Here is a 72,089-nt window from a genome sequence, read left to right as displayed (position 1 = left end):
GAAGAGTTTAGGACCCAAGCTTACGAGAATGCTCTTTCGTGCAAGAATAATACAAAACTATGGCATGATAAACATCTTCTGCCACAACATTTTTCAGAAGGCCAACAAGTCTTCCTTTAAAACTCTAAGCTCAAGTTGTTCCCTGAGAAACTAAAACCAAGATGGTTAGCTCATTCCAAGTGCACAAAGTTTATCCTCATGGAGTTATAGATATAAAAAATCTAGACAATGGGAATGATTTTAAAGTTAATGACCAAAGGCTCAAGATGTACAACAATGCTCCAATCCTCCAAGACAAATCAACTTGGACACTCCATGATGCTTTAGTGTTTTCACTTCTTTACCTTTATCAATTTCTTTTATAGCATTTTCTTTGTTCCACTGCATTTGTAAATAAATAATTTTTTCTTACATGTTAGTTAATATCATAGTATTTAATTTTAACTTTATCACTTTATTATTTCTTGTCAAATTTTAATAGTTTTTTTAGTTTACATGTGGGAAATATTATAATGGAAAAGATATCTTTTTGTTTTAGGGTTTCTAATATGAAAATTCACTAGGGAATAAGAAGAGGCACACCAAAATTCTACCACCTTGGGTGCAAAGAAAATGAAAAAGTGGGGGTATTTTTATTTTCAAACCTGCCATTCCATAATTACCATACAAAAGCTCTCTCCACCTTTTAAATTTTCATTAATTACCCGCCCCCACTAACCAATACCACAAAAGAGACAAAAGCCATCCATTGATTCCTAAAAAATAGTCCACCTTTCTTTATCCCTAAACATGTTCTTCCCCCACTCGTCTTCTTTATCATTTTCCTTCTTTCTCTTTCTTCTTCCCCACCAAACAAGAACAGACCTTAAACACACAAATATTTGTTTTCTCCCTTTGAATCATGCATCGATGCAAGAATGTGTAACACCCTATACTCGACCACGTAGGATGACTTAGATATTCTAATTGCACATTAGATTCCAAAGTGAAATAGAAAAACAAACCCTAATCATGCGCACTAAGCAAAAATAGTTACGAGCAAACATTCCACATGCAATGTATCACAACATAATTCTATAACATCAGCTTTCAACAAACATGTGATTATAAATTACGAAGAAAACGAAATCATACAACATAGGGATAATTTATTCATTTTACATACCATCATTAATTCAACAAAAAAAATTGAAATTAAGTTCACCATTAGTCATTATTAATAGCTAATTAAATACATGTAAATTTTCAGATCATTTGGACATCATACAGGGACCTAATTAGACATGCAATTCTAAATACCAAAACATAAATAATGCAAAAGTTATATACAAAAGGAAAGCATGCAATTTAAATTCCCATTATGTAATTAAGTAAATTTAAGAGTGACAAATCAAATCTCATCAATTTGATATTTAAAATGAAGTATCAATCAATATTTCAATTCTGGACTATTTTAAACTCATATATAATCATCCTATGATCATATTAAGACTTGGTAACACTTAGAACCTTTAATGAACCAAATTTTACAATTTTTATTGAGCAAACAGTGAAGGGGTCGATCTTTTGTAAAACAATAGGTTTTGGATCGATCCTTTAGGTAAGGGATCGGTCCTTTTTGAGAAGGGATCAATCCTTTCAGTCAAGGGATCGATATTTTTCTGAAAAATGTAAAAAATTCATTTAAACATGCAAGAACAAGCCAACAAACTTCCATGCAATCGATTCTATAACCTATGAACATGCTTCAAATCATCTGAACCACTTTGAACAAGTCATATTAAAAATGTAGCATACTTCACAACATCATTTAACATGACATTACAATGATTTAGCATCAATAGTTACATATTGCATATAAAGTGAACTTTTACGTAAGTCACCTGGTCATTTTATGCATTTTAAGTCATTTCATGCAACCTATGGGCCTAACACATTACATACACATATTGACACTTGTCTAAATACACAAAAAAAATCCAAGGAATATAGCAACAATTGAGGATACAAGCAACATAGCTTTGAGAAAATATCCAATATCTCAATATTCAATCTACCCTAAACTAGAATCCCACATTGCCTTGAATTAAAAAATAAGTCCACAATTGATTTAGTAAAAACTGAGTCTTGTTTGATCACAACCGAATGCTAACTTCTTCCTCCCGAACAGAAATCAATCCTTTGAAAAATTTTAACAACGAGTGTATGATATTAACGCCCAGTGAATGACAAAACATTCCAAAGTGATGCATGTATCAAGGCTAAAGGAACACTCCTAAATGTCATGCAACCATAGTTGTTTTTACCTCAATGATCATACCAGCATGTCATGACTTGATGTACATATAATACGCTTCTAATGCACACAAATATCAGATTACATCGTGCATTATATTATCATACATATCATTGCAATCATACACACACAATCACCATTACCTTTCTGTTGGTTTCCACACACAATTATTTTATTTTATAAATCATTGGCCCTTGTTCAAAATAAAACTTACTCATTAGATAAACAGACTCCATACATCTATCTTTATTTGTGGACTCACCTAGGTCCAAAACCACTGTTTCAAAGTAAAGTTAAACCCACCAACCTTACCACAAAATTCTTCTCAGAGCTAAGCTTAACACACCAACCTTACCATGAATATTCCCTATTAAACACTTATTCAAAACATAGTGTACTCTTTCCTATGCATGCCTTTCATATCCAAAGGTCCTATTCAGAACAATTATCAAATAATACATGTTTACCAAGAGAAGTGGACACAAGATACATATTTTTACAGAACCGTTTTCGGTTTAGAATTTTAAACACAAATCATATTCGTTGTCATGATCAACCCATATTGGATAGAGATGTTACTCAACTCATCTCTTTGGACAGTGATGTTGCTCTACTTATCTCTTTAGACATCGATGTTGCTTGACTCATCTATAACTAAACTAAGTATTCAGATTTTATATAAAATAGCTATGCATCAAACGTAACATACTAACCATAGGTATTAATCTAAGGAAATACCCTAAACTAATCCCTCATTTAACATTGTTGACAGTAATCATCCAAGAATGAAAAGTCACTTACCTCTATGACGATTCAAGCACAATATCAATTCCAAACTATATCTACTTGCTTCCAATAGTTGATGCATCAATTCTACTTGATCAAAGACTTAATGAACAGCTTAAATAACATATTATCATGTAAGAAAAGCTTCCAAAATAGAACAAAAAAAATTTCTTTCAAAACAGAGCGAAAACAGGTAAAATAATCGAAATTCTTACCACACAAGTGATCTAAAACATCTAGCACTTTGGAACTTGTTTCCTCACTCTAGATTTGATCAAGAATGATCCTAATAAACATCTAAACACATTTAAAACACCCAAGAACAGCAGTAATTAGATTAATTCTCGGAATTCCGAAAAATGGAAAAATCAAGCTTGTAACCAAGAAAATGATATCCAAATCAATCCCAATTAAAATTATATTTAAGTATGATAATAATAACTTCTAAAACATAATATTCAACTTAAGAAAACCTTTCAAAAAAATAGGAACAATAATTAATTCTGAATATATTCATATTTGAGAAAAACTCACAATTGAAAACCATGATCAATCAAGATCATCTTATTATGGATATTTAATCATTGAAGCAATAAAAAGAACCAATATTAAGTAATTACCTTAATGGAAATTGAACGAATGAATGAAAGATAGAATGATGAAGAATCAACACCACCAATGGTAACAAAAAAAGTGGTGGCAAAGAATGATGTTGAAGGAATGAAGAATGAGATGAAGAATTAAGGGAGAATGATATCAAAAATCAGAAAAGGAATGATGGAAATGGCGAGGAAAAGAAATCGGCCATGGAGGTTAAACAAAGAAAATGTTGGCAAGGCTTTTAATGTTTTTATGAATAGAACAAAGGATGAATCAAGGATTTAGGAAGTGAATTTAAGAAAAGAAATTTATGAATGAATAAAGGTAGTTATCTAGGAAAGAAAAGGAAAAGTCACGGTTAGGAATGGTGGGAAATATATTAGTTATTCTAACTTGGTAAAATAGCTTCATAGATTTTGATATTTTGATCTTTTACAATTTAGTTAAAAAAAAGTATACGTTTCAACTCGTTCAATTTAGTCACTTTATAAAAATCATTTATAAAATTCCAAAATGAAATTAAAAACCATTTAAATAATTTTAGAAAATATTTATCACCAAAAGTTCCAAAATTAATATTTTATCAGAATCTGAAAAATCAACTCGATTACCAACTCGAACTACTAACCCGGATTTTGGGACGTTACAGAATGTCCTCCCAGCTCATCTAAGGGACCACAACCCATCAAGATAATCAAGTTTAAAGATGAGGCGGCCAAGCAAAAGTTTCAAAGCATGAAGGAAATAAAATTTTATTTTGAGTAAGGTTTAGTTTTTTCCCCATATGTTGAAGAAGGTTTTGATGTTGAGATTATGAGGGTTATAAACAAACAAAAATGGAGGAAATTCTCTACACATCTAGGACCTATGGTAGTGACCCTAATCCGAGAATTTTACGCCTATTTCACCAGCTCCTCCTAGTTGAGAGTCTTCGTTAGGGGTGAGAAGATAAAGCTCTCCACTGCAATAATTAATAGGTTCTTTAACTTGGAAGATTCCATTGATCAGCATACTCCACTTATGGCTATGTTTGATGAAGAAACCCATCAAAAAAATATTGCAAGACCTATGCTTTGAAGGAACCACTAGGAAGAAGTCAGCCAACGACAAGTTGACGAACGAAAGGCAGCGTCCAACTCCTAATACAATTCTCTGGAACCATTTACTAAAAACTCGCATTATGCCTATATCCAACCACATCACCGTTTCACTCTCAAGGATGATGCTATTGAATTCAATTGTTGTGAGAAGGCCTATTGATGTGGGAAAAATCATTTTTGATGTAATCTTTTCTTGCATAAAGAGGAAGATGAGTTCTCTCTTATTTCTCAATTTGATTATTACCTTCTATCGAGAAAAGCAAGTCTATAAGGATTCCTTTCATGAAATTGAATAGGAAAGAAAATAATCACAATTGAGAAACTTCCAAGTTGAGAGGTTTTAATAAAGACGATTCAGCAAAAGAAACTGAGATGATGGATAGTCAGGTACTGTTACTGCAGCAAGACTAGCATATACAGCTATTACCACTAAAAGCATGCAAGATCAGTTGTGCTTCATGGAGAGAAAGCAAAAAAAAATGGTTACATAATGAGAGAGATCAAGTATTGTTATCCTTTTTCTGATAAATTCTACCCCACATACCCATTGAGTTTCCACATTTCCCCGATACACTGTTTGATGCCCCAAAAGCAATAATTACACAAGAAGATGAGCCACCAATTGAAACTGCTCAGGAAGAACTGCCACTTGATGCTATAGAAGAACAACATCATTAAAAAGATGAGGAGGAAATGACACAAGTGGATTCTTCTCCCATTCAAGCCCTAGAAGAGGAATCTTGTTAGGTTGGTAGCAATGATAATCTTGATGATGATGACCCTCGACCACCAGCACCACCAATTGCAACACCAACGAAGAAATGTTAGCTTAAGAGCACGACCAGTCGAGTCTGGAACCTGTCCACCTATGTTTCTGCTGATGATACTAGTACCTCTGATGATGAAGATAGGATACCACTTGCAGCATTCAAAATGAAGAAATGTGGTACCTAAGCAAACCTCAACACCACCACAGTAGGACACAGCCTATGTATCGGGCATTGTATTGCATTTTTAGCTTAGTTTCCATGCATTGAGAAAAATTCTTCCTTCAAATTTGAGGGAGGTAGTGTTCATAGTTAATCATTTGCATTGGAGTAGTTAGCAGAATTTCACTATGACATTTGTTTGCTTTGAAGACAGTTTATGAATAAATTGATGGTTTGATGGTGATATGGCTATGAATTGAATGTACATGACTGTTGAGATTGGTAGAATTGAACCTAGGACTTGATTCTTTGCTATTGAACTTATACACGATTGCATGTTCTTTATGCTTAAGAGCATTAGAAATTTTTTTATAAAATAAATCTTGTATTCCTTAGTATGAAATAAAACTGACGATTGTGAATGATAAATGAAAGCAAGAAAGGCTTAAACTAAATTCCCTTGTGCTTATTGAATATTTTAAATTATGAATAAATGATACGACATAAACTATAGAATGACACTTCTCTTTGCATTGCATTACCTGGAAACCCCTTTAATAAATGGTAGCAATAGCATGTGAGTGAATGAAAATAGTCATGGGATGACTTTACTCAATAGGCTAGGGAATAGTGTGTTTCCTCCACTTCATTTTCAAGTCTAGGAAAGTGGGTGTGATAGGTTGACTCCCCTCGTAGCAGTGAAAACAAAAGAAAAAATATTAAGGTAATGGGAGTAATTGTGTTCATAAATGATGAAAAAATACTAAGGTAGACTAGAGAACTTACTAAGAATTGTTTTAACTCTTTTAAGCATAGATTGGATGCAATTACACACACATATGCAAATAACCTACTTCTAGGGAAAATTCTTAAAATCTGAATTTTTCTAGCATGTTGAAGCCCATATTTCGGAGGGCATAAATGTTTCCATGCAATGTCATGGATTAAACTATGCCATAACATTTTTTATTTTGATTATCAATCATTGCTTGAGGATAAGCAATAGCCTAAGTTTGGGGGTGTGATAACCCTATAAAAAGCTATGCTTCATACTTCGTAAAAAGATTATATTCCATACCTTTTTACTTAGGTTATTGTTCGTTTTCAAGGCTCATACAGTCACATTTAGTCTCATTTATTTTTTTTAATCATACTTGTGGTGTGGTTTACATGTTGGACTTTAATTATCCGTTAAATGATGCTATGATAGAAGAAAGTTAGTGTTTTGGTGGTGTTTTATACATGTTAAGGAAAGTTGTTAGGGGAATTTCTGTAGCATTTTAGATGGCATTTCTGGGAGAAGATGAGGGGAAAAGATATTTTATTATCTAAAATAACCCAACTATAGCCCATAATCCAGATCCATACCCAACCCAGGATCCGACCCGAGCCCAACTTGATAACCCTAAACCCTTTAGGGTTTTTTCTCTTCAGCTCCAGCCGCCGCCGACCCAGGACAAATGTTGGACCATCTAATCTCGCGCGTGTGATGCACGCGTTGGCTCTGGACTTCCCTCACCGCGTGAGCCACCGACGATGATTCCCGAAGTTACTGTGTCAACAAGCTTGCCAAACAGTGACCACATCGATCACCATCAGTCAGAAAACCCCATGAAAAATAAAAACAAATCCAAAGAAAATCTTACCTTGTCAATAAATGGAAATAGGATAATAATATCCTATCTCCTAGGCAACATAGATCAACCAACGCATGTAACATAAAAAAACCAGGGGTGAAAGAGAAAGGGGACAGATCGGGGTCTCGAAGAAAAAAGAGAAAAAATAGAGAAACAACCCAAATAAAAAAAAGAAAGAAAGAAAAGAAAAAACTGAAACTTACCTTAGGTGTTGTCATCGTGGCCTCACTGGAACTAGAAAAACCCAAAACCTTCCCTTTTTTTAGATCTAGGGTTTTTGCGTGTGGGTCTCGGGTTTTTTTGGGTATTGGGAAGGATGGGTCTTTTTCAAAGAATAAAATAGAGGAAACCAAGTGAAACATAGCCATATTCGAGTCAAAAAAATTAAAAATACGAAAGAGAATGAGAGTAACGTACCTCAGTTCAAGACCGGAACTCTAAGAAGTCGTCGAATCTCTAAGTTTTTGAAAGATAAAACTTAGATCCATGGGTTTAGAGGGAGTTTTAGGTTAATAGGGTTTGGTTTAGGGTTAGGGGAGACAAGAGGGACATTTATGGGCTCTTTTGCTTCCTCCGGCCACCGTGAGCGCCGTCGTGAGTGTCGTCGATGGAAGGTGGCTCCCTCTTCCCCGACGAATGGGAGTTTAGAGAGTTTTGAGAAGCTCTCTCTTTTCTTTTCTGGAGCTAAGGACAAAATGAGGTAGATGAGAGGCTTTTTCAAGTGTTGGGGTAGATAGCCATTTAGGTCCCCTCTTTTTTGTAATCTTGTGATTCGCCATTAAATGAAAGTATCATATTACGTTTCAGGCATTTCTTTTTCAGTATTTACTTTTAAGTCACCATATTGTATATCATGCTATGTTTGTCTATTTTTTGAATTTTTTCCTAAGATTTATGGATCTTTTATTTTGGTCACTGATTTGGTATGAATGTTTTAGGTTTAATTATCATTTACTCCTTCATGTTTCTGGTGTATTTTATTTCAGTCCTTAATATTATTTATGGGTTATTTTCATTTACAGTACTTGTATTGTTTAATATTTTTGATCTTAGCTCTGGTTTGTTTGTATTTGTTGTTCATCCTCTCAAATTTCTATTAGTGCTATTTTGGTCCCTTAAAAATCATCAATGTAATTATTTATGTTATTTGTGTTTAGAGTTGTATTTTTTATTTTATTTTGTTCTAGTCTTTCATGTATATGTATATTTTGTATATTACAACTCTCTGTATTATTTTAGATAGACATAATTAGTTTTATGTGTTGTAAATATTTTATTTTTATAGATTTCAAATTGTATTTGTTTTCATCGTTTTTCTTTATCTATCAATTTTATGTGAATATTTTCAATAACCTTTATTTGTAGAATGAGCGAGGAAAGCATCACTTGATCGAAGTGATGTGATCCGATATTAACGAAATGGGAACTTGAAATAAATCAATTTTATTTTGCTAATTAATTTATTTTTATTTTAAGTTGAACAATGCAATGCATGTTTCTAAAAAGCAATTTATTTTATTTTGCAAAATGTCGATATGCAATTTATATTCCATTTTCTTTTTTATATATTCGAAGATAGAATATTATTTTATAAATGAGAAATAGTCGAGATAGCTTTCCAAATGGAGGATTGCAAATTTCAAGATTTCTTATCGAGTTAAAGGATTTTCTTTAAATAATTAATTCGAAGTAAATTAATTAAACTTTAATAAATTGGTCATATATTAACTTTATGTTCGATCTATGATTTCCACCTTTACGACAACGTGCAACCAATTTAAGTACTAATTTTGGGCGTTGTGGGGGTGTTAATCCTTCCCCGCACGTAATCGACTTCTGGACCCGTTAAATTGAATTTTTTGTAAGCGTAGACCAATTTGTGTCTTAAAAAATGATTTTTCCTTGAAATTGTTTTAAAAGACGTTTTTAGGTATTCGACTTACCTAACCCAAAGGTCGATGGTGACTCTCATCCAAATTAATTCAAAATCGTCAATTTTTCAAATCAAAGTCATAATTGTTTTTTTTAAACTTAATTGTTTTGTTTTTTTTAAATGGTTATTACTTATATCATATTACTATTTGTTATTGTAATACGACTACATATTACTTCTTTCTAGATAAATAAAGTGATATTATGTTTGAAGAATTCTACTTGTGAAGATTATCGGATGGATGCGTAGATAGTGCTTAGAAGCCTATCATGCACTTCATATGATGTTATGTGCTTGATTTATGTGTTAGCATGGTTTATGGTTATTTTTATCCCCTTAGAGACCACATCAAATTTTATAGTTCAATCCTCATTTTTTTCTCTTTTAAATTGATATTGTTCACTAATCTCAAATTTATAATTCTTCAAAGGTTTTCGTGTTCACTATCATATTATTTGTCAAGAATCATATTTTTATCTTTAATTTATGACTATATAAATATTTTATTAGACATTAAATTTTACCTCGAATATCACGTATTTAGTTTTAAAAGAGACCATTGGTTTTAAAATTTATAATATCCTAAATTTGACCATAACGGATAGGCCAAATTTAGGTTATCACAATTATATTAATAAAATATTAGTTAACACTTATGTGGTGCCTTAAAAGTTAATAAAACACCGCTTTACCATATAATAATTGAGAAAATGGGAAAGTAGTCAAAACAATTTAATATTTAAATTAAAAGGGATAAATTACACGAGTGGTCTCTTATGTTTTCAGTTCGTTTAATTGCAGTCACCGGATTAAAAAAGTTTAATTCTAATTCTTTACACTATTTGGTTAGTTCAATTTAGATCTCACAACTGTTAACTCTCGTTAAGTCAGTAACGTAAGTCTGGCTGGGCAAGTTCAAAAAAGAGTTTGAAACAGGTTCAAAGATCTGTCGAAAGCGAGATAAATAGTAAAACCAACCACGAGGTTCATTACCTTGGCTACCTATATTAAGTTCACGAATGGATGATTAGTACTTTGCAGCCCAAAAGGACACGAGCAAGCAAAGAGTTTGAGATGGATGATTGCCGATCAAATCAAAGAAACCCGGATCTACAGCCTTCTCCCATTGAACAAGTACAATCACCTACAGAAAAACACAAGAGTAAACCTGAAAAGGAGTATTCCAAAGACTAACAAGTAGATATTGAAAGAGAGAAATGTAAACATCACAAAACAAATGGGTATATAATTCTTTCATAAATACTTGAAAATAAATAAGAGAGAAATAACAAATCTGACAATCCTGAAGAGGTTGAAAGCATGCTATGACTCTTAACTACAATGGTGGCATTCCCTGTAATATCATTTTCATACTTCAATGCCCGGAATCTTGTATGGCTAGCTACTTGCCACACCATAACGTAACCCTTCGATGTGCTACCAAAAAAGAGGGTCTTCCGGATACGAAAACGTACTTAAAACCCCAAGATTCGTGTTCTAGATCAATAAAACTGAGTAAAGTTTGAGTATTGTTTGACTCTACCCAAAAACTATAAATTGAGTTCGACTAGATTCGAAAACTCACGAGCTTAAAATTATCAAGTTCACTCTAACTTGAAATTAAAAAAAAATCAAATCTTAACCCGACTTGAAAACTCACAAGATTAAAACTTTCAAGTCGAGCTTGAAATCAAAAATTAAACTTCGACTCGAACTCAAAAAACTTGAACTCAAAACTTTTTCAAACTTGGCACATATCATAACGTCCCGAAAAATCAAGAAATTAATTTTAGGAGGTTTGTTTCGACTAAAATTGGGTTTTTAAAATAAAAATGTGGTTTGAGAGATTCACTATCAATCTTTGTTTGGGGTGTGATTAGATCACCCAAAAATGTTTTCATTTTAATAAAATTTAATTTTAAAATTTTGGTATGCTTTCCAGAAAAAAATGAGTTTGAGAGTCGATTACGTATGAGGAAAGATTATCACCCCACAACGTCCGAAAATCAGTACCTAGCCGGTTAATTGTTGTCTTTGCAATGGAAATTATGAATTTAAATTTGAATTTAATTAATGATCTCTTTTTAGTTAAATAAACACAATGACATTTAATCTATAAAGATTTAAGAGAGAAGGTTAACGATTTGTGTATTTAACTGGAGAAAGTTAACCACCTAATATAAAGTAGAAGATCTTCTCTTTCATTTCCGACCAAAAGCTATGGATCATTAATTTTCTTCTCAAAAATCTCAAAATTAAGCCATCGACATTTCAACGTTTCGAACTAAAGAGAATCACCGCTTAATATAACGTAGAATGGCAATTTCCCGTATTTAGAAAGAAACTAGAAATATCGTAATCATTATATTTATTCATCTAAAGTCATACAACAAACAAAGTTTTTGTTAATGGAAATTAACGTTCCTTTAAGATAGGTGAGGGATGTTCGGATATTTATAAATATTGGAACCAAACCTCCGAATAGGTTCGAGAGGCCTATTTTCTATAAGTCTAAATATGTGAATATTTCCTTTTCTACCCTCCCGATTAATTTTAAAAGTTGTCATTTTATTTATTTTACTAGAGGGTACTTGTTCACTTTAAACTATCGAATCGAACTACCCAGGTGAATTAGGATAACTCATCTCGGTAATTTAAATTAAATGTGTATTGTCTTTTAATTTATTATGTAAAATGTGAAGTGAAGTGATGTGAATGAGGACATCATGCTTAAAAATAAAATTAAGCATGCTTGTTAATCAATGTCACCAAACAAACTAGTAAATTAATTAGGAGTGTCAATTAATTATGCTTATAAAAAAATAAGAAAATCATACAATTAAACAAATACATCCTAAATTAAGCATTCAAATTAATTAATTATTGAACATGATTAATAAAATAAATAAATAAAATAAGCACAATGTAGACATTAATTTTTTCATCTTTTTATTAATATTATATTATTATTATTATTATTTATTAAATAAATATTACAAATAAACAAACAAGCCCATTTTACAAATCCCGGAGCCCAGTTCTAGCCTAACAGGAAACCCTAAACCCAATTAGGGTTTGTATCATTTCTAACCCTATTTCCAGTCTCCGCCTTGGACCAAGGATGAAGCTTCCAGCCTCCTCTTCACTGTCGCCGCCTCTGACGCCAGGTGTTCTAACCGGTCACTGCCGATATTCTAGCCGCCCCACGTCTACACCAGTGCCACGATGACGCCTCCGACGAAGCCTCTAGAAGCACCACGATGCCCCCACATTGAAGCCCTATGGTGACTCACCGAAAAGGCCACTCTTGGGACCAGACCGAAGGGAGCTCCGACGAGGCCTATAAATGGCCACCATTCCTTGCAAAATAAAAAAAAAACAAGGCAAGACAGAGAGGAAGAGCAACCAACAGCCATGGAGAACACATCAACCAATAACAGAGACAAACAGAAGAGGAAGAGACCAGCAACAAACAAAACTCACAGCAGAAAAATAAACCAAAAGAAGAGAAGCACTTACCGATGAAGGAACAAGACCATCAGAGCCTCTACACGCTTTCAAAACATTCGAAAACCCTATGGTATAATTCTAGATCAATGAAAATCTAGGGTTTTTTTAGAGGAAACGGAGGTCGGAATCAGCTTTACGACCATCGGATCTACGATTTGAGTAATTTGGGAAATTTCGGCCACCATCGACGGTGGCCGGCGGCGGCAATCACCACCGGAGCACGGTGGTCAGCGGCTGCCGAAATTCCCTCCAGCAATATGACTTTAGAGAGAGGGCAAAGGTTTCTTTCATATCTCTCACTTAGAGAGAGAATGAAAAAAAGAAAATGAATAAAATGACCCAAGGGGTCGGTTTAAAAAGTTTAAATACCCTCACCAAAACGACGTAGTTTTGGTGAGGGGTCTGGGTATAATTTCGCGCATGGTGAAATCATGTTCTTAGTGCTCTGAATTTGTAATATGTACGATTTAGTCACTCCAAGAAATTTATAATCACTTAAATTCGGTCTCTTAATTTTATTTCCTTTATAATTTAATCCCTACTACATTTAATATTTTAGGGTAAATATCATAATTAACCCTTATAATTTTAATATTTTTTATTTTAGTCTAGTATTATTATTATGGTTAAATTACACTATTAATTATTAGATTTCATAATATTTCAAATTTGGACCTTTAACTTCGAGATTTTATATTTTAATCATAGATATGTTAATTACTTTCATTTTTGACAATGAATTTTATAAATTTTACATTTAAATCCCTAATAGTTTGATAATTTTTATTTAATATATTTTTCCTTTTAATTTTATAATTTTAATTTCTTTTATTTTGATCATTATTTATTTGCAATATTATTTCATTATTATTTTTGATATATTTAAATTATTACTTTCATTATTATTTTTTTATTATTTTCATCTTAGTCATATATATATATATATATATATATATATATATATATATATATATATATATATTTGTTTAAATAATAATATTTATTTATTTATATTAAGAAATGACATTCTTAATATAATTAGATGTCCTATTCTAGTATTTTAAATAAATAAATATTATAAAAATTAAATATATTTTATTTTTATTTTATTTAAATTATTTTTTAGAAAAAATTATCAAATTTTCAATATTTATTTATTTTTTAATATTAAGAAAGGGCGATCTTAAAATAACTAGGAGTCCTATTCTGATATTTTAAAAAATAAATAAATATCCTGCTTATAAATGTATATATATTTACTTAGTTTTTATTATTTTTTAGGAAAATTATTATATTCTTATTAATATTTATTTATTTATTAATATTAAAGAAAATACAGTCTTAAAGCAACTAGATGTCATTTTCTTATATTTTTAAATAAATAAATATCCTATTTACAAAACCCTAAATATATATATATATATATATAATATTTTTTCCTTCAAAATATCAGATTAAATTTGAAATAACACGATTGTAAATTAAATTCATATTCGAATTCTTAAATTCTATTATTAGAGACAATTTATAATCGACATGGACTAATTTTGGGCGTTGTGAGGGGTGTTAATCCTTCCCCAAACGTAACCGACCACGAATCCCTTTTTATTATTAAAAAGAACAAATTTTTGGTTAAACGCAGACCAGTTTATCTTTTAACTGATGTTTTCTTAAAAACTCTTTTAAAAGATGATTTTTAGGTATTCGACCTACCTAACCCCAAAAGGTCGATGGCGACTCCCAAAACATTTTTAAAAAAATCAAAATCATTTATTTATTCACATTATTTTTCCCGCCAAGTAAAATTTTGTGCCCGGACAAAAACCAGTTACGACAGCTTGGCGACTCCGCTGGGGACCCTGGTCAAACCTAAATCGATTATATATTGTCTCTATCGTTAGAAATTAAGAATTCAATTTTATTTAATTTATGATTTTTTTTATTTCTTTCAATTTTTCCTTGTATATTAATATTTATATTTAATTGCTTTTTAAATATTAATTTTTGTGTGAAAATTTCTCCTCACACACAACACTTGCATTGCATAAACATAAGCTTTATAATCAAGCTTGTCCCTTTTAAGTGGGAGTGAAAGCAAGGTCTTCGTGAGAATTTATTCTTCGTGTCAGACCTAGCAAGTAGTTTTCGGGGTTCATATGCTCTATATCTTCGTGAAAATTTATTCTCCGTGTCAGGCATAGGGAAATGTGTCCCCTCGAATTGAAATCAATTCGCTTCAGTCTGCAATGAACCAGGATGAAGGTTTTGGCAGCCCAAAGGGGCACCAACAAGGACAATTCGAGTACCTTTACTCTTAGAACTGAAACCCTGCATATAATAAACCCTAGAAATTCTCCTAATCTAAGATAATGATGAAACCCTGTCTGTAGGTGAACACAAAGGAGAAATAAGCTCTAGCTTTTAATTTATTTTATTTATTTCTTTTTCCTAAATAAATGCATGCGAACTAGAAATCATGCAGTTAGGTTAATTTTTCCAAACAATGCATGAAACTAGAAAGCATGAGGTTAGGATATATTATATACCATGATAGATAGAATCTTTTCTTTCCATTAGTTGGTACTAACCAATTTATTTTTTCTTTCTCATTTTTTATACATTTTGTTTTGCTCTAACTTGTTTATATTGATTTCTTTTGTTTGCATTGCATGATCATGGCATAACCAAAAGGTGTTGATTTGAAAGACTGTTCATCAAATTGGAAAGTTTTCTTAAATGGACAAAAAGTTTTATGATCAAGCAAATGATGATGCAGCCAAGGAATGGTATCCTGCGGGAACTACGAAGATAGAGGAGAGCTATACACCCAAAGATCGTATGCCCATTGAAGAGCAAAACGAGATACGAGAAATAAGAGAGCAGATGTCCAAGAAGATTGTTAGAATATCTGTTTTGGCTAAAGAAAAAGAGATTTCTGCACAAAAAGAGAGAGAGTTCAATGAATATAATCATGCAATCTCATATATGCAAGGGACTTCTGATCCTAAACGATTTGAGAAATTACAGACAATCATCATTCGTATTCACAAACTGTCTGGAGATACCAAAGAAATGGTGACAACTGTAAAAGCTCCCAGAGATGAGAAGAAATCATGTAATCTGAAATCGTCGAAGTTTAGTCTGCTCTCGAAGTCTAAAACTCAGGTTTAATCCCAGACAAAAGGTGGTTCTTATTTTGATGTTATCCCTATATCAAATAAAGAGTTATATGAGAAGCTACTTGAAGCACAATTTGCATTCTTATTTTTGCATTTATCCATTTTCGCTTTTACATTACATTTTTATTTATTTAAGTATTGTTATATACATTAATTATAAAAACATGTAAATAATTCATGAAAGGTTTCTGTAACAGTAAAACCGAGATCATTCATTCATATTTTTGTATCATCATCATGTAAAGAATGGAGCAATCTTATGAAAAACTACAAGATCAGTGGCTAGAAAAATTGACACGGATACCTCAGGATACAAGGAAAGAAGCATCACAAGATGGATCAAATCAATTTATTCAGATGATGGCATCTGATAAAGAAGAGATAACTGCTAAAGAGAAACAATGCTATCAGATTGATGAGTCGAGAATGATAACATACCCTGGGGCATCCCACTCGAACCCAAAGAATACCCTCTATAATTATTCACAATATGAGGAGAGATTCAAGAGGGCGGATGAAGCAATAAGAAATGTGAAAGGTGTTAATACTTCCCACAAAGAACTTGAAGCAAGAGAGCTCATCTTGGTTCCAGATTTGGTTATTCCCCATGAATTCAAAATGCCTGATTTTGAGAAATATGATGGCACCACTTGTCCCCTAACCCATTTGAGAATGTTTTGCAGAAAAAATGGTATAATCATTATAGCCTCGTTGGCCCAGTAGTAGTATGGTATAATCATTTGAATCAAGAATAGATCAAGAGATGGGTTGATTTAGCTGATGCATTTTTGGGACAATATCGATATGTTAAAGGCTTAGCTCCAACACATATGAATCTTCAAGGAGTAAAGATGAAAATAATGAAGGGTTTAAGGAGTATGCCTTAAGATGGAGAGGAGTATCAGCAGAAGTTCAACCTTCCATGTTAGAACAAGAGATATCACATATGTTTCGTGATTCCCTTCCCGCTCATTTCTTTGAGTTAATGTTGGTAAATCCGACAAAGGAGTTCGAGAATCTTATGACAAATGGAGAATTAATTGAAAATATAATCAGCAAAAGAAACATTGAAGTCACATCCAGAAACCCGAAGGATCAGAAAGTGAAAGCTGATGTTATGAAGGAATGTCGCATCCAGAGTCCTCGCAACTGCAAAAGAAAAAGAGCAAGTCGTTATTTGGATTGACCAAAGAAAGTCACACGATCAAGAAATACTTTGGAGGTGTTCCAAACTTCTATTTCATACTTGTACCCTCATTTGATTAAAGGTCAATATATCACACCAAGACCAATGAAAATGCCACCAAACCCTTCAGTTAATAGTTATGATCAAGATAGCATTTGTGATTTCCACTTGGGAGTATTTGGGCATTCCACGGGCAATTGTAGGCTATTGTTAAAAGAAATAGAAATGCTTGTTGACAAAGGAGTCTTGACACAAGAAATGATCAAAAAGATGGGGTAAATAAGGATGAAAAACCTGGACCAGTTACACACCCAACATTCGAGGAATGATAGAGCAAGACTAAATAAACAAGTGGAAGTTGTTATCTACCACCGTAGTATCTTTCTACTTTCAGCATCTTGTTTGAACATGTTTTTGTTCATTTTTTTGTCTTGTTGTGATAAATAAATTTTTGCTGCTTTTATGGTTATGAGCAAGGAATTAAATTTTGATCCTGAAATTTTTGAATATCAAGTAGATTAAATATTATTTTTCAAGAATTATAGATCTTTGGCAAGTGGTACAATTATACCTTCCATATCCCATCCAATGCCAATTAATTAACCCTTACTAAAACCAAATCCTGACCATACATTTATCTGAGACTCTGAAGTAATGTCTCTACCTATTTTTGAGACACCAAATCCAGATGTTTACCTTCTTGGATAGAGTTGATTGGTTTATAACATTCCACCATATACACGACTTCAAAAGTCATACATTTGTCCTTCCAAATACAAAACCATCATAAACCAAAAGACATCAAAAGAACCAAACTTTCAAATTATCCGTGAATCTTCCTGCAAGAAGAGACGTGATGAGGCATCATGGACCAACTTATCGAAGATAATTTTGAGTGATTGGGGCATACTCAAAGAAGAAAGAAAAATGGATTGATTTAGATAAATATATCATGCATTAATTACATTGTTTTCATGTAAATAAAAATTAATCTTGAATATTCATCCCCCTGGGGATACCTCTTTTTACAAAGGCTTCTGTGTATGAGATGACGAACGACATTGTTTCATTTATCTTTTAAAAAATAAATATATCCCTTATCGTCCCCTTTTGAGCCTATAATATTTTTCTTCTGATTCAACCTTAACCAATGATCATTCTCCACATTGGGGGGTAAGAAAAAGGATATCTGATCACAAGAATAAAGATTGTCAATTACGAAGGCAAGTCTTCATAAAATGAAGAGAGTTTTGAACTACAAGGTAGGTCAAATACAAAGTGCTTAAAGATCAATCCATTCAAGAATAATGAAAGAATTTTTGAAATGCAAGAGGAAAATGAGGTGCTCAAAGAAATTGAAGTCCTATACTCATTCAAAAAAAAGATGAAAAAAAAGAAAAAAAGAAAAGAAACAAAAATTGAATCAAGATGGGTGACTCATTGAGCCTCAAGTTATAAAGTTGATCAAGCGCAATTAGTTCAAAGATTCATATTCAACAAGAAGCGCAAGAAATGCTAGAGATGAATGAATCTTATGGAAAAATCCCCAGCAAAGCAGATCCAAGTTAAGCAAAGCAAGATTGAAGGTATCAGAATGAATTGATCCTTGGTTCAATTACCCTTAAACACTTGTTTGGGCCTTTTTATCCATTTCTTCCATAACCAAGAGCCCTGACCTATGTTACATACCTGAAAAGTCCATTCTAATCATACATGGATTTCTATGTGAAAGAGACTATCTTCATATTTCATTCCGCTTCTCAAGATTGATTTTTATTTGCAAAAATTGGTTTTTAAAAATCTTTAATGCATGGTATGAAAAATGATAAAAGGTGGTTTAAGACGTAAAATTTCTAAATAACATCTTGAAACCAAAGGAGGATTCGAGTTGAAAACCTGAAAAGGCGGCTCGAATATTGAAGGGTGCAACAAAGAGATGAGAGACGATCTTAAGCTCTTCATGAAGCACTGCACATCCCAAAGACGTTCCTGAGATTCTGGAACCAAGAAGTATCTCTATGAGATTAGCATAAAAACCATTCGTTCAAGATAGTGGAAGCTCAAAGAGACATATATGTTGGACTAACATGATATACCTTACTTTACAAGAATCAACCTAAGCCTTAAATTAATCAATAATTTTGACACTTTCTAAAGGACTATGATTTTTTTATTTAAAAGTGTAGTTGATTCTTTTTGATATTCATTAAATTCATGGTTATGATTTGATTCTATTGTGAACCTGTTAGGGGCAATATTTTACAAAATTCTTTCATTCTTTAATATAGAAAGGAGGAAAAACATTTTCAAACAGGACAATCTCAAATGAGAAAGATTCTTAAAGCAAGTTGATTGTCTATTCTACCTCTATTAGAGAAAAAAAATAAGTGATACCAGAATGATGAAGCCTTTCACATTCTTGAAAGCAAGTGGTCCAAGAAGCTAGAAAGTCTGGAGAATTGAACTTGTAACGCTCTCTTGTGACATTATTAGCAACTCCTCAAGAAAGATTATCCTATTTAAAAGGGACACTTATCTCATACTGATGGCGGAAAAGTGGGATATGGCAGTGTGTATCTTGAAGCAGCAGAAGAGGTAGTCACTGTAGTAGTCATTGCAAGAAAATACACCAACAAAAATCCTTGAGTCCATACTGATGATGTTTATTTCTTCCAGTAAGGTTGTTACACTGGATGACACTGACAATAAGGTTGAATCCGCTAAATCTACTCATCAATTGCTCCAACCGATTACCATTCAGTTCTTGTACATCTACTTTAAAAGATATGCCGAACCGGTAAAGGACAACCTCTGCACCACCGATCCCAGAGAAAAGAGACAGGACATTGATATACATGGGGAACATGTCTCTTAAGACCGAAAGATGATAAGCCATTGTGTCGGCCTGGAATGGATTACCAAGCGATTTATACCACTCTGTCCAACTAGACCCCTCCATATCCAGAAGATGATCACCTCATTCAGAAGATGCACATATTTTAGATGTTTCCGTCAGAATGATTGAGTACTTCTTAAGTTTATGACAACATGAACAGAATTCCTCAAATTACTTTACAACACTGCTGTTTAGTGACACTAGAATGAGAGTATTTAAGATAAACATATTTGGGGTACGAATAAAGCCACAAGTACCCATAACAGTGCATTGTCAAAATTGGACCTCGTGGTGATCATGATATTCAAGTCAAACAGACGTTGAGAGTAAGCCTTACAATTTAGAATGTTGGGCATTTTGAAGGCCCAATTCAGACAGATCCATGTGGGACATCTTGAAGGCCCATTTTAAACAAAAATAGAATGTTAGGGCATCTTAAATGCCTAATTCAAACAGAAATGATCTATGTGGGGTATTTTGAAGGTTCACAACAATATGAATATTTGGGCATTCTTGGAGGCTCATTTTAGCAAGAACAAAATGTTGGGACATATCGAAAGCCCATTTCAGACAGAAATGATTCATGTGAAGCATTTTGAAAGTTTATTTTGAAGGTTCACATCATCAAAGAACAATTTTGACGCATTTTGAAAATTTGTATCAGCAAATGTTGGGGCAAGCTGAAAAGCCATTTTAATCAGAAATTGGAATATTGACGCATTTTAAACGTTTGTATCAGCAAATGTTGGGGCATGCTGAAAGCCCCTTTCAATCAGAATCATGAAGGTTGGTGCATTTTGAACGTCTGTATCAGCAAATGTTGGGGCATGCTGAAGACCCATATCATCTTATGAAAAGATCATTGCTTGGATCAAATATTTCAAATGAGACGAAAAGGTATGAAGAATGAAAATGGTGAAGCAATGACAGTCAAGATGATTATACGTAATTGCTTCGTTCATCAGGCAGTTTTATTAGGGTCATCGTGTTGAACAAATATTTACTCAGCAACTATAGTTTCAAATACCCAATCTTCTTAACCATGTGTCACATGACAGCGTGCTCTTTGTTAAGCTACATCACGATTGCATGGATAAAGATGGTCCCCAGGCAGACCATTCGATCCAGGGTCCAGTTCCTCAAGATCTCAGGTTTGAATTTGGTCTTTTGTGTGTCAGTGATGATTAGAAATATTTCTTTATTTCTTTGAGGTTTCTGGCAGTTAATTTCAATCATACTGTCGGGGCTACGAAGATGTTTTTCACAACAGCTTTTGCTTACTTTATGAGATTGAAGAGGGAGACTCGAGTTTACGTATATTACCCTTGTTCCCATTATTATTGGGGTTATTATTGCCAATCAGGATGAACTGAGTTTTCATATATTTTTTATCATGTACGTTTCATCTACAGCAGCAAGAATTCCATGAACCTCTTTCTGTACATGGCTCCTATAATGGATGTGTTTCTACTTCCTACTACACTCATTATGGAAGAAAACATGATCGGTATCACAGTTGCCCTTGCCCGAGATGATATCAAAATCAGTTGGTATCTCTTATTCAATTCGGCACTAGCATATTTTGTGAATTTGACCTAGTTTTGGTCATGAAACACATCAGCATCCCATTTGTATTCCCACTGAGTTTTGTTCTCAAGTGGTCTTGTGACATCATACAAAAAGCTTTGAACACTATGAAAGAGCTTCCCTAACCAGAAATCTATGCAGAAACCACAGAAAAGGATGAATGTTTGTCAAATGTTTTACGAACATCTGTGCAAAAGCCACAAGAAAGGATGAATGTGTTGTCAAATGTTTTACAAACATCTGGGCAGAAGCCACAGGAAAGGATGAATGTGTTGTCAAATGTTTTACGAACTAATAATTATGATGCTAAACCAATGTTGAGATCATATGGTGTTTCCATTTATTTATCCAAGATGAAGTTTGTCTCCTTCAACCCCAAGGTTAGAAGTGAGATATTTTGAAGATTTCTTTCCACAAAAGGGAAGCTGAAATTTTAACAACAAGCAACTAGTGGAGCCAACTAAAGTTGAATGACAGGTTGTTGTTAAACATCTTGATATGATATGATCCAAGTTTCCTTATTCGAGATTTGATTAGATATGGAGACATGAAAGGAATTAGGATAAATCCCCCATGTGATGTGTTTCAAGAGTCAAATCAGAACAGACTCTACTCTCCTAATTAGTCTCTGCTGAGGTTAGCATATTTATATTTACATTCTTCAAAGATGATAGATTCTCTTTTCAAGGATGATAGATTCTCTTTTCAAAGATAAGTTTTATTGGATTTCTACACAAGTCCAGACTAAGAAAGTTGGTTTTATCCAATATAAAATGGGGCATCGAGGTCATAATTATGATTACGGCAAGAGTTCCATAAATGAAACATTTCTTCTGAGATTTTCATGAAACAAAGAAGACACAAAGATACAAGTTGATCAAATGGTTCTTCAGAAATATAGCATAAGTTACTACACTCTAAAGGTAACCCTGGAAATAAATGATCAAGTGAAGGAAGACCGAGTTCGCCACTTTGAAGTCAAATGAAGATTGCATCAACATTAATGCATTCATAAGAACATCATTTACACAATAGACAATGCATTACATTGATACATCTGATTGCATTCAAATATGAAGTTTTACAGATCTTCGTATGAAAAAAGAAGATTCAAGATGAAAAATACCTTAAAAAGGAAAGGTAGAATTCAAATCACATCAGGAGAGGCAAACATCTGAAGAATAGATGGTCGTAATCCACAAAAGAAGTATTATATCGGGTCATGTTACCCAATCAACCAAGTTATTTTGAAAAAAAATGAGAAACCGATTTCCAAAGTTTCTCATTTAAACTTTTCTGAAAATGAAATTATTGAATAATAAGAAAACGATTTCCAAAGTTTCTTACTTAGTAAACTATTTCCCACATCCATAAGACGTATAGTGTAGGATGTTTTCAAAAAGCCTTCGGAAGCTTTTTGATATTTAAAACCTCCGGGTCATCTGTAAGACCTACAGTGCAAGATGATAAGACCTCAGGGCCATCCATAAGACCTACAATGCAGGATGTTTTCAAAAGCCTTCGGGAGCTTTTTCATGTTTTCAAAAGCCTTTGGGAGCTTTTTGATATTTTCAAAGCCTTCGGGTCATCTGTAAGCCCTTTAGTGCATGATGTTTTCAAAACCTTCGGGTAATCTGTAAGCCCTTCAGTGCATGATGTTCTCAAAACCTTCGGGTAATCTGTAAGCCCTTTAGTGCAATATGTTTTCAAAACCTTCGGGTCATCTGTAAGCCCTTCAGTGCATGATATTTTCAAAACCTTCGGGTCATCTGTAAGCACTTCAGTGCATGATGTTTTCAAAACCTTCGGGTCATCTGTAAGCCCTTCAGTGCATGATGTTTTCAAAACCTTTGGTTCATCCATAAGACCTACAGTGCAGGATGTTTTCAAAAAGCCTTCGGGAGGTTTTTGATATTTAAAGCCTCCGAGTCATCTGTAAGACCTACAGTGCAGGATGTTTTCAAAAAGCCTTCGGGAGCTTTTTGATATTTAAAGCCTCGGGTCATATGTAAGACCTACAGCGCAAGATGATAAGACCTCAAGGACATCCATAAGACCTCCAGTGCAGGATGTTTTTAAATGAGATTTTAAGAAATTGATTTTCAAAGGTTTCTTGATCTTAAATCCTTCGGATTATCTCTAAGACCTACAGTGCAATATGATAAGACCTCTTGGCAGAATGTTTTCAACATTTCCATCCTACTCAAAAGAAGCCAAATGAAAAAATTATTGTCTTTTTCATCTTTGGTCTATTCTTGTTAACACAAGAATGAGCAAAGAGGGGCAGTTGTATACATTAATTTTTCATCTTTTTATTATTATTATTAATAATTATTAAATAAATATTACAAATAAATAAACAAGTCCATTTTACAAATCCCGGAACCCTGTTCTGGCCTAATAGGAAACCCTAAACATAATTAGGGTATATATCATTTCTAACCCTATTTCAAGCCGCCACCTTAGACCAAGGATGAAGCTTCCAGCTGCCTCTTCACTACCGCCGCCTCTGACGCCAGGTGTTTCAACTGGTCACTGCCGACATTCCAGCCGCCCTACGTCTACACCAGTGCCACGATGACGCCTCCAACGCAGCCTCTAGAAGCACCACGACGCCCCCACGTTGAAGCCCTATGGTGAGTCACCACCATAACTATGGTGACTCATCGAAAAGGCCACTCTTGGGACTAGACCGAAGAGAGCTCCGATGAGGCCTATAAATGGCCACCATTCCCTTCAAAATAGAAAAACAGGGCAAGACAGAGAGGAAGAGCAACCAACAGCCACGGAGAACACATCAACCAATAACAGAGACAAACGGAAGAGGAAGAGACCGACAACAAACAAAACTCATAGCAGAAAAATAAACCAAAAGAATAGAAGCACTTACCGAGGAAGGAACAAGACCATCGGAGCTTCTACACGCTTTCAAAACATTCGAAAACCCTAAGGTATAATTCTATATCTACTAAAATCTATGATTTTAGAGGAAACGGATGTCGGAATCAGCTTTACGACCATCGGATCTACGATTTGAGAAATTTGGGAAATTTCGGCCACCATCGACGGTGGTCAGCGACGACAATCGCCACCGGAGCACGGTGGCCGGCGGCTGCAGGAATTCCCTCCGGTGAGATGACTTTAGAGAGAGGTAAAAGGTTTCTTTCATCTCTCTCACTTAGAGAGAGAATGAAAAAAAGAAAATGAATAAAATAACCCAAGGGGGTCGATTTAAAGGGTTTAAATACCCTTACCAAAACGACATAGTTTTGGTGAGGGGTTTGGGTGTAATCTCGCGCATGGTGAAATCATGTTCTTAGTGCTCTGAATTTGTAATCTGTACGATTTAGTCACCGCAAGAAATTTATAATCACTTAAATTCGGTCTCTTAATTTTATTTCCTTTATAATTTAATCCCTACTACAATTAATATTTTAGGGTAAATATCATAATTAACCCTTATAATTTTAATATTTTTTATTTTAGTCCCGTATTATTATTATGGTTAAATTACACTGTTAATTATTAGATTTCATAATATTTCAAATTTGGACCTTTAACTTTGAGATTTTATATTTTAATCACAGATATGTTAATTACTTTTATTTTTGACAATGAATTTTATATATTTTACATTTTAATCCCTAATAGTTTGATAACTTTTATTTAATATATTTTACATTTTAATTTTATAATTTTAATTTCTTTTATTTTGATCATTATGTATTTGCAATATTATTTTATTATTACTTTTGATATATTTAAATTATTACTTTCATTATTATTTTTTTATTATTTTCATCTTAGTCATATATATATATATTTGTTTAAATAATAATATTTATTTATTTTTTTATATTAAGAAAGGGTAGTCTTAATATAACTAGATGTCCTATTCTGGTATTTTAAATAAATAAATATTATATATATTTAATTTTATTTTATTTAAATTTTTTTTAGAAAAAATTATCACATTTTCAATATTTATTTATTTTTTAATATTAAGAAAGGGCGGTCTTAAAATAACTAGACGTCCTATTATGATATTTTAAAAAATAAATAAATATCCTGCTTATAAATGTATATATATTTACTTAGTTTTTATTATTTTTTAGGAAAATTATTATATTCTTATTAATATTTATTTATTTATTAATATTAAAAAAAAGACAGTCTTAAAGTAACTAGATGTCATTTTCTAATATTTTTAAATAAATAAATGTCCTATTTACAAAACCCAAATATATATATATATATATATATATATAATATTTGTTCCTTAAAAATATCGGATTAAATTTGAAATAACACGATTATAAATTAAATTCATATTCAAAATCTTAAATTCTATTATTAGAGACAATTTATAATCGACAGAGACCAATTTTTGGTTAAACGCATACCAGTTTATCTTTTAACTGATGTTTTCTTAAAAACTCTTTTAAAAGATGATTTTTAGGTATTCAACCTACCTAAACCCAAAAGGTCGATGGCGACTCCCAAAATATTTTTTAAAAAAATCAAAATCATTTATTTATTCACATTATTTTTCCCGCCAAGTAAAATTTCGTGCCCGAACAAAAATCGGTTACGACACACAACATATCACATTAAATAATAATTTATATGAAATAAAATCAATTAATCATGGAACCATGTATCAAATTGCATTCGAAATGAAATTTTAGATATCAAAATCACAAATTTAGTGACAAAAATGAATTACGTATCAAAGTTAAAGATATTGCAAGAAATAATTAAAAATTTACTAATTACACATGAGCCCCCTATAAATACCCATTATTTATTTTTTTCACCCCATTTGTAACAAATCCCTCAAAAGCTCTAACTTTCGTTCTCTCAACTCTCTCTCGTCCGATCATCCTCTCCGACAAGTCTTCATTATTCCGACCACCTCTCTGGCGCTCCGGTCACTACCCACGGTGGTCAAAAAATTACACCTTACCCTATTCAAACTCCTTTTTTTCACCCTAAACCCCAATCTAGCCTCCAAAACATCAACCAAGATCCTATTTTTTAAATATCTATAAAACAAGGTTCGGGTTTTTTACCTCTGACGACCGTTTGAACTCCTATGATGACTCTTCGTTTCGTCCGGTGACACGACGATGTTCTTTTCCCACGGCAACAAATGCTTTCAAAGCTAAGTGACCCTCTCACTCTCTTTGCTTTTTGGTGTTTTTTTATTTTCAATGCTACGTTTTTCTCCGGCCTCTTGCTCATGCCATTTTCATTTCATGTAGAGGCTTTTATAGCGATGGGGTGCTCTTATTTCCTTTTAGACGAGATCTCGTCCCAAACTTGAAGGGATTTATTTCCCTTTCCCTTATGATTTTTTGTTGTGTTTGTAATTTGGTCGATTGGCATGTTGGTTCGGTTGTGTTTTAGATCAATTTGTTACCATTTATTGAGATTCAGCCACTGATTTGGTTCGATTTTGGGTTTATTCTGATATGATTATGTTCTATGATTTCTTACCAAAACGAATAAGGTGGCGTTTGGTTCGCTGAAATGTTTATGAGGGAATTGGAATCTGTGAATGAATTGGAATCTGAATCTGAAACCTGTTTGGTTGGCAGGAAATTGAATTGAAATCCAATTCCATATTCTGTTTGGTTCGCAGACATGTCAGATGAATTTGATTTTAGTAATGTAAAATGACAGAATTGCCCTTCTTATTTTTTCTTAATTTTAGTTTGTTTTATAACTTACATGTAGCAATATATTATAAAAATTTTAAAAATATTAAATTTTCATTTTATTGATTGATTATTCATTTCAATAAATTATAAAAATCATACTAAAAAACATCATAAGTTAAAATCATCTTAATTAGGGATGGCCATGGGTCGGGTTGAGTCGGGTTTTTGGTCCACCCGACCCGACCCGAGAACAAGAGAACCTCCACCCGAGACCCGACCCGACCCGACCCAAATATATGAATTAGAAACCCGACCTGAAATAAAAAAATTATTTTTATTCAATAAAAACATTGACTTAATTGAAAAAAATTATATATAGAGTGATATTATTGTAATTATTCCTAAATATATAAGGTAAAATTATATAATTTTTCGGGTCGGGTCGGGTATTTTTCACCCTAAACCCAAACCCGACCCGAGTATCACAATTAAAAAACCCGACAATAATATCACACTTAAAAAAACCCGACCCGAACCCGAAATTTTTTTTAAAAAAAATCCGACCCAACCCGAATATCGCACTTACAAAAACCCGACCCGAATATCAAACTTTCAAAAACCCGACCCAACCCGAACCCGAAATATTTAAAAAAATCCTACCCGATCCCGAAATTTTTTGAAAAAAAACCAACCCGAATACCAAAAGATTGATGAGGGTAGTATGGTCAAATTTCACATTCTCTCCTTCAAAGGATTTCAATTCCATCATGTTATAGATGTAATTTACTTTTCCTCCCTTGATGGAATTGGATTCCAATTCCCCTTTTGAAAACTTCTCCCTTGATGGAATTGGATTCCAATTCCCCCTTTGAAAACTTGAACCAAACATGGGAAATTGGTTGGATTCCAATTCCACCAAATTCCAAGAGATTCCAATGAACCAAACGCCACCTAAAGGTTTTGAAAAGGAAAGCAATTCCTTTTTCTGATCGGTGTGTGGTCCTCGTGAGCGACCTTAGTGCGGTTGAATAACTCTTGAGTTTCTAGGCCCATTAGATCACTTGATTCAATCCAACAACTAAGGCAGATGCAACACTTGTGTATAAGTTGGAAACCCTAATTTGTTGGGCTAGGCGAACGGGCTTCCATATTGGGCTTGGCAGGCCTGCTCTGAATTCTCCTGGTTGGATTGTATCACTTGGACCCTTCTCCAATCTGCTGGTAAGACAGATTAGGCTACCTATGCTGAACTTTGGACTCTTTCAGACTAAACTTGGACTTAAACAATAAAATAAAAATAAAAATATTAATGATATAAATATAGATATAATATATATATATAATATTTATAATATATTTTAAAAAATTATATATGTTTCCAAAATATAATAAATAATATATTTTTAAAAAAGTATACATATTTTCAAAATTACTATATATTATTATAATGTAATATAAAAAAATATGATATACAATACAACTCAAAATAAATAACCGGACAAAAATAGATATCTACAACTCGATTAAAGTTCAAACTAAAGTTAGATACATAGAAGCCTTACATGGGGTGATTTGCTTATCTCATTTACGATACCAACTGTTACTGTTTTGCCACAAAAGAAAAAGCTCGGACTTTAAAAGAAACAGTACATGGGGTGTTTTGGTTGCCAATGGAGTTCAGCCATGCCGAAAGAATTACACGAATGTCCTCTAAACATTCTCCAGATGTATTACCACTGGTCACTTAGGTAGTTTTCATTTTATCTTTTAAATAGAAAACCAAACTTTTGTAATTAAGATTACAAAGTTAAATCGGTGATCAAAATTGAATGTACCATAAGAACCACCCGTATAATTTAACCAATTAAAATGTTTAACTTTTATTAATCAAAATAAAAGTGACAATAATATTAAATAATCTTTTAATTTTTTTAAATTTATTGAATGAATTTAATGGTTAAAGAGATTGTTGTTCTCTTTTGATCTTAAATTCAAATAATTGTATATTTATAGTGTACATGTGCATTGTTAATAATTAAACAGTATTATAAACAAGTACAACATTATAATCACTTCACATTATTAAAGAATTCTAATTTTCATTATTTAAAAAAAATATTTAACATTCTAATAATATAAAATTCAATACACCGTCCAAACCTCAAGGGCTTGTCTAAGGAAAAACAAACTATTATAAGGCTAAAAAACGACACAACTGAAAATTTGAAAGAAAAAAACCTTAACAAAACTGGTTTAGCGAGACAGGAAATTTAACTTATTTGTATTATATTTGGTTGTAACTATGTTAAAATAACTTAAAATGGTGTAATTGGAAAATCTATCTTACAAGTTAAAAGCGAAACACAAAATGTTATAAAACAAAATTGTTAATGTAGTAACATAATAGGCTACACCTAAAATGTTATAAACTGTAAAAAACTAAGCTATAAACAATAAATGTTATGAATATTATTAACATTTTAGGTTGTGCCTAAAATGTTACCAAAGTTTAAGCTAATGATGTCTTAGATACTACCACGATAAGAAAATAAGTCAAAAGTTGAAAATATTATGAATATATATAAGGAATACAATTGCACTTAAAAATGTCATGGTTCACTAAGAAATAAATTGTGATATGGAATATTAATATTTTTATTAATAAAATAGATTGTGGCCAAAAATGTCATGTTTCACTAAAAAATAGTTTGTGATCTGGAATGTTAATATTTTTATTAATAAAATGGGTTACACCAAGAATGCCATAGTTCAATAATAAATATGTCAGGTTGTGATATGGAGTGTTAATATTTTTATTGATAAAATGAGTTGTGTCCAAGAATTTCATGGTTCATTAAGAAATAGGTTATGATCTGGAATGTTAATATTTTTATTAATAAAATGAGTTTCTCCAAAAAAAAAAGTCATGATTCACTAAGAGATATGTTGCGATCCAGAACGTTAATATTTTTATTAATAAAATGAGTTGCTAACAAGAATGTTATGGTTCATTAAGAAAACAAGTTGTGATAGTGAATGTTAATATTTCTATTATAAAAAATTCGAAAGTATATATATTTTTTCAAAAGTATCGATACTTTCGAATTTAAAGAAAAACATGAAAAATGAGTAGGGTGCAAAGTATCGATATTTTTTCAAAAGTATCTTTACTTTTAAATTCGAAAGTTAAAATATCATTTTTCATTTTTTTTAAAATACTTTCGAATTTAAATAGAAACATGCAAAATGAGAAGGGTACAAAATATCAATACTTTTTTTAAAGTATTGATTCTTTTAAATTTGAAAGTTAAAATATCATTTTACATATTTTATTTAAATTCAAAAGTATCGATATTTTTTCAAAAGTATTAATACTTTATAATTTGAAAGGTAAAATATGATTTTCCATTTTTTAATTCAAAAGTATAAATACTTTTTCTAGAAATATCAATACTTTCGAATTTAAAGAAAAACATGAAAAACATAGAAAATGAGGAGACTGCAACGTATCAAATTTTTCCAAAAATACAAGAGCATAAGTATCGATATAAATAAAAAGTATCGAATCTCATAACATATGTATCGATATTTTAACTATCGATCATATTCATCAACTTGTTCAATATCTAAAAGTATCGATCATTATCACATAAGTATCAATATTTTAAATTTCGATCTTTTTATCAACTTTTTCAATTTTTAAAAGTATTGATATTTTAAATTTTAATCTTATCTTTAACTTTTTAATATTTAAAAGTATCGATAATAATATATTAAGTATCGATAATAATATATTAAGTATCAATATTTAAATTTTTGAACTGTTTTTTATATTTTGGGCGCAACCTATTTCATTATTAACATAACATTCTCAGTGAACTATGACATTCTTAGGTGTAACCTATTTCATTAACATATCGTAACTTATTTCTTGATGAAACATGACATTCTTGGATGCAACCAATTTTATTAAAAAAATATTAACATTACATATATCAATCTACTTTCTTGGTGAAATATAACATTTTTGGACACAACCTATTTCGTAACTTATTTCTTAATGGACTATGACATTATTAGACACAATTGTATTTTATATCTATATTCCTAACATTTTCAACTTTTAATTTATTTGGGAATATCAAATATTCTATCAGCTTAAATTCTTATAAAAAGTTAGGCATAACATAAAATATTAATAATATTCATATCATTTAGTATTTATAATTTTTTTTATCCCGTATAATATTTAAGTGTAATATGTTATATTACTTCGTCTGATAATTTTTTTTAATTTTAATTTATAATATTATAAATAACATTTTTAATTTATAATCATACTTATCAATCACGTACTTTATTAACCTTATTTTAGGTTATCATCGTAACATCCTGAATAATAATGCTTCATTTAATTTAAACTGAATACAAGTCGGAGTTGTAGATGTAAAACGTGAAATTGATCCAAAAATGGTTAAACAAACCCGAAAGTCTTCGAAGTCTTAAACTCAAAAACAGTCTTGCTTTGGCAACTTTTGGGCGGATACTTTAAGTGTTTTAAGGATTTACAGCAACAAGTCAAGCCAATAATAACCTTCATCATCGTCTCTTCCGTGTACCATCAGGGGAAAAACCGGTGTGCATTTGTCACCCACAGTAGCGTCTTCTTCTTGTTATCATCAAAGCAACAAGTCCAAGGTATAAAAGGAAGAGAAAGAGAGGCATGGTAGATCTCTTCATATGGCTTTTTTCTTTCTTCATTCTCGTTGCCCTCCTCGTTATCCTCGTATTTCAGGTCAATCCCCCTTTTCTAATCTTTCTTTTTTTTCTGGGTATTGCTTTCTTTTTGGTGGGTATTGATTGTTTTTGTAGATTCTTCATTTTATTTGTGTGCATTTATCTGGCTATGTTGAATTTCGTTGTACAAAATGGTGTGTTGTTTGGTGATTTGGGGTTTAAGTTTTGATTCCTGCAATCAAGTTTGAAAACTGAAATCTATCTGTTGTTTAACGCATTGATGATGTTATTGTTCATACATATTTGTTCTGGGGCAAAATCAGCCAATTACGGATGTGGGAAAAATTTCCCAAAATAGTGGTAGTCAGAATATATTTTTTCAAGTAAGGTTTTTTTTATAGTATGTCGGGGAAGATGCCGGAATTATAGGGCGTCTCCTACACGACGGCGATGACTTGGGAAGTTCACGCTCTTACTGGTCATGCACGGAGATCGAAAGATTCCGTGTTGTCCGACCGTCTTCTCCGAGCACTCCCTAGTTGAGAAAATAGAAAATCAATGGCAACACACTGCACACATGAATATTTTTTTCACTGCCTTATCTAGGCGTTTTTTTGCCATTGTTATGGTTATATTGAGAACTGAAAAGGGAAATTTAACAACTTGATGATTTTGGTGCAGCTCATATGCTTGGCTGATCTAGAGTTCGATTACATCAATCCTTATGACTCTTCATCGAGGATAAACAAAGTGGTGTTGCCGGAATTTATCCTCCAAGGATTTTTATGTTTGTTCTATCTACTAACGGGGCATTGGGTTATGTCACTGTTATGTGCTCCATATTTATACTACAATGTCAGACTGTAAGTTCTCCCTCTTCTTATTCTACGTTTTGTCATTGATGTAGCTCTTTTTGAGGAAAACTAGCTTTGGTTCAATGTATAATGCAAATTAAATTAAAGTGGAATTAAATTATAAGAGTATCTAATCAAGGTAAATCGTAGAATTTAATTCATGATTGGATCACATAACTTAGGATTATGGAAACAATAGAATATGGAATGCTTAGTTTTGCAAGTCACAAACAATATTATCTCTCTTCTGCCAAGTTAGATGGATTCGAGATTCTCATTTTGGTTACAATTTGACAGGTTGTCAAAGCCTTAAAAGATAATTCTTGTTTAAAACAAACTTTGTAGTAGTGATAAGAAGTGACGAATCCACATAGAACAGTGAGCCCTGTGAATAATAAAACTAGTAGACTATAATTTGTTGAGTAGTGTTAAAATCATGGATGGTTTGGGTTGTTTACCTAACTTACTCCTGTGATCAGTTACACTCGGAAACAGCACCTAGTAGATGTTACAGAGATATTCAACTTCCTTCATTGGGAAAAGAAGCAACGAATTTGTAAACTCGTCTATGTCGTCGTTCTCATATTCTTTGCTGTATTCTGGTATTTTTTTGTCTCCCTAATAGTATACGAGATGCTCCCTGTAAACATATATATATATATATATATATATATATATATATATCTCTTTAGTGCTAACTGAGAACTTTCATGTGCTTTTGTTAGGATGATCTACACTGCATTAGAAGATGTCGATGATTAACCGAAGATGAGGATGGCTTCTTTTTTTATTTAATCTTAAAACTGTTTGTTGATCTAAATTCTTGCATTTGGCTGTTCTTTTACAATCTTTTTTCAACTTGGTTTTGTTGTAACTGATATATAGCATAAATTTAAAGGTTGTATGATTGTGATGATTTCTAGTTTAGTTTTATTTACTCAGTTTGTCTCTTGCTTCTGAATTTGCTAACGGATGCAGGATTTTATATCGGGGGTGTTATCTCTTCGATATCATTTAAGCAACATAATCTCTTTTTTGTCAAATAAAAATATTAAAAAAAATAATACATGGGCCACTAACAAGGAAAGAAAAATGATGTTATAATTCGAAAAAAGTATATTATATCAGTCTCAACTGCCATCTTCAAATTTTTTTCATAATAAAAAAAATAACATTGATGATGTTTTTGTTAAAAAAGTAAATTTAATAACCAAAATAGAAAAAAATAAATTGGTGATTATAATTGTAGTTTACCCTTAATATTATTAAGAGAATGTATTCGTTGTTGTTTTTTTTTTACTTTCTTATTATTATCGTTGAATAAATTTAAAAATAATAACGTAAATCTATTAATTATTTATAAAATTTTAAAAGTAATATTTCAAATTATGATATGATTTAATTTTTTTATTAAGTTAAGATGTTTATAAAATAATATTTGTTCTATATACTCTCAATCATTTTATAATGAACGCTCAATCACCCATAATACAATCGTTAATGCTCGAATTTAAGACCTATAAAAATAACGAACCTCTAATATAATTTGATTCGTGCCTGATTTTTTTTAACCTTACCGTCAACAAAAAAAAAAAATTATGAAGTATCTATCGGTTGGGTTACTAAAAGGTTTATCTAGACATCAATAAATAAGTATGATAAAGTATATAAATGACCTTTTATCATAGGAAGTTATTTCATAGAGTTTTATAATCATGAGAATTAATAAAATGATGCTCTAATTATAGAGTAGTGATGTTTTGTTGAATATTCCGACTAATATAATATTTATATGTTTTAAGTTCGTTGGAAAATTGATAGTTGTCTAAGTTGGACATTAAATTATTGATTAGGATATAATAACATCTAATTTAAGAATAATTTGAGTTATATTTTGTGGATTGATTCTCCATTTATATTATGTCATCAAGCTAATGCTTGAAAGCAACGACGTTGCCTATAAATATCATATCTTTATCAACAGATTAACGTCTAGCTCAAAAATCATAAATTTTTTAACGAAAGTGACGAATTTGAAACACATGAATAACAGAGGGACTATTTTGTAACTCTTAATAGTCAGGATTAAAAAAGTATCCCCTTATAAGTAGGGGACCATTTGTGTACTTTACCCAAATAAGTATTAACGGGTTAACTGATCCGACCCACGATAAACTCGCCTTTATTTATAAGGGCTCAGTTTCAAAAAGGAGGTAGCGTACTTCAGTTCTGTCTTCTCTCGACAGGTATTGGCTTTCTTTGATTCAGTTCTGTCTTTATTTCTAGAATTCAGTGCTCTTTTTCTTTTTACTGTGGGATTTATCATCTTGTACTGTAAAAAGCGAAAGAAAAGAATGTCAAATTTGATATTTATTAGGATTGTCTCCACAATTGTTGGAAAATTCTGCTGAATTTACAACACTGGAACAGAGTTAGATTGAAGTCAAACTGTGAAAAATTTGGGCATTTCTCTATTTTTTATTCGATTGATTTCACACTTAGAGATTTCCAATCCAAGTGGTTTAAATTGCCCCCTTTGTATGTTAGATGTTTCATAGGGTAAAGAAGTTGTTAATTAACCAGCTAACTATCAAACAGGCGCAGCAAATTCATGCTCAAATCCTTATTTTCAATCTTAAACACCTCCATCCCTTGTTGGTTCATCAGTTCCTTCTGTCGAAAACCAGCTACTCTGCTGAGTGTTCTGGTTTATGTTCGATAAATCCTCTACCGATTGCGGAAGCCTGATGCTTTTTCATGGGGTTGCACTAAAAGGTTTCTATCACAGCGTGGAAAGTTCCATGAAGCTTTTTCTCTTTATGTTGAAATGCAGAAGCTTGGATTGTATCCGAGCACACACGCCATGTCGTCCGCATTAAGGGCTTGTGCTAGGACCAAGAGTAAAACCGGTGGGATTTCGATCCATGCTCAGGCTCATAAATACGGGGTTTGCAATTGTGTTTTTGTGCAAACAACTATTGTGGATTTCTATACGAAACTGGGTGATATGGATACTGCAAAAAGGGTTTTCTATGAGATGCATGAGAAAAACGTGGTCTCGTGGAATTCGATTTTATCCTGGTATTCGAAAGCTGGAAATTTAGGAGAGGCTCGGAGGGTTTTTCGATGAGATGCCGAAGAAAGATGTTATATCTTGGAATTTGATTCTGTCAGGGTATGCAAAGACGGGGAATATGGATTAGACGCTTTCGTTTTTTCAGCAGATGCCGGAGAAAAGCTTCGCTTCTTGGAATACCTTGATTAGTGGTTATGTTGAACATGGAGAAATAGAGTCAGCTTGGAGATTTTTTGACATGATGCATCAAAGAAACAATATTACTTGGATCACAATGATAGCTGGGTACACTAAATGTGGGGATGTAAAGTCTGCTCGTGAACTCTTTGATAAAATGCCTGAGAAAGTTCATTTGGCTTTTAATGCCATCATATCTTGCTATGCTCAAAACAGCCAACCAAAGGAAGCCCTAAAGCTGTTTGATGAGATGCTTAAATCAGGTACTATCCAGCCAGATGGAGTAACTTTGGCAAGTGTTATATCTGCTTGTTCGCAACTAGGGGAATCGAGATTTGGTTCATGGATCGAGTCATACATAAATAAGCATGGAATCCAAATGGATGACCATATGGTTACTGCTTTAATTGATTTGTATTCAGTGTGGGAATGCTGATATGGCCTTCAACTTTTTTAATGGTATGAGAAAAAAAATGTCATCTCTTACAGCACAATTATAGTGGGATGTGCGATCAACGATAAATGATATAACACCCCAACTCGTACCTGACCCGAATACGAGTATGAGATGTCACATTGACTTTTCAAACTGACTCTTGACAAAATTCAAAGAAAATTTAAAGTTTTCATAAAATCAAAGCGGTTTAATTACATAAATTGACCACAATAACCACAATCGATCAGAGCATAGTTAACTCAATCAATTAGTACATGCCAATTGTATTCAAAATAACCAAACACATTTAAATCATCTATTTTCTGATCTGAAATTTTGTAAGGGAGATGCTGACCTGTCTTGCACTTTTTCGCTTCTCTTCTCGCTTCTGTAACCTATGTGTGAAACAATCACACGCTAAGTCTATGACTTAGTGAGGCATAAACAAACTGACTATAGCATATCATAACTAATTCCTATTATGCACATTTCATGTAATCATGATAATCCATAAAATGCATCCAAACGTAAATATATATATATATATACCAGGTACATACATATTGCTTCACAAAGAAATACCCATATCATCATATAATTCAAGTAACATATTTCCTAACTCAAAACATATAAGAGTATGTTCTTGTACCTATTCTTCTTAACTAAGCTATATACACATCACCATCATATCACCTATATCATTTCACCATAAAGATTACAAACAAGCACATAATATCATACAAGGTTCTTTTATATCATCTTCTTTATTAGCCCATGTACACATGTGAGAACTATAGATATGTGAGTCTATAGAGGTTGTGCACTAATGCTGTCACCACAGCTCGTATAAATGCACCGGAGTGCCACGTAGAATTGCACCGAAGTGTCGCGTAGAAATGCACCATAGTGCCATATAAGATGTCCCTAAGGACCACGTAGAAAATTCCTTAAGAATCATATATATATGACAAGGACCAAATATGTGTCTCAAAAGACGTCATACATGTTCCAAAGAATACATTATATGTCCCGAAGGACCGCGTAGACCCTCAACTCTTGGCATGCCAACTATACCCCTAGCTCTCATGACACATATCATGGGCATTATCCTTTATCTTCTATTTTTTTCATATTCATGTAAACATATCACATATTCATATAAACTCGTAGCTTCATTTACATATTTCATGTAATCACGCAGTTCATGTAAATTCTCATATCATTTCGTATTCATATATCTCATAGCATATAACATTTCTCACATGTTCCTATAAACATGTCATACATATCAGGCATCTTTACACAACTCATTTCTATATAACTTACATGAATCTATATTCTTTTTCATATACTCATATAACCATATAATATAATATTTCATATAACCTCATATATCACATCACATAGATACATACTCCAGTACTCATAGTTACCTATCACTTAAATTATTCATATTTACATAATTCATGGTCATATAACTTCTATCACCAAGTCACTTATCTCTTATTCTTATATGTTCATATTTACCATATAACACATAAGATTTATTGCATATTTATATCGCATTCCTACATCACTAATTCATAATATAATTTATATCGTATCATCTATCTTATTCTTTATTTCTTAGTTTGCACTTACATTACATAACCTATATTATACTTATAAACATATATATATATTACTTAATTTACTTACACGTGGATCATTATCATACCTAAATCATATAACACCCAATTATTCCTCATAAAGTTATACTATATATTCATATAATCTTATATTATCCTATAAGTAAATACTTATCTTATGGTTTGGTATCATCATTTATACTCAATTCCCTTCTCTAATATATTATTCTCATATTACTCTATAGTCTAATCTTATTTAACTGATCACCTTTCTCATGTAGTCATATAAATCTATTATATTGATTCCTATAATTGATCACGTATACTATGTAACATATATGGTCACCTATCACATAACCTATTTCACATTCCCATGTAATCATATAGATCATTCATATTAATTCCTATAATTTATCACTATACATATATTCCCACAAATCATTTAATACATACTGTAATATATATCACATATACCCAAATCAAACATATGCATATGATCATAAATTCATGCATTCTAATATAGGAAATAGATTCGTCGCAAGTCTTATTTCCATTAAATATCATAAACTAACTTGTATACACTCACCTTGGCCTCACTAAGTTCCAATCCCCTTTTATGATTTCCTTTCTTCTGATCAAATCTTAACTTGATGGTCATCCCGTAACTTGTTTATGCTCGATATTTACATGTTTATACATTGATAAATATCAGTATTCCATGAATATACTCTAATCTATCATTTCTTAGATCAAAAGAAATGTCTATTTCAATTTCCTGTGAAGTGCATCGAGGCATTCTACAGTGTATCGATGCATCCCTTAACATGTGCATCGATGCACTCCTTATGCATCGATGCATTAATTGCATTCGATGTTTCCATTTTTAAGGGTGCATCGATACACACTGAACAATTTCTAGAATTTTACCCTTGATGCATCGGTGCACATTGAATGTGCATCGATGCACATAGCCCAGAACTTTCATTTTTGCATGAAAATCATCAACTCTTCCCTTAATTCTTCTATTTTAAGCCCCTATTATGTCATTAAACTCAACTACCATTACTTGAACCAACTTATATCCATGTAAATCATCTTTAACCTCAAAATCCTATCTTCCTTGTGAAATTCAAGAATCATACTCAATTTCTAACATGTTCCATATTCTATTTTATTACTTCATATCTCTTAATTAGATTGATGACAAGTCAAATTTAACTTCCAATTCAAGTTATGAACTCTATTCCAAGATTTCTTTCAAGAACCTCAAATCTTTAATCCCTCCTAACTTCATCATACTTTGATTTTAAGATAACTTAAGTTTTCCTTAAGCTTAGTTATCATCTAATAATCAAAAACCAATCTTAAATTTAACCAAAAACCCAATAATCAGAAAACTCAGCTTTGACTCTTGGTTTTCACGCGTGAAGGAAGAAGAAAGATGAAGAGAACTCTGGAACTTCTTTTCACTCTTCCCACGTGGTTTCATAATCTTATAAGGGAAAAATAAAAATCTTCCTTATCAAATGACCATTTTGCCCTTTATTTAATCTAATAATTACTAACAACTTTTATGATTTATTTCCAAATAAATCATTGAACTAATCCATTATTCTACTCTAGTCACCAAATTCTAAAACTTTACAATTTGATCACTAACCCGGTATTGAGGATGTTACAAATCTCCCCTCCTTTAAAGAAAATTCGTCCTCGAATTTTCACTAAATATATCAATAAGAACATATCTTCTATTGTTCTCGTGTTACCTCCTTTACTTAATCTTTCCTTCCTTTATTTCTTCAACTACCTTTTTCCTTTATACATTTATCTACTGTTACTTATCATATAAACAGTAACCCATAACCTCAATCTATTTATGTCTTTTCTCTCCTTCGATTCTGCATTTTCCTTTGACCTTTCTAAAATCCATATAATGTCATTCATTACAGTAACATCCATTTTCATCACTCAACATCATAAATTCATCCCCAACTTCCTTACAATAATAACCAAATTCGTTTTCCATCATCATTTAACCAAAAACACAACCTTAAATCTTCTTCAAATGTAATTAAACATATACTTTACGGAATCAAACAATCTTTTCACATCACCTTGCACATTTTCTTACTTCTATATCAAAATTATCATCTATTCTTCCATATATCCCTTATCGTATCCGATCATTTAACTCAATTCCTTTCATTTCTTTACTTCATTATTCCTTTATTTATTCCTTATACACAAATCATACTTTTCCTTTCATGTTCACATACTCTTGTCCTATCACCTATACTCATCTCTTTGTATCAATCTTCATTGCATCCTCATAACTTTGATAACCCCATTTACTTATACAGAACTTCATTATTTATCATTTCTTATACTTGCGTTTTCCTTCCTTAAGATTTTATACAAATACTTATCTCATTCTCGACATCATAGTTATCTCATCAAAATTCACAACTATATTCATATTCACATCATAATTCATTAACTCAACTTTACCTTTTCTTCCAATCTTATAACTTTATCGCTTTTATTCTGACAGTTAATCAATAACATCTGTCCAATCTAGGACACAAACCCTAGTCAACCAATCACATACATCCTTTTCAATCGAAATTATCTCAAGATTCGTTTACTTAACTTGTCAATTTCACCTCCATTCTCATACATCCTATAATTTCCGTTGTTCAACTAAACATTCTGACTTACTTTGTCTTATAAACTGATCATCGATATACCCATTCCTAAACTCTTCTTATCAATCCTCAGCTTTACTCAAATATACAAATCCATATTCCCTTTACTATACCACAGTACTATGATCCATATATACAACTGTATCCAGATCCATTTCATATTTGGTTATCATATCCTGACAATATCTTATAATCTTATGCTTCCAGTACATTCCCATCACATATTCTTGTTAGGCAACGCTAACTTTTCCCATCTTAACTGCAAATCCTTATTATATACACAGTTCCTTATACACAATACTATCCCTTCGTTTCAAACTCATAAGCTCTGACTTTATACATCTTATACACTTGTCACTAATACACTTATTCTTGAACTCTTTTAGCAATTCTCACTGCATCATTTGATCTTTTAACGCTCTTATGGTGACACTTGTTCACCATATTCTGTCTTATCCACGTACTAACAAAACTAATCCATATTATTTTTCCCCATTCAAAACAATAAAGATCTTCTATCACTATTCTAATATGATTTCAATCTTCTGAAATCAACCTTTAATCTTATAAGACACTTTCTGAGGTTTTCGCTCTTCATCCTGCCTGGCTAGGGCAAGTGAATTACTATCACCATCAGATTTGTCAGTTATCGATTCACTTTGATAATTTCTATAATCAATATCTACTATATTATACAAATCTTATTCTATTGGAAAGATAGCATACTCCTTATCCTATCAGATCAGAATTTTTCACTCTGTGTTGGCATGCACACATTTTATAACACTTTCGACTTCAGTTTATGCCGAGAATAGGATAAACTATAGCTCTGATACCATTAAATGTAATACCCCCAACCTTTACCCGACCCAAATATGAGTCTGAGATGTCACATTGACTTTTCAAACTTTGACTCTTGACAAAATTCAAAGAAAATTTAAAGCTTTCATAAAATCAAAGCGGTTTAATTACATAAATTAACCACAATAACCACAATCGATCAGAGCATAGTTAACTCAATCAATTAGTACATGCCAATGGTATTCAAAATAACCAAACACATTTAAATCAACTATTTTCTGATCTGAAATTTTGTAAGGGAGATGCTGACCTGTCTTGCTATTTTTCGCTTCTCTTCTCGATTCTGTAACCTACGTGTGAAAAATCACACGCTAAGTATATGACTTAGTGAGGCATAAACATACTGACTATAGCATATCATAACTAATTCCTATTATGCACATTTCATGTAATCATGATAATCCATAAAATGCATCCAAACGTAAATATATATATATATATACCAGGTACATACATAGTATTTCACAAAGAAATAACCATATCATCATATAATTCAAGTAACATATTTCCTAACCCAAAACATATAAAGAGTATGTTCTTCTACCTATTCTTCTTAACTAAGCTATATACACATCACCATCATATCACCTATATCATTTCACCATAAAGATTACAAACAAGCACATAATATCATACAAGGTTCTTTTATATCATCTTCTTTATTAGCCCATGTACACATGTGAGAACTATAGATATGTGAGTCTATAGAGGTTGTGCACTAATGTTATCACCACAGCTTGTATAAATGCACCTTAGTGCCATGCAGAATTGCACCGAAGTGCCGCGTAGAAATGCACCATAGTGCCATATAAGATGTCCCTAAGGACCACGTAGAAAATTCCTTAAGAATCATATATATATGCCAAGGACCAAATATGTGTCTCCAAAGACCTCATACATGTTCCAAAGAATACATATATGTCCCGAAGGACCGCGTAGACCCTCGACTCTTGACATGCCAACTATACCTCTAGCTCTCATGACACATATCATGGGCATTATCCTCTATCTCTTTTTTTTTTCATATTCATGTAAACATATCACATATTCATATAAACTCGTAGCTTCATTTACATATTTCATGTAATCACGCAGTTCATGTAAATTCTCATATCATTTCGTATTCATATATCTCATAGCATATAACATTTCTCATGTGTTCCTGTAAACATGTCATACATATCAGGCATGTTTACACAACTCATTTCTATATAACTTACATGAATCTATATTCTTTTTCATATACTTATATAACCATATAATATAATATTTCATATAACTTCATATATCACAACACATAGATACATACTCTAGTACTCATAGTTACCTATCACTTAAATTATTCATATTTACATAATTCATGGTCATATAACTTCTATCACCAAGTCACTTATCTCTTATTCTCATATGTTCATATTTATCATATAACACATAAGATTTATTGCACATTTATATCGCATTCCTACATCACTAAATCATAATATAATTTATATCGTATCATCTATCTTATTCTTTATTTCTTAGTATGCACTTACATTACATAACCTATATTATACATATAAACACACACACATATATATATATATATATATATATATTACTTAATTTACTTACACGTGGATCATTATCATACCTAAATCACATAACACCCAATTATTCCTCATAAAGTTATAATATATATTCATATAATCTCATATTATCCTATAAGTAAATACTTATCTTATGGTTTGGTATCATCATTTATACTCAATTCCCTTCACTAATATATTATTCTCATATTACTCTATAGTCTAATCTTATTTAACTCATCACCTTTCTCATGTAGTCATATAAATCTATTATATTGATTCCTATAATTGATCACGTATACTATGTAACATATATGGTCACCTATCACATAACCTATTTCACATTCCCATGTAATTATATAGATCATTCATATTAATTCCTATAATTTATCACAATACATATATTCCCAAAAATCATTTAATACATACTGTAATATATAACACATATACATATGATCATAAATTCATGCATTCTAATATAGGAAATAGACTCGTCGCATGTCTTATTTCCATTAAATATCATAAACTAACTTGTATACACTCACCTTGGACTCACTAAGTTCCAATCCCCTTTTATGATTTTCTTTCTTCTGATTGAATCTGAACTTGATGGTCATCCCGTAACTTGTTCGTGCTCGATATCTACATGTTTATACATTGATACAGACCATTATTCCATGGATATACTCTAATATATCATTTCTTAGATCAAAAGAAATGTCTATTTCAATTTCCTGTGAAGTTCATCGATGCATTCTACAGTGTATCGATCCATCCCTTAACATGTGCGTCGATGCACTCCTTATGCATCGATGCATTAATTAAATTCGATGTTTCCATTTTTAAGGGTGCATCGATGTACTTCCTGTGCATCGATACACACTGAACAATTTCTAGAATTTTACCCTTGACGTATCGGTACACATTGAATGTGCATCGATGCACATAGCCCAGAACTGTCATTTTTGCACGAAAATCATCAAATATTCCCTTAATTCTTCTATTTTAAGCCCTTATTATGTCATTAAACTCAACTACCATTACTTGAACCAACTTATATCCATGTAAATCATCTTTAACCTCAAAATTCTATCTTCCTTATGAAATTCAAGAATCATACTCAATTTCTAACATGTTCCATATTCCATTTTATTACTTCATATCTCTTAATTAGATTGATGACAAGTCAAATTTAACTTCCAATTCAAGTTATGAACTCTATTCTAATATTTCTTCCAAGAACCTCAAATCTTTAATCCATCCTAACTTCATCATACTTTAATTTTAAGATAACTTAAGCTTTTCTTAAGATTAGTTATCATCTAATAATCAAAAACCAATCTTAAATTTAACCAAAAACCCAGTAATTAGAAAACTTAGCTTTGACTCTTGGTTTTCACGCGTGAAGGAAGAAGAAAGATGAAGAGAACTCTGGAACTTCTTTTCCCTCTTCCCACGTGGTTTCATAATCTTATAAGGGAAAAATAAAAATCTTCCTTATCAAATGACCATTTAGCCCTTTACTTAATCTAATAATTACTAACAACTTTTATGATTTATTTCCAAATAAATCATTGAACTAATCCATTATTCTACTTTAGTCACCAATTTCTGAAACTTTACAATTTGATCACTAACCCGGTGTTGAGGATGTTTCAAATCTCCCCTCCTTTAAAGAAAATTCATCCTCGAATTTTCACTGAACATATCAATAAGAACATATCTTCTATTGTTCTCATGTTACCTCCTTTACTTAATCTTTCCTTCCTTTATTTCTTCCACTACCTTTTTCCTTTATACATTTATCTATTGTTACTTATCATATAAACAGTAACCCATAACCTCAATCTATTTATGTCTTTTCTCTCCTTCAATTCTGCATTTTCCTTCGACCTTTCTAAAATCCATATAATGTCATTCATTACAGTAACATCCATTTTCATCACTCAACATCATAAATTCATCTCTAGCTACCTTACAATAATAACCAAATTCGTTTTCCATCATCATTTAACCAAAAAAACGACCTTAAATCTTATTCAAATGTAATTGAACATATACTTTACGGAATCAAACAATCTTTTCACATCACCTTGCATATTTTCTTACTTCTATATCAAAATTATCATCTATGCTTCCATATAACCCTTATCGTATCTAATCCTTTAACTCAATCCCTTTCATTTCTTTACTTCATTATTCCTTTATTTATTCCTTATACACAAATCATACTTTTCCTTTCATGTTCACATACTCTTGTCGTATCACCTATACTCATCTCTTTGTATCAATCTTCATTGCATCCTCATAACTTTGATAACCCCATTTACTTATACAGAACTTCATTCTTTATCATTTCTTATAATTGCGTTTTCCTTCCTTAAGATTTTATACAAATACTTATAGCTATCTGATCAGAATACACAACTATATTCAGATTCACATCATAATTGATTAACTCAACTTTACCTTTTCATTCAATCTTATAACTCTATCACTTTTACTCTGACAATTAATCAATAACATCTGTCCAATCTAGGACACAAACCCTAGTCAACCAATCACATACATCATTTTCAACCGAAATTATCTCAAAATTCGTTTACTTAAATTGTCAATTTCACCTCCATTCTCATACATCCTATAATTTTCGCTGTTCAACTAAACATTCTGACTTACTTTGTCTTATAATTGATCATCGATATACCCATTCTTAAACTCTTCTTATCAATCTTCTGCTTTACTCAAATATACAAATCCTTATTCCCTTTACTATACCATAGTACTATGATCCAAATATACAACTGTATCCAGATCCATTTCTTATTTGGTTATCATATCCTGACAATATCTTATAATCTTATACTTCCAGTACATTCCCATCACATATTCATGTTAGGCAACGCTAAATTTTCCCATCTTAACTGCAAATCCTTATTATATACACACTTCCTTATACACAATACTATCCCTTCGTTTCAAACTCATAAGCTTTGACTTTATACATCTTATACACTTGTCACTAATACACTTATTCTTGCACTCTTTTAGCAATTCTCACTGCATCATTTGATCTTTTAACGCTCTTATGGTGACACTTGTTCACCATATTCTATCTTATCCACGTACTAAAAAAACTAATCCATATCGCTTTTCCCCATTCAAAACAATAAAAATCTTCTATCACTATTCTATTATGATTTCAATCTTCTGAAATCAACCTTTAATCTTATAAGACACTTTCTGAGGTTTTCGCTCTTTATCCTGCCTGGCCAGGGTAGGTGCATTGCTATCACCATCAGATTTGTCAGTTATCGATTCACTTCGATAATTTCAATAATCAATTTCTACTATATTATACAAATCTTATTCTATTGGTAATACAACATACTCCTTACCCTATCAGATCAGAAATTTTCACTATGTGTTGGCATGTACACATTTTATGACACTTTGGACTTTAGTTTATGCTGAGAATTGGCTAAACCATATCTCTGATACCATTAAATGTAACACCCCCAACCCGTACCCGACCTGAATATGAGTCTGATATGTCACATTGACTTTTCAAACTTTGACTCTTTACAAAATTCAAAGAAAATTTAAAGCTTTTATAAAATCAAAGCGGTTTAATTACAGAAATTGATCACAATAACCACAATCAATCAGAGCATAGTTAAATTAATCAATTAGTACATGCCAACGGTATTCAAAATAACCAAACATATTTAAATCATCTATTTTCTGATCTGAAATTTTGTAAGGGAGATGGTGACCTGTCTTGCTCTTTTTCGCTTCTCTTCTCGCTTCTGTAACCTACGTGTAAAACAATCACATGCTAAGTCTATGACTTAGTGAGGCATAAACAAACTGACTATAGCATATCATAACTAATTTCTATTATGCACATTTCATGTAATCATGATAACCCATAAAATGCAAACCAAACATATATATATATATATATATATATATATATATATACCAGGTACATACATTGCTTCACAAAGAAATACCCATATCATCATATAATTCAAGTAACATATTTCCTAACCCAAAACATATAAAGAGTATGTTCTTGTACCTATTCTTCTTAACTAAGCTATATATACACATCACCATCATATCACCTATATCATTTCACCATAAAGATTACAAACAAGGCACATAATATCATACAAGGTTCTTTTATATCATCTTCTTTATTAGCCCATGTACACATGTGAGAACTATAGATATGTGAGTCTATAGAGGTTGTGCACTAATGCTGTCACCACAGCTCGTATAAATGCACCGGAGTGCCACGTAGAATTGCACCGAAGTGTCGCGTAGAAATGCACCGTAGTGCCATATAAGATGTCCCTAAGGACCACGTAGAAAATTCCTTAAGAGTCATATACATATGCCAAGGACCAAATATACGTCTCAAAAGACCTCATAAATGTTCCAAAGAATACATATATATCTCGAAAGACCACATAGACCCTCGACTCTTGGCATGCCAACTATTCCCCTAGCTCTCATGACACATATCATGGGCATTATCCTCTATCTTCTCTTTTTTCCATATTCATGTAAACATATCACATAGATACATACTCCAGTACTCATAGTTACCTATCACTTAAATTATTCATATTTACATAATTCATGGTCATATAACTTCTATCACCAAGTCACTTATCTCTTATTCTCATATGTTCATATTTACCATATAACACATAAGATTTATTGCATATTTATATCGCATTCCTACATCATTAAATCATAATATAATTTATATTGTATCATCTATCTTATTCTTTATTTCTTAGTATGCACTTACATTACATAACCTATATTATACTTATAAACATATATATATATATTACTTAATTTACTTACACGTGGATCATTATCATACCTAAATCATATAACACCCCTCATAAAGTTATACTATATATTCATATAATCTCATATTATCCTATAAGTACATACTTATCTTATGGTTTGGTATCATCATTTATACCTAATTCCCTTCTCTAATATATTATTCTCATATTACTCTATAGTCTAATCTTATTTAACTGATCACCTTTCTCATGTAGTCATATAAATCTATTATATTGATTCCTATAATTGATCACGTATAATATGTAACATATATGGTCACCTATCACATAACCTATTTCACATTCCCATGTAATCATATAAATCATTCATATTAATTCCTATAATTTATCACAATACATATATTCCCACAAATCATTTAATACATACTGTAATAGATATCACACATACCCAAATCAAACATATGCATATGATCATAAATTCATGCATTCTAATATAGGAAATAGACTCGTCGCGAGTCTTATTTCCATTAAATATCATAAACTAACTTGTATACACTCACCTTGGCCTCACTAAGTTCCAATCCCCATTTATGATTTCCTTTATTCCGATCGAATCTTAACTTGATGGTCATCCCGTAACTTGTTCGTGCTCGATATCTACATGTTTATACATTGATACATATCAGTATTCCATGGATATACTCTAATATATCATTTCTTAGATCAAAAGAAATGTCTATTTCAATTTCCCTTTGAAGTGCATCGATGCATTCTACTGTGTATCGATGCATCCCTTAACATGTGCATCGATACACACTGAACAATTTCTGGAATTTTATCCTTGATGCATCGGTACACATTGAATGTGCATCGATGCACATAGCCAAGAACTGTCATTTTTGCACGAAAATCATCAACTCTTCCCTTAATTCTTCTATTTTAAGCCCCTATTATGTCATTAAACTCAACTACCATTACTTGAACCAACTTATATCCATGTAAATCATCTTTAACCTCAAAATCCTATCTTCCTTATGAAATTCAAGAATCATACTAAATTTCTAACATGTTCCAAATTCCATTTTATTACTTCATATCTTTTAATTAGATTGATGACAAGTCAAATTTAACTTCCAATTCAAGTTATGAACTCTATTTCAAGATTTCTTCCAAGAACCTCAAATCTTTAATCCCTCCTAACTTAATCATACTTTGATTTTAAGATAACTTAAGCTTTCTTTAAGCTTAGTTCTCATATAATAATCAAAATCCAATCTTAAATTTAACCAAAAACCCAATAATCAGAAAACTCACCTTTGACTCTTGGTTTTCACGCGTGAAGAAAGAAGAAAGATGAAGAGAACTCTGGAACTTCTTTTCCTTCTTCCCACGTGGTTTCATAATCTTATAAGGGAAAAATTAAAAATCTTCCTTATCAAATGACCATTTTGCCCTTTACTTAATCTAATAATTACTAACAACTTTTATGATTTATTTCCAAATAAATCATTGAATTAATCCATTGTTCTACTCTAGTTACCAAATTCTGAAACTTTACAATTTGATCACTAACCCGGTATTGAGGATGTTACAAATCTCCCCTCTTTTAAAGAAAATTCGTCCTCGAATTTTCACTGAATATATCAATAAGAACATATATTCTATTGTTCTCATATTACCTCCTTTACTTAATCTTTCCTTCCTTTATTTCTTCAACTACCTTTTTCCTTTATACATTTATCTACTGTTACTTATCATATAAATAGTAACCCATAACCACAATCTATTTATGTCTTTTCTCTCCTTCGATTCTGTAATTTCCTTCGACCTTTCTAAAATCCATATAATGACATTCATTATAGTAACATCCATTTTCATCACTCAACATCATAAATTCATCTCTAACTGCCTTACAATAATAACCAAATTCGTTTTCCATCATCATTTAACCAAAAACACGACCTTAAATCTTCTTCAAATGTAATTAAATATATACTTTACGGAATCAAACAATCTTTTCACATCACCTTGCACATTTTCTTACTTCTATATCAAAATTATCATCTATGCTTCCATATAACCCTTATCGTATCTGATCCTTTAACTCAATCCCTTTCATTTCTTTACTCCATTATTCCTTTATTTATTCCTTATACACAAATCATACTTTTCCTTTCATGTTCACATACTCTTGTCCTCTCACCTATACTCATCTCTTTGTATCAATCTTCATTGCATCCTCTTAACTTTGATAACCCCATTTACATATACAAAACTTCATTCTTTATCATTTCTTATACTTGCGTTTTCCTTCCTTAAGGTTTTATACAAATACTTATATCATTCTCGACATCATAGCTATCTGATCAGAATACACAACTATATTCAGATTCACATCATAATTGATTAACTCAACTTTACCTTTTCTTCCAATCTTATAACTCTATCACTTTTACTCTGACAGTTAATCAATAACATCTGTCCAATCTCGGACACAAACCCTAGTCAACCAATCACATACATCCTTTCCAATCGAAATTATTTCAAAATTCGTTTACTTAACTTGTCAATTTCACCTCCATTCTCATACATCCTATAATTTCCGTTGTTCAACTAAACATTCTGACTTACTTTGTCTTATAAACTGATCATCGATATACCCATTCCTAAACTCTTCTTATCAATCCTCAGCTTTACTCAAATATACAAATCCTTATTTCCTTTACTATACCACAGTACTGTGATCCAAATATACAACTGTATCTAGATCCATTTCATATTTGGTTATCATATCCTGACAATATCTTATAATCTTATACTTCCAGTACATTCCCATCCCATATTCTTGTTAGGCAACTCTAACTTTTCCCATCTTCTGAAATCAACCTTTAATCTTATAAGACACTTTCTGAGGTTTCCGCTCTTCATCTTGCCTGGCCAGGGCAGGTGAATTGCTATCACCATAAGATTTGTCAGTAATCGATTCACTTCAATAATTTCTATAATCAATTTCTACTATATTATACAAATCTTATTCTATTGGCAATACAACATACCCCTTACCCTATCAGATCAGAAATCTTCACTCTGTGTTGGCATGTACACATTTTATGACACTATGGACTTTAGTTTATGCTGAGAATCGGCTAAACTATAGCTCTGATACCATTAAATGTAACACCCCCAACCCATACCTGACCCGAATATGAGTCTGATATGTCACATTGACTTTTCAAACTTTGACTCTTGACAAAATTCAAAGAAAATTTAAAGCTTTTATAAAATCAAAGCGGTTTAATTACATAAATTAACCACAATAACCACAATCGATCAGAGCATAGTTACCTCAATCAATTAGTACATGCCAACGGTATTCAATATAACCAAACACATTTAAATCAACTATTTTCTGATCTGAAATTTTGTAAGGGAGATGGTGACCTGTCTTGCTCTTTTTCGCTTCTCTTCTCGCTTCTCTTCTCGCTTCTGTAACCTACGTGTCAAACAATCACATGCTAAGTCTTTGACTTAGTGAGGCATAAACAAACTGACTATAGCATATCATAACTAATTCATATTATGCACATTTCATGTAATCATGATAACCCATAAAATGCATCCAAACATAAAATATATATATATACCAGGTACATACATATTGTTTCACAAAGAAATACCCATATCATCATATAATTCAAGTAACATATTTCCTAACCCAAAACATATAAAGAGTATGTTCTTGTACCTATTCTTCTTAACTAAGCTATATACACATCACCATCATATCACCTATATCATTTCACCATAAAGATTACAAACAAGCACATAATATCATACAAGGTTCTTTTATATCATCTTCTTTATTAGCCCATGTACACATGTGAGAACTATAGATATGTGAGTCTATAGAGGTTGTGCACTAACGCTATCACCACAGCTCGTATAAATGCACCAGAGTGCCACGTAGAATTGAACTGAAGTGCCGCGTAGAAATGCACCGTTGTGCCATATAAGATGTCCCTAAGGACCACGTAGAAAATTCCTTAAGAATCATATACATATGCCAAGGACCAAATATATGTCTCAAAAGACCTCATAAATGTTCCAAATAATATATATATGTCTCGAAGGACCGCGTAGACCCTCGACTCTTGGCATGCCAACTATACCCCTAGCTCTCAGGACACATATCATGGACATTATCCTCTATCTTCTCTTTTTTCCATATTCATGTAAATATATCACATATTCATATAAACATATCACATATTCATATAAACTCGTAGCTTCATTTACATATACATGTAATCACGCAGTTCATGTAAATTCTCATATCATTTTGTATTCATATATCTCATAGCATATAACATTTCTCATGTGTTCCTATAAACATGTCATACATATCAGGCATGTTTACACAACTCATTTCTATATAACTTACATGAATCTATATTCTTTTTCATATACTCATATAATCATATAATATAATATTTCATATAACCTCATATATCACATCATATAGATACATACTCCAGTGCTCATAGTTACCTATCACTTAAATTATTCATATTTACATAATTCATGGTCATATAACTTCTATCACCAAGTCACTTATCTCTTATTCTCATATGTTCATATTTATCATATAACACATAAGATTTATTGCATATTTATATCGCATTCCTACATCACTAAATCATAATATAATTTATATTGTATCATCTATCTTATTCTTTATTTCTTAGTATGCACTTAAATTAAATAACCTATATTATACTTATAAACATATATATATATATATATATTACTTAATTTACTTACACGTGGATCATTATCATACCTAAATAATATAACACCCAATTATTCCTCATAAAGTTATACTATATATTCATATAATCTCATATTATCCTATAAGTAAATTCTTATCTTATGGTTTGGTATCATCATTTATACTCAATTCCCTTCACTAATATATTATTCTAATATTACTCTATATTCTAATCTTATTTAACTCATCACCTGTCTCATGTAGTCATATAAATCTATTATATTGATTCTTATAATTGATCACGTATACTATGTAACATATATGGTCACCTATCACATAACCTATTTCACATTCCATGTAATCATATAGATCATTCATATTAATTCCTATAATTTATCATAATACATATATTCCCACAAATCATTTAATACATACTGTAATATATATCACATATACCCAAATCAAACATATGCATATGATCATAAATTCATGCATTCTAATATAGGAAATAGACTCGTCGCGAGTCTTATTTCGATTAAATATCATAAACTAACTTGTATACACTCACCTTGGCCTCACTAAGTTCCAATCCCCATTTATGATTTCTTTTCTTCCGATCGAATCTTAACTTGATGGTCATCCCGTAACTTGTTCGTTCTCAATATCTACATGTTTATACATTGATACATATCAGTATTCCATGGATATACTCTAATCTATCATTTCTTAGATCAAAAGAAATGTCTATTTCAATTTCCCATTGAAGTGCATTGATGCATTCTACAGTGTATCGATGCATCTCTTAACATGTGAATCGATGCACTCCTTAAGCATCGATGCATTAATTGCATTCGATGTTTCCATTTTTAATGGTGCATCGATGCACTTCATGTGCATCGATACACACTGAATAATTTCTGGAATTTTACCCTTGATGCATCGGTACACATTGAATGTGCATCGATGCACATAGCTAAGAACTGTCATTTTTGCACGAAAATATCAACTCTTCCCTTAATTCTTCTATTTTAAGCCCCTATTATGTCATTAAACTCAACTACCATTACTTGAACCAACTTATATCCATGTAAATCATCTTTAACCTCAAAATCCTATCTTCCTTATGAAATTCAAGAATCATACTAAATTTCTAACATGTTCCAAATTCCATTTTATTACTTCATATCTCTTAATTAGATTGATGACAAGTCAAATTTAACTTCCAATTCAAGTTATGAACTCTATTTCAAGATTTCTTCCAAGAACCTCAAATCTTTAATCCCTCCTAACTTCATCATACTTTGATTTTAAGATAACTTAAGCTTTCCTTAAGCTTAGTTATCATCTAATAATCAAAAACCAATCTTAAATTTAACCAAAAACCCAATAATCAGAAAACTCACCTTTGACTCTTGGTTTTCACGCGTGAAGGAAGAAGAAAGATGAAGAGAACTCTGGAACTTCTTTTCCTTCTTCCCACGTGGTTTCATAATCTTATAAGAGAAAATAAAAATATTCCTTATCAAATGACCATTTTCCCTTTACTTAATCTAATAATTACTAACAACTTTTATGATTTATTTCCAAATACATCATTAAACTAATCCATTGTTCTACTCTAGTCACCAAATTCTGGAACTTTACAATTTGATCACTAACCCGGTATTGAGGATGTTACAGATAATGCCATCAAGTTATTCTGGAAAATGGTGGATGCAAAAATTCAACCAAATTCGGCTACCTTCACTAGGCTATTAACTGCCTATAATCATGCTTGCCAGGTTGAAGAGGCCACCATTGCTTTAATTATATGAAAGATAATGGAGTTGTGCCTTCAGCTGATCACTATGCAATTATGGTTGATCTTTTGGGTAGGGCAGGGAGATTAGAAGAGGCATATGCATTAATAAAGAGTATGCCTGTGAAGCCCCATACCGGCGTTTGGGGAGCTTTGCTTTATGTCTGTACAGTACATAAAAATGTTGAATTTGGAGAAATTGCATCTTGACATTGCTTCGAGTTGGAGCCTTGTACATATGGTTATTATTCTCTCCTTGCCAATATTTATGCCTCTATGGGGAGGTGGGGTGATTCCCGATGAATGAGAAGGAATATAGAAAGGAAGAAGCTGGCCAGGATACCTGGTTGTAGCTGGACAGAATTGACTTGATTCTTCCTCCTTTGATAGGAGCAGGTATCTACTGCTAACTTAGATGCCATCAAACTCGGAATATGATCTGAGACTGTTGGCAAGTTGACATTGAACGGGCCAGCTTGTCCTTCAGTAAAATGCATGCAGTACCACATAATTTGGGTACAAGAACATAACTGGATCACAATTCCTTTTTTCTATACTCATAGAGTGATATCTCCCTGGCTCCAATCTTGCTTAAAGTTTTATGTCAAACAGTAGATGTAGGTTCTTGTTCCTCAACTACATTAGGAAGATAGAGGATGCCTCCATTTTTACGTAAATTTTCCTTCTTTTTTATTCATCACCGGCAGCTCAATACTCTGTTTCTTTTTCTTGGTTTAACCTAACAAGAAAATGAACTTATCAATTTGTACTTCCCTAAACCTCTGAAATGAAATTTGTCATGTATGATGCTTCTAAGGAGATGCTCGTTCTTTTTCCTTTTACCTTTCATATAAATAATGAGCAAGCTATTGATAGCTATGATATAACTATGATTTCCTCTTATTTTGTAAAGCTCGTGTAGCAGTGATTTTAATATTTGCCAATTAATAATGGTAATTGCAACTAAAAGGCTATTTATTTCTGTTAAGATATCACTACTCTACTCTATTTAAGGTTCGTTGTTCAGTTCTTGTGTCTTTTTTCCCATGAATGTTTACATCTTGACGGTAATGCATAGTTATACATTTTTTTTATTAATTTAGGGTGATTCTAAGGTAATATTAGTTTGAAAAACTCTCAATCATTTGACAATGAAAACTTAAACACCCTTATATGTGTCGTACTCAAATTTGAGACCTTCAAGAATAATAATCATCTCTTTAACCATCTATTTTAAATACCAAATCTACTTCATTTTGAAGCTCCTACATCAACTGAATAGAAAACTATGTTGCCTTGAAAGCCTCGACATGATGTTTGGAATCTTATGAGTAAATTTGAGGGTTAAGTGGATATTCATCATAATTATTGATACTAAATTGGTATACTTGAATTCCATTTTTTTCTTTTGAAGATGTCAATATTCTACTTTCAATATTAATACCACATGAACAATATCAATATTTCAAGAATTGGTATTGATACTTCAAGTATAATTTATTTAGATTTCTACACTTATTCAAACGATATCGATATCTTATGAACAAAATCGATGTATGTAATCTTCTTTACCAGACCTAGATGAAACATGCCGGATCCAGAAGTCCCATGACTAAGTTCTCCATAAACTTACCCAAACATTATTTAAAATACGTTAAAAGTAACTCTCACATTTATCGATTTCAAATACTTTAAATAACCGAAATAAATCAACAATAATTAAAAACATAAATCAAACGTATATCAAATTCATAGTCCAAAGTCCAAAACAAAAGTTATGTCCAATATATTAAAATATTTAAACATAACAAATATTATCCAAATAAAATATTAATCAAATATGGAATAGAAAACCCAAGACAAATGTCATACTATGAATATAATAAAATCTTAATAATGTAGAAACTTCAAATTCCGGTTCACCTAACCCGATTATCTGAAAGAGAGAAACTAAGGGGTGTAAACTAATAAGTTTTGTCTCTAAAGTGCAAACAAACACAAGTCATAGCATAATCCAAATCAACCAATATTGATCATAGTTCGAATCAAACAGTGATAATCATAAATTTGAATGTTATGCAAATGGTTATGCACCCATTCATACTCCTGTCACACTGTAACACCCATAACCCGTATACGCAAACCAATACAAGTTACTGATGTCACATCAAAAATTTAACACATTTATTTAATTGAACTAAGTAAAATTTTGTTTCATTCAAACATCTAAAGTTTCATAACTTGAACAATTATTATAAAATAATTACTCAGAGAAAAATCATAATATTTATTCATACTATTAATTATATTTAATACTAACTATTTTAAGAAATTGCAGACATTTCAGTTTTGTATACATGCCAACTAAGACTTTTAGAATACAGTAGGATGTCATTATTGTTACCTGTAAATATTTCCTTGGTGATTGATGCCAAGCTCAACTCCTTACTCATTTCTTCCCTTTTTTCTACGCATGAAAAGCATCACACGCTAATTATACACTTAGCGAGACAATAATATGAATATTTAAAGCAACACAATATGATCACTTTACCTATATTCCAACCATGTTACCATAAATTAACATGATATAACCGGATATGAAGTTTCTTACCAATATACTTTGCATTTATCCCATAAACTCGTAAGCTTATTTGCATGTTTACCATTTATTAACCAATAAGCCATAGCCCAATTTAAACCCTGAGGACCCTGGGTATTCGAGTTAAATATATGTCCCATAGTGCTAAACCTGAACTAAGCTTATTATTTCCGAACATGGTTGGCCAATAAAATCCGGACTGAAGCACTTTTACTGCTATTCTCATTCCACCAAAATGCCCCTCCATATGGTGACGACTGGAATGCATCTTTGGATTATTTGGTCCTCGCATAGCTTGAATAGAAATGGTTCGTCCCAGAAGTATTTTCGCACATCATGTCGAAATTTCCTTTTGCCCTGGCTAGATAAATCAAGAGGAACAATACCACTAACAAGAAAATTAACTAAGTCAGCATACCACGATGCAGCCGTGACAAATAATATTTTCTCATCAGGGAAATCCTCTTTAATTTCTGTATTGACATGACAATCAGTTTTGTTATCTAGACTATAAAAATGGTTTGCCACTTGATTTTCTATACATTTTCTATCCTAGATCTCTAAATCGAATTCTTACAGTACTAATATCCACCAAATTAGTCTAGGCTTTGCATCTTTTTTATTAATTAGATATTTAATGGCTGAGTGATCTGTGTGCACAAATACCTTAGTGCCTATTAGATATGGCCTAAACTTATCGAATGCAAATACTACTGCTAAGAGCTCTTTTTCAGTGGTGGTATAGTTTACTTGTGCATCATTAAGAGTTCGACTTGCATAATAGATAACATGAAAAATTTTACTTTTTAGTTGCCCTAGCACTGCTCCGACTGGATAGTCACTAGCGTCGCACATGTGCTCAAATGGTTCATTCCAGTCTGGAGGGATAACAATTGGTGCTACAGAAAGCTTTTTCTTCAAATCTGTGAAGTCGTTTAAACAATCATTAGTAAATTCAAATGGATTATTTTGTTGAAGCAAAAAGATATAAGGGTTTAGAGATTTGAGAAAAGTCTTTTATGAACCGCATGTAGAATCCTACATGTCTAAGGAAACTGCGTATACCTCACACATTAGTAGGTGGGGACAAATTTGCAATTGCATCCACATTGGCTTTGTCGACTTCGATGCCATGGCATGATATTTTGTGACCCAACACTATTCCTTCAGTTACCATAAAATGGCATTTTTCCCAATTCAGTACTAAGTTGGCTTCTTCACATCGTTTTAACACCTTAGATAAATTGCAGAGACATCGATCAAAGTATTCACCCGAAACGGAGAAGTTGTCCATTAATATTTCCATGCACTCTTCCACCATATCTGAAAAGATTGCCATTATGCATCTTTGGAATGTAGCTGGAGCATTACACAGTCCAAACGGCATTCGTCGAAATGCATAGGTACCATACGGGCATGTGAAAGTTGTCTTTTCTTGTTGCTATGGCAATTTGGTTATATCTCGAGTATCCATTGAGGAAACAATAAAATGTTTTTCCCGCTAATCTATCCCACATTTGATCGATAAAAGGGAGGGCAAAATGATCCTTCTTTGTGGCTTTGTTGAGCTTCCTGTAGTCCATGCATATGCGCCAGCCGGTGACTATTCTCGTGGTGAGTAACTCATCATGCTCGCTTTTGACCACGATCACACAATCTTTCTTTGGTACACATTGTACTGGGCTAACCCGTGAACTATCGGATATAGGATAAATTACTCTCGCATCTAGCCATTTTATTATTCCTTCATGACTACCTTCTTCATGATCGAGTTGAGCCGTCTTTAGGGTTCTACCGAGGTGTTGTGGCTATCATCGAGATTGATTTTGTGCATGCATATTGTCGGACTGATTCCCTTCAAATCTGCCATCGTCCAACCTATATTTATCTTGTGTTGTGACAAAACATTCAACAAAATATTCTCCTGTTCGGAGGTTAGGTTGCCTGAAATAATCACTGGTAGGGTTTCATAAACTCCTAAATAAGTATATTTCAAATGTGATGGCAAAGTTTTAAGTTCTAATTTCAGTGCATGTTGTGAAGATGACTCTTGAGACTTAACTTTATTATAATCTAAAGGTTCAAATTTCATACCCGACCTATGAAGAAATCTCAATTGGTCATTTGTCTTTCCTTGGTATCACTTTTAGAGTGTTCATTGCTCAGATTTCTATGGTCAGGGCCATAATTTTCAGAATCGTCTTCTGAAAATAATTCATCTCGGCTCAAGTTTTCTACTTCATGCATCTCGGTTGTATGTTCATGGTACAAAGTATTGTATTCATCGAGCCTTAGGGATTCACCTCGTCCAAGGATTGCCTTTTCTTCAATCTTATCAATACATTGAAATTCTTGTAGATCGTCCGCGTATTTCATAGAGTTAAATACATTGATCGTGACTCTATGCTCTCCAATTCTCATGGTGAATTCTCCCTTTTCACAATCTATTAAAATTCTGTCGGTGGCTAAGAATGGGCGTCCCAAAATGATTGGTTCATTTTCATCGACTTCGCAATCCATGATGAGAAAATCAACTGGAAATACAAATTTATATACATTTACTACAACGTCTTTAATTCTGCCCTCGGGTCGCACATAAGATCGATCAGCCAACTGTAGGATGACTGATGTAGGATGGGTGTGATATCCGTCTAGTTTATTGAATATGGACTTTGGTATCAAGTTTACACTTGATCCCAAATCAATAAGAGCTCATCCTATAAAGTCATTACTAATGGAACATGGTATCATAAAGCTTCCAGGGTCTTTTTGCTTTGGTGGGACTTTGTTCACTGCTGAGCAGATTTCTGTTGTCATGGTGACACGCTCTATTAACAATTTCTTTTAGAAACTTGGCATAGGAAGGCATTTGCTCAATGGCTTAGAGTAGGGGCACATTGATACACAACTGATCCAGAACATCAACGAATTTCTTGAACTGGATGTCATCATCATACTTCTTTAACCATTGAGGGAACGATGGTGGAGGTCTCACATCTACTGCTGATGGTGTTGAGGAATTGCTAGTCGTGACCATGAATTTCTTGTTATATGGTTGATGCTTTTCTGAGCCTTCACTTATTTCCTTCTCTTTAGGCACTTGCTCTCGTTTAATATTCTCATATTGATCAGGTTTTGTTACGCCTTGGCAAGACTTGTTCAGGTGATCTCCCCTAAACTTGTCATCTTGGTCGACTTGTTTTCCACTCCTTAGCTTTAGTACATTGCATTGCTCCTTCCCGTGATGCTTAGTGACTTCAGTATCACTAGGAAGATTTCCGTGTGGGGGAGAATGTAATGCTGTGGCAATTTGTCCCACTTGATTCTCCAGCGCTCTGAGAGATGAACTATGGCTTTGCAACAGTGTTGCTTGGCTTTGTAACAAATTTCCTTGATTTTTAATTGTTGCAGAATGTTCGTGCATCAAGGTCTTTGTAGAAGCTATGAAATCTTTTGTCGAGGCCATGAATTTCTGCAATGATGATTCCAAGGAGTTAGTATTGGAATGAGTGATAGAAGAAGAAGCTATACCTTTATTGTTCTGCCAGGGCTACTGATGATGCTGATTTTGAAAATGTTGATGGTCGAAATTATTTTGTTGTGGCCTGTAAGTTGCGGCTTGATTGTTGCTTCCTTGATTATTCCATGAGAAATTTGGGTGCTGTCTCCAACCAGGATTGTACGTGTTCGAATAGGGATTATTGTTGTTCTAATTGTAGTTGCCCATAAAAATGGTTAACTCATGGTTTTCAGGACATTCGCTCTCATGATGGTTGCCATGACAGAACATGCACACATTATTGGTTACTTTGACTTCTTTTACATCATTAGGACGTTGCAAATTTTTCAACATGGTGGTTAAGGAAGAAAGTTGAGTTACTATCGAATCTTTGCTCTCTAATTCATATGCTCCAGTGGTTTTTTTACCGGTTCCCAATCTTGCACTTGGAAATTGATAGTCATTATTTGCTATTCTGTCGAGAATGTCAAAAGCTTCCTCGGGTAATTTATCTAGTAAGGTGCCATTCGCTGAGGTATTTAGCATCATTCGAGTTGGTGCGTTGACTCCATTGTAAAACGTCACCACTTGCATCCAATCATGAAATCCATGGTTAACAAATTTACGAAATAAAGTTTTATACATATCACAACATTCGTACATTGATTCATCATCTCCTTGGCGAAAACTCACGATATCATTCCGAAGTTGTGTATTCATATTGGGCAGATTATATCGGAGTAGGAGACTCTTGCATAAATATGCCCATGACTCCATTGATCCAGAAGGAACTCCATTGAGCCAATCTCTTACTCTATCGCATAAGGAGTAAGGAAAAAGCTTCAGTTTGAGCACATCTTCATGTACTCCTTGTTGTCGAAATGAATCGCATACTTCAAGGAAAACACATACATGATGTCTAGCATCTTCATTGGGTGTACCACCAAATTGGCCGATAGAGTTCATCATATTAAACATCACTGGTTTAAGTTCGAAATGAGTGGCTTGTATCTCGGGTGCCACTATGCCAGCATTGAGGTCATCAAGAATAGGTTTCAAATGATCTCGTATCTCTCTTAGTCTTGTAACTTGGAGATTAATCGCTGCATCTGGGTCTCCTAGATCTCCCATGTCATTTTGCATTTGATTCAAATGTTCTTTGGTTTTTTGGGCACGCAACCTTTGTCTTAATGTTTGCTCAACTTTGTGGTTGAATGGTTCCAAAGGTTTACCAGCATATCTCAATGTCATGCAATAATAAGCACCTATAAAAGAAAATAAAAACTACGTTAGACTAAATAAATATAAAGTGACAAAAAGAACTTGTTATGGCTAAAAAATTCATCAGTTGCCAATCCTCGGCAACGGTGCCAAAAACTTGATCGCTTGTAAATATATATGCTAAGGCAAGCAAATTTTTGCAAGTATACACAATCGATGCAAGTAATATATTAGTGAGTGAGTATCGTCTCCACAGGGATTGAATTAGAAATATATTTTCACCAGAACTAGAACTAATGTCACAAACTAAATCCTACTAAGTATTTGAACTAAGAACTAATACGAAGAAACTAAGAAGAATGATTCAATGATTTCAGAATAATGTAGTCGAGACAAAGGGAATATGCAGACAGATAAAACAAAACAAGTATTGGTTTAAATATAATGCAAACAACCTCTCATATTCAGACGTGTCACAAAGCACTGATGCTAAACTATTTTCTTGATAACAATTATTCTAAGTTCTGAATGAATTATTATGCCTTACTAAGCTGCCCGACATGATTACTAGGTATTGTTGGACGGTTTCTATGGTAATACCTCCTGGCGTTAACTATAGACGTTGTCTTAACCTACTCTAGCAATTATCCCTTTTAGTCGCTTGAAACTCACTCCTTATCTCTAAGGTAGACAAGTTAGAACTTTACCATCCCAGATTCATTTCTTTTCTCATGTTGATCTATCTTAATTCTCTCGAATCTAAGAATCACTATCTAGACAAAAGGCTATCACTCGATGCTCTTACAATGCCAAGACATGTTTTACCGAAACCCCAGGTGATCTCTCGATGCTCTTACAGTGTTAAGGCAAAAAATTTAAACTATGAGCAAAACAGTCATAAGCAAACATAATTCATCATTCATAAACATAAAATATTGTTTAGGAAAAACAAAGTTTAACACCAAGTAAAGAATTCATGGTGTTATCAAAGATCATCCAAGATTTAACCGCTTAATACATCCCCAAATAAAATAAGAATTAAGAACAAATCAAGAACAACTCCCAAAACCGGGGGCTTTGTCGTGACAATCCTGATCAGAACCACTCCTGCCTTGGTGATCACCCTCTCTCGAGGCCTGATCACCGCTCTGCTATCGTCTGGCTATGAAGGACACCAAGGAAGATTTGTGGGTAGACTGTGGGAAAGCACTGCAGTTGCTTGCTCACGCCTTACGTAAAGTTCTTCTATCTTCTTCTTCCTTGCCTCTTTTTCTTTGCATCTATGCCTGAATATTTATAAGGAAAAATCTCCTAGGGCTTTGCATGCTTTTGGAGTTTCCTTAATTAGTCGTTATTAATTTCCCAAGCTTAAAAAGGAAAGGCGGCTGGCGGCTGTTAGAACAATCAAGGCTTGCTTGCACGTGAAGTAGGTTATCCATCTGGCATGTGACATAGGCGGTTTCGCCACACCTGCTTCAGACTTCTTCAGATAAATCTTGCCTTGATGAGATAAATCTGCTCTTCACATTCTCTTATGTTCAGTTGACATTTGAAACTTTTCATTGTCATGACTGAAATGTTCTTCCTCTGTAGAATTCATGCACAAACACAACTCAAACAACCCTTTCTCCTCAGCAGCATCAGTCAAGCCAAATAAATCTTGCCTAAGCAAAACTTATCCACCAGAGGCTAATATAACCTCTATGCAACTAAATACAACTAAAAATGCAGTGCATACTTTGTTTAGACGAGCAATAACTTAAGTGAAAATACTAGAAATTGAATCTTTTTACGGAGTTATCACCCTCGCACTCTATCCTAATGGGTTTGTCGCTACTATATCACTCAAAATGGGTTCTAATGGAATCCCTCATTCTCTAATCAACTTTGTTCATCAAAAAGATAAAATCTACTTGCAATGGTTTACAAACTATGTCTAATATGTGCAATTCTGGCTGTGAAGAAAACTCATATAGTCCTCTGGATATAGCCTTTTCTCTGTCACTCTATGACACTGTAGCATATCTCTCTGTATGTGTGGGTCTTTCCTCAGATGTTAGAGGACATTCTCGCATAAAATGATGTGTATCACTGCATCTGAAATAAGATCTTGTAACTACTCGGCACACTCCTAGGTGACGTCTGCCGAAAATATCACATGGTTGAGATCCAACTTTAGGTGATGTAATCGCACCAGAAATAGCTGTATCAAATTGTCTGCTCTTTCCAACATTAGCTTCTTTTTGTGAAAATGAAGCAGAGCTAGATCTTTTCTGATATCAGGAACTAGAACCTTTTCCTTTCTTTAACTAAAAAGAAGATAAAGATGCTCTCAATCTCTTTGTTGGTTGTATTCTCTGCTCTACCATTTTCTCTATATATACTAGTTCAATTGCTTTGGCTCAGTTTACAACTTCTTGAAAGGTAGGTATAATTAATGCCAACAACTCTTTTGGTCTTAGGTCCTCAATGAACCAATCACAACGGGCCTTCTCATTGCGAGTCAATTCAACACAAACTAATAATCTTGTTGAACACTTACTTCTACTCATAAATAATGTGATTGCTTTATTTCAAACTGAAGAATTGCTTCTTAATTTACTGGATGAAATGATACCTAATATACTTATTTTTAAATTCTTCCGAGAAAAATGCCAGGTCACTTGCTCGGGAGGGACGTGCATCATGGCATTTGTTTGCCATATTCTGGCTTGTCCTTTGAGTAATAGCTCTATCCAAATTCTCTACATCTGAATAGTGAAATCCATCCAACATAATATTTACATCATTTAACAATAGATGCACAAACACTGGACCTTCATCTGATTCTCCTTTGAATTCAGATGCTCCTAGAGTTTTTAATTATTTTTCTATTGACACACAGGGAGTCGAAGGAATTGGTGGCTAAATAGCGTTAAAATAGTGTCTAGCAATTGAAAGAAGGCCCCTTGATCTTGTACATGCACTCCGTTTTGCGCTGGTGCTCTTCCCTATTTAGACTGAACAAGAGGCTTGTGATTAACCTTGTTACTCCCACTATTAGTTCCTTTCTAAATCTCCTGTTCAGTGGCTCGTCTAGATTTCTCTGATTCAGACATCTATCACAACACATAATAATAATAATACCTTACATTGTAAGGAGTGACATTACTCAAATTATATAAACAATAGATTAGTAACATTGACATCCTAGTGGCATGTATACACTATTTAACTTTAAAACAACTTCGGTTTAAGCTCATATTGATTAAATCTGCATTTCTGATACCAATAAATATAACATCCCTTTCTCATATCCGTATATGAATACGAACCAGAGATGTCACATCAAACATTAAGAATAATTAATCGCATAAAACCAAACTATAATATTTTAACATTTAAATCAAATCTGATTGTAGGCAGCAATATGACAGTTCAATATTGTTTCATATAATGAGTGAAACTACTAAAAAAATTGCCTATATAAACCTTCTAGTTGACATATTTAATTATACAAACAAATTTAAAACATATTTATACTAGAGCATACATAACATATAAAATATAAATGCTTACTAGGAATGACAAAAAATCGAAAGATGCCATACTGATACTAGAGCTTATTTGATCCTCAAAAGATGATGTCGAGCCTAGCTACTCTGTACGCTTTTCCTTACCTACGCTTGAAACAACCACACGCTAAGTATTCACTTAGTGAGGCATATATAAACTAAAGTAAAACATTTCAATAAATAAAATTTCATAATAATGAAAGTACTGTAAATATCATATAAAAATATATAAACATATAAAACTAACTTATTAAAGTCATTCTTTCATCATATGACCTATAAAACATGATTTCTCATATATATAAGGAATACAATGCCAAATCAAATTACTTATTAAAATATTAAATGTCATTCAAATCATATAACTTTTACTTTTCACATATTCAAATTATAACCTAATGTATTACGAATGAGAATACATGGTATACAAGTCTATATTGAGTATATACGTGTTGCACATTTTAGTACCATATATTCATATTATAGAACACATCACTATATTAGTAATAGGGAATACATTGCACCATGAACTATATTTTGCAAGCACCATGTACTATTTTATTCCATATAATGTATCTTGAAAGTACGTTATGACCATGTACTATATTGTGCTACGTACTACTACACCTCATGGCATGCCAATTATACCATGACTCTCAATAAACATACAATGGACTGTTTAAGACAATGTCATATATTTTTCATTTATCAAAAGTATCAATAGATACTAACATATAAAAATATTATATACAAGTGCATTGGGCAGTTCATACCCAAAATCATCCAAAAGGCCATTTAAGAAATTATTCAAATATCATTAAATAAAACCATATGAAAATATATCATAAGTATCAACATTGATATTTATATCAAAGTAATAAATGATTTATTTATCAAAGGTATCTATAGATCATAATATTGTTTAAATTCTTTTCTTTCCAAATTATTTGAGGTTAACTCATTGCAAGTCTTCCTCATATCATATGTACATATATAAAATAATAAAATGCACTCACATGATGCCTCACTAGTAAACCTTACTATCGATTTTAACTTTACTCTTGAACTTTTTCCTTTGTTTTATTCTTGCTTGTATCTCGATCTCGATCACGGTCTACAAAAGCATCAATTACCAAACACATATAATTCAAAGCATATGTTAGTATCATTCTAACATAGGCACATATTAGGAATGAAATTCCTAAAATTTCTTTCAATACTAATTCTATTTCACAACAACAATGTTGACCTTAGTACTTCAAAATGACATTTCAAGTCCTTTACTATTCATATTCATCACTAGCTTCCCATGACATTTTAAATTTCACATTTCAACCATTAAAATAAATCCTTTAAAAATTCATCTCAATATTTCCAAATTATTCAAAATTATCCCTTGTTATTTAACTTTAATTCAAGTACCTAATACTATATTCAAGTATCCCAACAATGCATTCAAGCCTAATACATTAACTTTGAACAATTACACTTTAAATCCCAAAATTATCACAATATGCAAATAGGTCCCTATATCTTTATAAACTTCCAATTTGGTCCAAACAACATTATAAAGCTTGTAGAATCATTCATACATTATTTCTAGCCTTAGAGAAATTTTCTATATTGTTCAATATTTTTCCTTCAATGATTGAACCTAACATGTGATTTTAGGCATAGTTTTCAATTTGATTCAAGCATGAATTCAACCTCCAATCATCATTTTCGTACATTTATAATCATTTCCATCTCAAAATCAATCCAAATTCAATTTCATACCAATACCCCAATTTGACCTAATTAAAATTTAACCTTCTCCACATGTTTTCAATCATCATACAAGCATGGAAATGATTCTATATCATCAACTACATCAAAATATATACATAAAAATCAAAATCAAACCTCCCATTCATCCACCCTATTCATGAAACTAAGGATTCTAGCAAGGAAAGCATGAACAAATTATACCAAATGATAGAGAACTTTAGGTAGATTAATTTCCTATTTCATGATTTCATCCAAAATCCAAGTAATTTGTCTTGAAAATGAAAAATAAAGTTTTCTTACCTTAGTAATGGAGTTCACAGCAAATGGAGGAGGAAGATGAAGAGTTTCATGAACATTCTTAAAAACATCTTAATACACTTGGCTTATAACTAATTAAAAATTTATTTTAATGTCCAAAACTTTTTTCACCCTTAAAACTCTTAATAATTACCATGAAATATGTAAATATCATCATCCTTACATCATTCTAAGTCAATTATGAACAAATATATTCATACTTTCCAACTTTTTCCTTGTTCTTTTCCAAAAATTACAATCTTGACATTTTAATGTAACGATCTCAGTTTAACATGAAAAATCAATCTTAAATCCAATGATCTATGTTAAATTTTACCAATTAAAAATATGGAAATGAAATTATTAACATTTCCTTATCATCCTTCAGAATTTCTCAAAAACCCGATTCGATCTGATTATCCAAATTTTTCCCAGACTTTATCGCTTTATAGCTTTTAATACAAACTTCGTACGAAAAATTTGAGCAACACAAAAAAGAAATTCTTGGGCGTAAACTATTAATTTATAGGGCCAATATACATAATTTTTAAAAATTACACTTTGGTCGAAGAACTTTTCCCAAGTTTATTCTTTGGCCACTAAACTTTCAAAATTTACATTTTGATCACTAGCCAAAATTTTGGGATATTAAAAACTATTATCTATTTTGGCCACTAAACTTTCAAAATTTACATTTTGATCACTAGCCAAAATTTTGGGATATTAAAAACTATTATCTATCAAATAAAAATGTACAAAAATCCACTTCACTATATATTTAAAAACCACCAATATTTTTATATTCATAATAAATTATTTTTATAAAAGAAATAATCTAATAGCTTATTCTAGAAAATCAAATTCGATCGAGTTTAGATTTTTTAGATTCTGGGCAATACAGAGGATTTGAGGGTAATTTCTAAGGCTAAAATTACATTTTTTTTTAGCTTTGACATTTTAACACGCCAAAAAATCCATAATTTAAAACCCTATAATTTGGGAATTTTACCCTTAAATCACTAGATTTTGATTGGTTACCGAATTATATTAATAAAAAAATTTTGAACTAGTTTTAGAAACCCTAGAAGATCTTGAGGACCAGTTGGGTGATTTACTCATTTCTTTAAATTAGAACCCCCTGCTTGATTATTTCTTCCTGCGTCATTTTCATCCATTCTTTATTTTCAAAAGCGTAGCGTCGCACACCTCTATTATACCAACCCTTTTATCGTTCCATGTCGTCCGATTTAAAAGATAAGGTCTTCGATCAACAATTGAGTACTCCCCGCCAAACACCGTCTGTTCTCATCATTTTTTAGCGACATTGGGTTGTGAAACCTATGTGTTTGACTCGTAAAAACTGTTTGTTACCATTGTGTTATGGCCGTTCAAGGCCACCGAGAGGTCGGGCATTCACCGGAGAAAGCTCAGACGGCATGGGTCATGATTGAATGACGTTGTTTGGCCGTTGGAAACCTCCCTTAGCGATATGTGTTGTTCTGTTATTCTATCTTCCTTAATAAGCACCGCCACCAGCCATTTAAGGTCACGGAAAGTGCAACCGTAAAACCACCAACCCATGAAGACGGTTTCCAGTGCATCCTCATCATCAAAAGTCCCCACTAGGGCTGTAAAAAACTGACTCGACTTGCAAAACTGACTGAAACGACTCGAGTCAAAAATAGTTTTAAATTGCACTGTAGCGATCCGAAATCGACTCAAGTTGGAACTGGTGTTTACCTGAATCCGAGTTGGACCTGAAAATTGTGGATCTTAACCCGACCTAAGAACGACCTGAACCTGAATTGAACCGAAAAAATGTTACCCGAACGCGACCTGTATCCGATTGATATGATCTCGAACTCGAGATTGACCTGGTAAATAACTGGTATTACCCGACCTGGTTTTAACCTGACCTGTGATAAACCTGACCTGTAAATGATCCGACTTGTTATTGACCTTATCTGACTTGACATTTATCTGGTTTATATATTACCATGGTCGAAATTATAAGGTTTTAATAAAATTATGAGGTTTTGAGTTTATGATATAATTAAAAAATTAATATGATTAATTTTTAAATGTTATAGTAAAATATTTATTATGATAATTAAATTAATAAATATACCTATTATATAAAATTATTTAATAAAATTAATAAAATTATTTAAATGTAAATTTTATAAAACATGAGTAATAAAAATATTGACATTGAAAAATGATTAAATGTAAATTAATATAGTTTAATTTATATAAATTATATAGTTTAATTTATGTAAAGAAAAATAATATTAATTATGCAAGTATTTATTAAGTAATTTATATTAACGGTTCAAATTATTAATACAATAATTTTGACAATAAGATGATAATTAATTTGATAATAAATGAATATTGGTTTTGATCGTTATTAATTCTCTAAAATATAAATATAAACTATATATTTTAATTTTTTTGTAAAGAAAAATTATGTAACAATTATAACATAAACAAAACATAATATAAAAGATAAATTTAATTTATAATGATAATTTAAATAACATTTGATATAAAATTTGAATAACATTTGAGTTAATTAAAGTTGAATACAATAAAATGAAAGAAAAAACATTATTTTTTAAGCTCTCAGATCTTATAACAAAAATGTTATAAGGCTAAAAGTTTAACTTTGCTACCAGAAATTTCTTCATCGAGCTTTTATCTCGAAACAGCTGCCAACATTATTAAATTACGGGCAACTTTTAAAGCTACCAACATAACTTAACATGAGTAGTTATTTCGGAAAAAAATGACAGTTTCAACAATCTATTTAAGTCAGACTAACAAAATAAATTACAAGACAGCAGCAGGTAGCAGAAAGCAGACAACAACAACAGACAGCATTTATGCATTAAACAAACATGCAGTCAGTGGTAAAGCCAAAGGGAATACGATGGCCAACAGTGTCAAACATTTCTGACTTTACCAAACCCTTACAATTCAAACATAAAGCCTGCATTGAGATTCAACAAATAAGAACCACATAGGATATATTGAGAAGCAACTAGAAACATACTCGAGATTAAGGACTAAAAGAGCTCACATCTAAGCTAGAACAACCCCACAAGCTGAGTTTCTTTAGTCGGCTGTGTTTGATGATAAGCTTCTGGCACATAAGGTGCAGTTTATTGTTCATAACATTTGGAACTTCACTGTCAGAATTTTGATCAGAAGGTTGATTCTGAAAATCAGGATCGTTTATTGTTATCACACGATCCATAAGTTCAAGAAGAGGTAGTTGAGCCGTGCAAACTGAATTCCACCTGAGAAATGCAGAGAAACATGTTAGTGAATAGGTTTAGAGAATAATAGGGCATTTACAGGATAAATTCAGCTATGCACAAGACGTATGTGTGAGTCTTAGACACGATGATTACTTGAAGTTATGTTGGGACAAAGAGAAAGGAGGAGTCTTGACAATGTGTTTGGGAAAACATTGCAGATCATTCCAATGCCACTATCATTTATGCTAGACCTGAAATGAAGCAGCAAGCATCAAAAATATTTAGCCAAAGAAAAACTAATAAAAAGTAATCCCTTTAAACCAGCACATATAAACAGAAAAACTAATTAAAGCTGGAGCAAAACATACCAACTTAGATCAAGCAATTCTAATCTAGAATAGCTTGAAGCAATAGCAGCAACAGATGCATCGGTGATGTCTGAGCCAATAACAAGTGAAAGCATTCGCAAGCCCCTGAATAATAGACAACCTTTATTAAACTAGTGATTATTTACCCTCTTAATGCAGAGATCCCTGAAACAAAACATGGCATTGCTAGAAAACTGAACGGAGCAAGTCCATTAATCACTACGATTTCTGAAAAAGAAAAGCAATGCCTATAGATTCATAAATTATACATAATTAAAATGAATGCCTATAGATTTATGGTTAGGGGTAGGGTTAGGGTTTAGAGATTAGGGGTTAGGGTGTAGGGTGTAGGGTTTTTATAAATTGTATACTCTATTATTATATATAGTTTGTGCATAGTGTTTCTATAAACTATATATATATATATATATATATATATATTCTATATATTACTTATATTAGTTATACATACATATATATACTATATTAATATAATTATAATTTATAAACTATATATTTTATATAGTTTATACATATATAGTTTATATACATACATATATATATATACTATATTAATATAAATTATATTTTATAAACTATATACTTTTTATAGTTTATACATATATAGTTTATACATAGTTTATATAGCTTATAATAATTATATAGTTTATAATATAAACATAGTTTATATATAAACTTATATTATATATATATTATAATTTTTTTCGATTTTTTAATGAATGCAATTTACTATATTTTTTATTATTTCTTCACAT

General features: G+C 32.1%; 1 protein-coding gene and 1 pseudogene across 1 annotated transcript; both read left to right on the top strand.

The window, feature by feature from the left end:
* The first annotated feature begins 31,793 nt into the window (after nt 1-31,793).
* LOC120199336 (protein cornichon homolog 4-like) lies at nt 31,794-33,670 on the top strand. The gene is made up of 4 exons (XM_039200451.1): nt 31,794-32,097; nt 32,721-32,902; nt 33,373-33,495; nt 33,619-33,670. The coding sequence occupies exons 1-4, from the start codon at nt 32,026-32,028 to the stop codon at nt 33,653-33,655; spliced, it is 414 nt and encodes a 137-aa protein (XP_039056382.1). The 5' UTR covers nt 31,794-32,025; the 3' UTR covers nt 33,656-33,670.
* A 1,770-nt stretch (nt 33,671-35,440) lies between these two features.
* On the top strand, nt 35,441-55,578 carry LOC120199269 (annotated as a pseudogene).
* Nucleotides 55,579-72,089: the final 16,511 nt, after the last annotated feature.

This window comes from Hibiscus syriacus, unplaced genomic scaffold, assembly GCF_006381635.1.
Source record: "Hibiscus syriacus cultivar Baekdansim isolate YM2019G1 unplaced genomic scaffold, ASM638163v2 tig00005406_pilon, whole genome shotgun sequence".
Taxonomy (NCBI): Eukaryota; Viridiplantae; Streptophyta; class Magnoliopsida; order Malvales; family Malvaceae; genus Hibiscus; species Hibiscus syriacus.
The sequence above is the reverse complement of the archived record's forward strand: the minus strand, read 5'-3'. Positions and strand labels throughout refer to the sequence as shown.

Excerpts from the sequence above, each read along its gene's own strand:
- LOC120199336 (XM_039200451.1), top strand. The coding sequence starts at position 32,026 with ATGGTAGATCTCTTCATATGGCTTTTTTCTTTCTTCATTCTCGTTGCC. Across the intron at positions 32,098-32,720 it reads TCGTTATCCTCGTATTTCAG|CTCATATGCTTGGCTGATCT; the intron begins GTCAATCCCCCT and ends ATTTTGGTGCAG. Across the intron at positions 32,903-33,372 it reads TTATACTACAATGTCAGACT|TTACACTCGGAAACAGCACC; the intron begins GTAAGTTCTCCC and ends TCCTGTGATCAG.